This window comes from Echiichthys vipera (genome assembly GCF_963691815.1).
Source record: "Echiichthys vipera genome assembly, chromosome: 20".
Taxonomy (NCBI): Eukaryota; Metazoa; Chordata; class Actinopteri; order Perciformes; family Trachinidae; genus Echiichthys; species Echiichthys vipera.
Genome location: NC_139845.1, coordinates 5,568,847 through 5,640,935, shown reverse-complemented (window position 1 = coordinate 5,640,935; position 72,089 = coordinate 5,568,847).

The window sequence follows — 72,089 nt, the reverse complement described above, 5'->3', positions numbered from 1 at the left end:
CATTTCTTAAAACCTTGTTAATGAAGAGGCAGCCACTTACAAATGTGGATTATGCATGCATTGTGCATCGCAAAACAAACTCGGAAAGTCTGCCGCCGCCATCAACGACAAGTATCCCAATTAAAAGCGGTACCCGGGCTGAATATTTTCAACCTTAATGCTGCAGAATCACATGAACGGATGAGATGACCGTTCACATCAAGAGCAGCTGATTATCCCAGGGTAACTGGGACAATGTTCCCAGGAAGACATGTTTTTTCAAATCCGATTCACCTTCATTGTATGAGGTTAGAAAAAGACAAAGTGTAATAAATATGTAATGTATTTACTCATTTAGAACATTTTTTATCCAACACAAAATAAAACTCCTGCCTACCTCCCTCTCCCCTCCTTATCCCTTGATCAGTCTGTCATCAGGGCACACATACAATATTATATTGTATAAGCAGCGCGTATTGTCTGTGTGAAGTTTTGAAAAGTGAAACCACACATTCGGCTCGCCTTTGCCCTCACTGTGCCTTGAACAAGCTGCAGGGGCGATGTAGTCCATCTCTGTGTGCTGGAGCTGAGACCCACACTCTGTCAAACATTCAGAGGAGAAGACAGAGAAGCTTGCCCTTATGTGCTCTGAGGTACCGGAATTTGGCACCGACTGATTTAACGTGAGCTGTTCTTGGTTAGTACTGAGAAAATAGGATGAGCTGAATCTTTCTAGTGTTTGTTTTTTTTTCGTCTCCTCTGGCTGCTGCCATTCTGTGGCTCTGGATTATTTCAGGTTGGTGTCGTTTTTCTGGAGGTTAAAGAGTGACAGTGGAAATCTTTTGGTTATTTATACTCACTGCCAGTGGGGGTGTGTGGAGCTTTAAAGAACTATAACCCAGGAGAAGAAAAAATAAAGGGCACAACAACAACAACAACAACAACAGCGGTTTCAGGGGAGCAGCAACAAAGGAAGCTGACGGAAAATGAGGATTTAGACGGCCTGATATCAGGTGTGCTGCAGCGATCCACTAACAAGATCAGCAGTGCGACTTACTTTAAAAGAGCTGACAACACATTTGCACCGAGATGGCAACAAAGAGCCATGAACTAGAAAAGCAGATGCTTCGTAACCAAACATTTGATATTTCATTAATCACGAAATAGGACTATTCACACTGCAGTTAAAAATCAATGACGTGCATTGTTTGTTCCACATTTTTGTATTGTTGTTTAAAGAAATGTGGTGTGTCTGCATGTAATATCATTATTTACCGCGATCCTTTTTTAGGATAAATAAGAATTCAGAGGGTGCTGAACCTTTTCAGTGGCAGCAGACAGGGCTACTGCTATGTCATAGCGTCACAGAGGCACACACAAACATCCTCACGCTCAGCCCTGCAGCACCTCTGGACCTGCTCACGGATTATGAGAAGCTTCAATCAATAACTTCAGAGCCTGTCCTCCCTCTCTGGCTGGCCAACCTGCTAAGTGTCCCCACGGGGCCTGAGCACCAGACAATCCCAGCGCTGGACGTGAAGCTGTCGCTGATGTGTCGTTGTTTTAAATCAATGGAAAACTTCCGAAAACATAAACTCTCTCTCTCCTCGGCCGTGGTGAGCAGGCTGGTGCTCATTATGATCAACCAGGGGACTGTTTGCTATGCAGATCTGGGAGGAGCGAGTGCAATGAGGCATTACAACCACCAGATACTGCTGCAACATGAATCTGGCTGACCCTCTCGAAAATCAGAAATGTCATTTGGCAGCCACCGAGGGCCAAAGCACTGTTGCGTAACAGACTCTCGCAACATCACCTTCACCGGTTCATCTGTAAATACCCAACAATCAGACAAACGAGGAAAGCTCAGGGAGAGTCCACAGATGAAACACATCTTCATGAACTCTTCACAGCCCCAACTTGTCTCATCTCATCTCATCTTCATCCGCTTATCCGGGGTCGGGTCGCGGGGGCAGCAGCTTTAGCAGGGAACCCCAAACTTCCCTTTCCCGGGCCACATTAACCAGCTCTAACTGGGTGATCCCGAGGCGTTCCCATCTCTCCACCTAGTCCTGGGTCTTCCCCGAGGCCTCCTCCTGGCTGGACGTGCCTGGAACACCTCCCTAGGGAGGCACCCAGGATTCATCCTTACCAGATGACCCTGAACCACCTCAACTGGCTCCTTTCAACGCAAAGGAGCAGCGGCTCTACTCCGAGTTCCTCACGGATGGCTGAACTTCTCACCCTATCTCTAAGGGAGACTCCAGCCACCCACCTGAGAAAACCCATTTTGGCCGCTTGTACCCGCGACCTGGTTCTTTTGGTCCTGACCCAGCTTTCATGACCATAGGTGAGGGTAGGAACGAAGATTGACCGGTAGATCGAGAGCTTTGCCTTCCGGCTCAGCTCTCTTTATGTCACAACGGTGCGGTAGAGCGACTGCAACACCGCCCCCGCTGCTCTGATTCTCCGGCCAAACTCACGCTCCATCGTCCCCTCACTCGTGATCCTGAGGTACTTGAACTCCTTCACTTGGGGTAAGGACTCATTCCCAACTTGTTTATTTCTTATTTTGTCTTGGAGGAAGTTGAAGTGTAGATCATCAGCACTAATTAAACGTCTCACAATAGTCGTTAGTCGTTGAATAACTTGTGGACATCAGAGACTGCGTCACTGTTGGCACAGAGCAGCTGTTAACATCTCTTAATTGGCCTCAGTTCGACATCGGCACGCATGGATTTCAATTTTTTTGCGAACACAAGTTGTGTTATAATTTGAAAAGGCACAATCGAGATACTGTGCTTTGATCAGCAATTTACTCCCAACCAGTCAAGCAGTGAGAAAATGATTGGATATGTTGGGAATATTTTCTTGAAAAGCTTCAAAATCCCCTAAAATATGTCCAATCATGCTTTTAAGATACTGCTTGGTTTAACTTTCTGCACACTGTTCTGTCTCGTCTTTGCCGTTCATTTGTTTGTGAGAAGTTGTTTGCTCTGCTTCAAAGAAAGTATTTCCTGGAGAGAAAAGCCTCTGTTCTTGCATCCTTACTGCAGAGCACCAGTTCAGGGTTTTCCCTGCCATTATACAGCTTACAGCTTTGGAGTTTTTGCCTGTCACCTAGGTGCAAGAACGGAAAAGCAATGAGCGGCTGTAGCCCACATATGCAGCTTTGATAACGCCAGAGCCGAGTGGTTCAATTCATTACCTATGAGAACAGCAGTACGAGCGTCCACTGACATCAAGCAGTGTTTCAGTGCCACTTGTCATAAAAATTTCATTTTTCTGGGCTAAGAGGCGTATGTGCCACACCCAAGCCACATGTCTGTGTCTGTGTCATACTGTGTCTTGCTTGCTAATGTTTCCTGCTGAGGCGAGACACAACTTCATTCAGCAAAAGCGAAGGTGGACCAGTTATTGTCATTTTAGTGAGACGTTTTTCTTCCAGGTTTTGCTTAAGTACAGGGGATCTCTCCGTCTCTGCAACCGACAACCACTTACTATATGATAATTTCACAATGACCAAAATGCAAATTCGACTTTGATGTCATTTGTGTCTAAGCCCTCTAAAAACCCAGGGGAAACCTTGAAGTTGATGGCCCCTGTATCTCCGAGGTATTCCAGTAAATGATGTTGTCCGTCTGTGTTGTCTCACTGTCTCTCTCTCTGTGTACAGTAAACACAGTCAGTGACTCATGACTCCATCTCAAGCTATGGGGTCACTCCATACTAACTGGCTCTCTGTTTACCCTCAGTCTACTCCCTATCTCCTCCACTCCTCTTTGCTATCTCATCCCCTGTCTCACTCCGTCCAGCCAGTCTCTCTCTGGATATAATCCTTTCACTGGATGCATGCGTAAAGAGATTCGGCAGAAAACACACAGCCACGGGGCAGTGTCTGGTTCGTTGAATTGGCAGGATGAGCTCCAAATGAATATTTTTATATTCATCTTTCGGAGTGTAAAATCATATCATATTGTTTTCTGCACTGAGCCGCTCCACCGACCCTCCTTTGATGTTTATTTGACATTATGTGTGAGCCTGATGTCTTGCCCCAGAGGCGTCATCGCAGACTTCTTTGAATGAACACGGGCCAGATCTGTGTTAAAATAACAGACATAATATTCATTGAATGTGACCCAATTTCTTTTAACAGAATTTGGATCATCAGGGAGTCCACACAATGACTGTACTGAAGGAGCAGTGAATCATACTCTGTTTTCTTGTGTTTCAAATCCGTAACATAAACCAAATACTTAAGCCCTTGTAATCTTATTCATCTTATTGTTGTTCAAAGGCTGGCAGGGGCAGTGGCTCCCGTAATCTGATACAGCCAGTGAACTAGTCTTTTAAATGTTGAATCGATATGCAGCTAAATACGCCGGGTCTTGGCTCTTGGTGGTGTGCCAGCGTGTGGATCAAAATGACTCCTTGCCTGTTGATAAAAATAACTTGATGCTCAGTTGTGTCTGTGTATAGCTGGGTTTTGTGCTATTTCAGCCTTGTAGGAACTGCACTCCTTTCTCACTTCCTGTGAGGCCGACCCCCACAGGCCTGGAGACGCCGTCTGTCACGAAGAGGAAGTGTGTTAATGACATGGTGGGATGATGTTACCGGGGATAAATAGCCCTGCTTCACGATGCCCAAAACACCCCACCAAACACGCATTTATTATCCTTGACTGAGCAGGTGATGATATAACGCTTCCATATAATGTAATATATGCATACAGATGGGTCACAAATTAGGGAAAGAGCTCAATAAATGATCTGGGAAACATAATGAATGCAGATACAGCCGTACAGGGCACCAGGGGTCACGTAATGGCTTGATGAGTAGGAATATGATGTTATCCCAAGAAAGCTGAACACATATGGGAGATTTTGATCCGACGTGTTAGACAGTACTCTCCCCCCACCGTCACCAAAAGACCCAATGAGGAAATATCTTTTGGAAAAATGGCGTCCCTTCAGTAGAGCTCCAGAGACTCAGAGGATCCATGCCAAAACAGACAATGGGCCCTTTCACACCATGTACCTCATTCAGGCTTTTCATTTTGGTCTGAACTAAAATTACAGGTCTGAAAGTGAACCCCCTGCCCGGGGCCACGGTCTTGACCAAGTAGCTTGGTAGTACCTTGGTACGACGAAAGAAGTGGATCGAATTATACCAGAGCTTGGTTTGATTCTAGTGTGAAAGCATTTTATGGACGGTTCCGACCAGTTGCAGGACGTTCTGGTAGCCTGTCGCCATGTTATAAGTAGAGATGCCCCGATCCGATACCCGGATTAACTAATTAGCTGGATATTAACTAATTAGCTGGATCGGATATCGGATGAATGAGGATGAATGAGGCCGATCAAGCATTCTGATCCAGTTTTTTCTTTTTTCTTTATATCATACACAGCAAGTTAATTAAAGCCATTGTTTGTTGGGTTTTAGGCAGCTGCTATATTTTATATTTCAAATATATTTCTATTTGCTGCTAATGTACACTTTGTTATTTGTCAATTAATAATATTAAGTACATTTATATATATATATATATATATATATGTGTTTGTTTACCTTTTTTATACACGGCTAAATGTTTATGTCAAGCCTGATGCCTCCACTCACATGGCAAGGTATCGGTTCATTCATTCAACAGTAGTATTGGATCGGTATCGGGTACCAGCCAATACGCTCAGCAAAGGTATCGGTATAAGATTGGATCGGAAAAAAAACGGATCGGTGCATCTCTAGTTATAAGAGTAAGGGAGCGCCATTAAGGAATATCTCAGTATATGTAGCGAGTGCGTGGTCGAGCAAGAGTAATCTGTAAATCATGAGAACAGCGAATTTGCTGCCATTTCCTTATATAGTCTTGAATTGGTAAACCAGCCATTTGGAAGCGTTATACAGCTATGTTTGATGAATCACAACTTTGTTTTATACATGTTACTGATAACATTTTAATAATGTGACTTAGTAATGCAATTTAATTGTAATTTGAGTTAACAGGCTCTGTTTTTATTTCATCCTCCGATTTGAGAGTTGGAGGACTTCTAAATATCCTCACGAGCAAATTGACTGCAGTTTACTTCTGTTTTTCCTCGAACTGTAACATGTATTTGGCCAGAGCTCAAAGAGGGCGCATTTAAATCAAGTAGTCAAAGTGGACATCTGAAATAAAAGACTATTGTGGCATCAGCATCTTTTTGGATCTAGAAATACAACTTTTAGGTGCATAAATCTTTGCGGTTTAAACATAAAAAGTCCAAATATGGACACTTGTCCCTTTCAGCGAACAGCACACTTCCCTGCTCCACCCTGTGCAAGTCACTGTGTTGCAAATCAGAAGCTAAATGCTTGATTTACCACAGATTGAGTAGGAGCAGAGTCAGATTCAGTACCACAGCCTGCAGGACAGCTCCCTCCCTCATGTGCAGCAGCAGTCATGGCTCGGCCTCGTCTCAGCAGCCGACTTTACAGAAACTTTCTCGTTAACTTATGTAACGAGTTGAGTTTATGGATGCAGCGAGTCCCAGACCCCTCCGTCCCCGGGGTGCCTCCTTCTGTCCCACCATCAGTCAGGGAGTCATTGTGTCAGATGTTTTATTCAACACAGCTGCATGTATTTTAGGCACCTGGCTGCCTCATCAGAAAGGATGGACGAGCCTGTTTGTGGGTCTCCAGAATGGGGTCATGATTGCTTCATGTTTCCAAACCTGTTGGACCACCGCGGGCTAACATCAAACAACCACAACACCTGTTTCCAGACAGAGTTCCTCGTTCAGCTGCTGTTCAGATGAAAGGAGGAGAAAGTTTATTGACTGGGGGGGAAATTGCACCAAGATCAAAGCTGTGGCGTTGTTTAAATGGCCGAACAGAAGGGTTTTCAGTTGATGAAGGTTTCAGGGTCTGTGTGTTTGTTCCAGTTTATTCTAAAGTAAGACAGCTTGTTTGTGATGCTGGGGACATATGGGCCCTCATGAGACATCAAAACTGCATTTTGAGATGAGTTGTAACTGAAATAATGTCCGGATATATATAAAATAAAATAAATCTCAGCTTTCCAATGATCAGGGTTCTATCCGTGTTGGCATCAGCTGTCTTTTGTTGTTATATTAACACCTGTAGCACACACTGGACGGGCCACACAGTTATAGTCTCACAGAGCTGGGTCTGTCCGACGTTCCTGCCTGTTATAAGGAAGGTTTTCGTTGCCACGGTACTCTACGGGGGAATTGTTGGGTCTGTGTAAATCATAAATAAGTCATAGAGTGTGGTCTTTACCTAGTCTGTAAAGTGTCCTGAGACTTTTGTTCTGATTTGGCACTATAAATAAAATTGAATTGAATTGAATTGAATAGTCAAATAACTAGTCCTGGAGATACTGTGATAAAACTGCTGCTGTTCTGAGAGTTGACACACACATTAAAGCTCTATGGTCAAAATCTTTTCAAACCAATTTTCCAATACAGAGCCTTTCTTTTCCGTAGAGGACCAGCCCGATGCTGAATTCTAAAATGATAGAAATGTCAAAATTTCCATGTTGTCAAAGGGAGAGAGAGACAGAGGCAGACCTTGGCTGGGGCATTTGTTTGAAGAGTATCCCCCCAGAGAAAGATGGGCTGCACAACATATCCATTTCCCCTTTTTTTCACTTTGTGAAGATATCAGCAGAGTGAAGAGAGGCCAGTGAGCCCAAAATAATATACATACTAGATTACCACACCTCAGGGGGATGTCTCCGGCATGCATCCATGAACTAAAATGAAAGAGATGGCCACAATTTTCATTATCAAATATTTTGGGGTTTATTTTTTGCACTAGAGTTCCTAATAATATGAGAAAATACTCAGTGTTTTTCATTTGTTATGTATTAAATCCAAAGAAGTAAACAAAAATAGACTTTACCATGTGATTATTTCATATAGACCATTACCATTGAACATACTATATTGTGATATACAGTCGTTATCGAGATATGAAATGAGTTACAGTATAACAGGATAGAAGATTTTGGACGTATCATCCAACGCTGTCCTATCCTCCTACATGAAAAGTAAAAGTAAAAACGCAAATGATTAAGTGTATGTGCATAAAAATGTGCATACTTCCCGCATTACCAGCATACATGTGCCTTGTCATGCTAAGCCGTGGATAAATAGTCGCTAAGGGTGAACTCTCAGTGGGTATTTAGGAAACCAGGACATGTGGATTTATGCTCTAACCACATTGATGAATTACACCTTTTAAATAGAATGACACCCTACTGAATGAGAAACCAAAGAGAGAGCTGCTCAGTAAGAAAGCTCTTTGTTCCGTCGGATGAATTGTGGTCTACAGATGACGGTAACAATTACCAGTGGCTTATCCTGAAAAACAAAAGATCAACAGTTTTTGCTGCACCCACAATGAGTTCTTTTGAGGGCGTCGGAGGCTTTGAAAATTGAGCAAAGACAATATACCATGAAACGCCCTAGCGTCAGGCAAGAGCTCTACAGTGGCCAAAGCAAAAAATGTCCCCTCTTCATTTAATTCACCGTAAAATTATTTTACTCCGCCCGTTTACAGAGTCTCCACTGAGGTTAGCAGCCATGGTTCCGCAAATATTCATTAGGCGTAAACACAAAATCAGAGCGATTCACTGGCACCAGGCACCTTCTGCCCTATCAATTTGAATGCATGGCATATCTGTAATTCGTTCAGTTGCAGTAATGGGATTGCACCACTGTCGTAGTGGCAACCTTCAATAACTGCACCTCCCGTAATGGACTGGACCCCTTTCATCCTCAGCATGCCCTGTACCTACTTCAGTGGAAATGAGTTCTCCTTCCTCAAAGAGTGGAAATACTATATCCAGGCCGTGCAGTTTTCTCTCCACGTTCATTACGTCTGCCTTTAGCCAACTGCAGATCTTCTTTGTACTCTTGCCTCCCAATTTTCTGAATATTAGAAAGCATGTGCTGTTGGGAGATGCACCAAAATAGTGTTGGAGGACGATGCAAAGTTGTTTTTTAAATTGGGCTTCTGTTGCACAATTCAGTTAGTACATTAACAGAAAATTAAACATCCTCAGATAATGTTAAACTATCAAGTTTAAATAATCAGGGATTGTTTTATCATTGGCTGACTGATTTGAGCATTACCTGCATGAACCATATAGGAGAACTCAAATTTCCAAATCAGTTGGATCGGACAAATAATCATAACATATAGAAACTTCAGGTTTACAAACCCATTCCAAAGTGAAGTCATTGCAGGCACCAGTGCTTTTGTAATGTCCTAGCGGTTCTTCAGGAAAGGTGGTCAATACGTTCAAGACAAATTTGGAAAGTTGTCGACAGGCTCATTGAAGTGGGACAGCAGCTCATGAGGGAGTGGATGTTTCTTTTGCCTCCTCCTCACTGACTGGAGGTTTGTGAATTTGGGCCCAGAAATGGCACTCAGAACAAAATACTGACAACACAGGGACCCACACAGTACTCGGTTTAATTCATGTCACATAAAAGTCACCATGAGAGAGCAGCAATGACTTAAAAGTAATAAACCAAAAAAACACCTAAGGAGCTTCTGATCTTCATCAAAATACTCAATAAGTGTCTGATAATATGATCAAATATCAATATTTGAATGGGGCTGAGAAAGACTTTATAGAAATACATTTGATTTGTTAGCTTGTCAGCACCATTACGCCTCAGTTATCAGAGAAATGGAAGTGCTGCCAAAAGGGGCAAAGGGAAGATAGAGTGTCCATGAGCAGCCAGTGATGAATTACGTGGCGAAGGGTTTGATTAGCTTTTTATCTGCTCACAGGACTCTTGGGGATGAGCTGAGATTGATGGGCTGCATTGAGCTGACGTGGTGTTGTTTATTTGGACGGTGCATACTTGGCTGGAGAGCAGTTTGCCACAGGAAGATGAGCAACAAAGGCTACCCTTTTAGCATTTACTGTAGCCTTGTCCTCTATGGTAGACTCTCTTGTATCAGGTATTTCAGTGCTTTCGAGGAAGCTTAAGAACCGCATGATTTCAACATAGCCGTCACATTTTTTGATCTAAATCCCCTTTTCTATGGGAAAAATACAATGTTCCCTTAGCTAATTCCAGTGTCCTGACCTGCAGAGGCCACGGGAGTGTCTTAGGGATGTACATTTGCGATTTAATAATCTCGAAATCGATGCAGGAGAACGGTATTGATCTGCATTTAGTCCCACCATGTACAGCTGTTATCTTTGCTGCCATGAACGGAAGCACTCACACTTTGCCATTGATTTTCTTTAAGGTTCAAGGTCATCTTGAGGAATACTAGCTACATTAAAAAGTGTAGCTAATGTGTAATAAGGTGATGATTGAAAGGTTAGAGTATACATGTGTTACATACAGATATCTCTGTAGGGCAAATGAGCGTCCTGGAACACTTACTGTAAAGCTTATTTACAGTGTGCCAGAAATAACTCAAAGATAATCACATGTGAATAACAAGCTTAGGATGAGAATCTTGGCTAATAAATCCCTTTGGAATAGGAAACTCAGTGTAGAATAATAATGAATTGATAATGAATATTAATGAAGTCTTGTGAGTCTTGGTCTTATACACACAGTGATTGTTTAACAATAAACGCCCATCAAAATCAAAGTACATACTTAGAAACATACTTAATCATGTCATCAACATAAGTGACATACTTGACTCATACATTTAAATTAATTCACTTCCTGGTGAACAGTGGCTGCACAAATGTATGTAACTTATTGTAAAATATTCATACATTTGCATGTTTAATGATGTACAGTGCATATTTTACTTCACTGACCTTTGAATCGACCCAAGAGTCTCAGAAGCCCACTGGGTTTAAGCTAAAGGCTACATCCAACCTACTTTACTTTAGTTTTACAGTAAAGCACATATCTTTTGCTTTGTTTATGCCTGGTGTCCACACTACTCTGGCTCCTTCCCTTTGCCATGGCTTCATCTGGCGCTGGATAATGCTCCTGGTACGGCTCTACAATGTCTAACATATCCCTATATTTACTCTCCAATCTGGGGTTTCCACCGCCTTTACCCCCTTATAGTTCAAGATCTACGTTTCTTTCAAACAACAACATCTCTGATCTTACTTTTCACCAGAGTTCCTCCGTAGTATTTTATGTATAATTAATCCCAGAGTAACATTAGGCAATCAGCTTCCTGTTTACACCGGCACATGCACGACAAGTGTGACAATGGTCATGGTGACACATGTGTTTTCAGGCATCTTAATATGGAAGGAGATGAAACGTTGTCTTAGAATGAAAACGTAGTCGTCTTGATGTAGCCTAAGACAAAAATTCAGTGTTTCATCATCCTCTGAGTTCTTTAAAAACAAACCTTTTTTTTTACTTACTTGTGTTAAAGCTTCATTCAGGAACTCATCCCAAAAAACTCCTCCTTGTTGTGCAGTGGATAGTGATTATGTTCCTGTAGTGAAAGTCCTTAGCGATAACAACAGTTTTCAAAGATTTATCATGCACCTTGCACAACCTTAATCATTTTGAACAAATACATTTGTTCAGAGTAAGAATGAACCATTAAGTTTTTCCCTTTTTCCATTTGTCTTCGTGATGTGTTACGTGCGTAGGGATGGCCGATGTTTTCATGCTGTAGGTTCATTTGTTGCCCTGTTTGTGTAACTCTAAAGGGCTAAAATCACAAACGAGAACAAAACACTGTGGTTTCGAAAATTTACCAATATGGCAGCACCGCACTCCACCCTGTGCGTGTGCAGTCTGTCAACATCCATTTCCTTCACTTAGAGCTAATACCCTGTATTGAGCAACAAGCAGGCGTGCTCCAAACAGAAGCCAGGGCTAAATAACCATGCCTAATAAAGCCTAGTATTTCCAAAATGGGAATCAGTGCATCCAGAGTGTCTGAAACTGTTGGGCTAATCGTTCTTGATGTGCAGACTTCATCTCTCCTCATAGATTTATGGGATGGAAACCCAAAGTGCTCATGTGCTGGTAAAGCGGATATGGATTGATACTTTACAAAGCTTAGATTGCAGACACACGTAGGTAATATCAACCTCGGATCACTTTTACAATGAACAGACATTTTAAATCAAGTTTACTTTAGATTCGGATGCGTGATGGGGTCATGATAGTTCATATACATTGACCTGTTAATGTGCATCTATCGCCCCGTTTTAGGCTATATCTACTAAACTATTCTTCTCTGTTTAAAAATCAGTCATGATAAATAATCCTCCAGACTTTTGATGTGATGATCATCATTTCAAGTACATCTCCAATCACAAATGCAACGTTTTTGGACAGCGATGATTGCGGGGAGACATTTAAACTGTGCGAGTATTTACTACAGCTGAGTTGGCACCAGCACCACGATCTTCCCCCAGAGTCTGTGGCCTCTGGGTGTGATTAAGCAAAGCTCTACGCTGGCATTTATTGAAGCCATGAATTTGGACACCCTTGTTACTGTTGGTTTATGTTCAAATCTGTCATGTTTATCATTCCCTCATTGTGGTTTTCACTCATGCTGACAATGCCCGTAGCTTCGTCGTCACAGATGAGTTTCAGCCCTGTTGGAACGTGTGCCTGCCTGTCCGATAGATGGTCATGCCAATTGAAAAAATCTGCTTCTGAATTGGAAAAAAAGATTGGATTTCTGGGCCTATCTTACTCAAAAAACACCACAGAGCTCACTAGGCTCTACACCTGGAGCTTATATATTTAACAGGTATTGCTGGAAGTCAGTATTGGCCGGTACAGTTACTTGCTAAATCTCATTTGAATAGAGCGCTTCAGGGATGATGTGTTTTTGGAGGCTAACCCAGAAGTTAGCATCGCCCAGGTTCCCTAGACAAAAATGGGATTTTTCCATTGGATTGGATTGGATTGGATTGGATTATTGCTACAATAATTTTACCAAAAAATACTTTTTGGTAAAACTCCACAAAAGTCTGCTTGAAACTCTCTTTTATAACGTTTCCCATCACAGCCTTTTATTTAAATGCAAATTACATTTTGGTTAAGTGTCAGTCTTAAATTGGTTTTACATAATCTTGCAATTTTTTTTTTTTACCTCCCTTCATCTCATCTGTAACAGTGTGATATCAGGCATTGCTTTTTGGGTTCTGTCCTCACACGTAGATGCCATTCTTTATTAAGTGTGTAAAAAGGAGACCGCAGCTTTTTTACTTTTTACATCGTTTTCATCAAAGCTTCCAAGAAACGGCGCGCTGTAACATTTGCATCAGATTGCAATGATGTACCGAGTTGATTTGTCGAAATGTGTGCCCAAATCTTTAGAGGAAATCTTGACGAGAGAGTTATGCTGTCTCTTAACTGAACCTTTTCAGCAGAAAGATGAAAACACATTGCTAGTTTGCAAGTCTTTTTGATGAATAATCCACCAATCTTAACAAGCACCAAAGAGAACCGTGTTTCCCTCTGTGTAACCCACTTAAATTCAGATCATATGTAACGTTTTAGGTTGAAAAGAAGGTTATCGTGGAATATGAGCCCACCCTCAAAGTCCTAAGTGGTGGGATTTGATGTTGAGCACAACCCATTTTCATATCTAATCAGCAAAGACCGCTTTTATTGTTTGTTTGCTGTGGTATAACCGAACCCCTTGACACATTATATAATAACATAATATAATATTCATCAGACAGCATGCTGTTGACGAACTCTTGGATAACCACACTGTTAATAATTGAAAAGGGCAAACGCTTCAATGCAAACATAATGGCAGGGCTAGATGCATTGACGTGTGAGAATATGGGGCTTACACTGCCTGTAGAAAAAAAAAAAAAAATTTAAAGTGGTTTATATTGTTCATTTGATCATGTGTATTTAAAAAAGGGTCTACAATAGAAATCATTGTCTTTTTTGGCGGCTCTTCAAGAGGTTAGATGCTGCAAAAGTATCGATTATTTCAGGACTGGAGAGTATTTCTTCATTGAAAGAATAGTTTAATAAGCAGATGGTTCCGCCAGTTTTCTGCCAAGTATTTGTTTTAAAGTGCCTGCTCTTCTCCAAACTGTTTCCAATGAAATACACGACCATCTGACCCTTCAGTTTATCCCAGACCTGTCAGGATCTGAAATCCTTACAGTCCTCTGGGACGTCCATTGGACTCCTGGGGAAAGGAGGGTAGAGGTTTGGCAACGGTTTGGCAGAGATCTGACGCGTTTCCAGTTCACCCCAGGCAAGAGCTCCTCCACCCAGCCCCCTGCTCTTCTTTTGGCTCCAAAACCAGCAGTAAAAGGTCAGAGCATCCTCTGCCGCCTGTCGTTTTATTTGCCCTTCCTGCTCGCCAAGATCCCCCATTGACCCCCAGTCAGATTCCCTCCCTTTCGGCTGCACTCGGTGGCGGTCCTGCAAATGAGATATCGTATCCATGCGTTGTTCACTACCCTTTAAACAGCTATGGACACCCTTTGTTGATGATGAGGTTGATTTCCCCAATTTCAGCCATTAGTGCTCCTTCTGTTGAGATTATGGACTCTGTCGCTGGACCCCTGAAAAAAAGATGAATTACCTCAGACGTAGTGCTCTTATTGTATGCTGTTCTCATTAGCCATGTCACACTGCTCTCTTTATCCTCTAGCTCTACTCCGTTCTCTTGTGTACTGTATTTTTCCAGGCTACTATATTTATACAGGAACCTTAGCAATGAATGCGTGTCTGTCTCTGTCTGTGTCTCCAAAATGTCAGCTTTTCACAAGCTTAGAAAAAAAACATCCCCCTGTTTTGAGCATTGTGATAAGACATTGTGAAACCCAGTGGGAATGTTGTATTCATTTTTAGAAGGAGGAGAATCTTTTGGTAAAAAAAAAGATCCCTTTTATATTGCCCTTTACTGAACAGAAATAGAAGCAGGTGAGTTCAGAGAGCGTGCAACAATATGGCGTCTAAACAGTGTAACAGTGCCCTAAATTTGGTACAATCAGTGTATATACTGTGCTGGTATTCTTCATGTAACCAAACCTATATTAAAAGATGTGGGGTTACAGGCTCCTGAGGAAAAAACAGTGTTAGATAGCTGTGATTGATGATCTATTACATTTGAACATGGAACTGAATCCATTTGAATCCAAACCAGGATGTTATCTAGTACATTGGATACTCAATCTACCAGCATTCATAGCACAATATGTATTGACTGATGACCAAGATACTGTAGCCCCACCTGCTGTACAGGAGCATACAATGTCCAAGCCATGTTTCAGACACAAGGTGGGCAGAGAGAGGGGACACATACACGTACTCCATGACTTATTATTTTTAGGTTTCATGTCTCTGCTTCTCTGCTCTGTAATTATGCCTGCAACTGGAACCCTGCAAGTTATTTATACTGTGTGTGAGCGTGTGTCCAACTGCCACAAATCCTCTGATTGGTGCAACTGCTTTTCTAGGTCAGACAGTAGATCACAAACACAAAGACAAATATTTTCTTTCTCTCTCTCACACACTCAGCTAAATATTCTCCCAGCGAGGAAGGTGATGGGCATTATTCGACTGGTTGCTCCTCTTCCTTCCCAATCTAAATATAAACATGACTCACAGCAGGTGATGGCACTCGCACTCGCTCAAGATGGCGGCATACCTTGGTGGGTCTTTAAGTCTGACAGGTCCTCCTTCTCTCATCATCAGGATAGTTGTGTGTTTTCCATTTTTTCGTTTGTCATCGACTTCTCTATGCTACTGCTGAGAGCCACACCCTGGCTTTACAGTATGTACCTGCTTGTCAGTGGAAGACTGATACTTGCTGTTGCTTGGCAATAATCTATAGGTAATAAACGTGGCAATGCCAGCTGTTGTGTACTGCTCAGTGGCCCCCAGGGGTGGTGATCAGGTGGGTGCTCATCTGGCGGCTGCAGAGGCAGGATGAGACTTGGCTCTGCCTCATCGCCTCTCTCTCTCTCCCCCTCTCTTTCTCTCTGTCTCCTGGGCGTCTTGAACTTGGGGTGTCTGTGCCCTCGGATGGACAGTGGCTGGTGTGAAGGTAGTGGAGGAGAAATATATTAGTGTATCATTTTGTTCCTCAGCGTCATACGGCAAATTTGCTTTAACTGAGACTAAATATTATTTATTGGAGGCTTTTAGGATGCACCATGGGAAGTACAGTAGAGTAAGGATCATGGGATATGTTTTATTTTTTATTTTTTGCTGATATATTTTGCTGCAGTCGGCAGGTCTGGCAGATTGAGGTGACTCAAGTCACCGAAAAGTCAAATTTCGAATGTTCACAACTCTCACCACGCCCCTCTACCACTGTGCTGCTCTGCGCTCTCCAATCGAGTGCTCGTCAATGCGCATACACCAGATTCCTATGAACGCACCCGTGTCTTCTCTCATCGATAAACGGCATGGAGTACATGCTACAGGGAGGTAGCCTGGCTAACTTACTCATAGATAGCAACTGCTAACGTAATTTAGCGTATGCCTAGCTTTAGGCGTGTGCCTGTGATATTGTAACATGCGTGAGGGGGGAGAGGGGATCTGTGGCGTGTGCACGAACTGTGAACTGTACTGAGTGGACAGGATGACACGGGCGCTGTCGATTTTTGCAAAACAAACAACAGGCTCTACATGCAAGTGGAGGGGCATTTTTTTGTCTTAGACCGGATAATTTACGTTGTTCTATCGGACTAAGTGTCGGCTTCAGTGAATATGATCAGACAAATGTTGCAGACGGTGACTTTAATAGCTATCGCCCAAAAAATTGTCCCAAAAAACCAAAACCTTGAACCTTGTTAAAGCCAAAAGATTCATCCATTCGCAGCACTGAGCCATTTTTAGGATTTGAGGATGTATTTGCAATCCATCCCTTATATTTGCAAATATTTTGTCAACACCGTTTGACATTACACTACAAAAAACAATGCATTGCCCACACCTCTCCATCCTGGATCTCACCAGACCCCTAAGTTTGATTCCTTCTCTTTTGACCTTTTCAGCACAATTTGCATATCAACTGTACAAGCACCCGGCTGTCATCCATGTTTGTTGTGGTACACAAACACGTGTAGGTTACTGTTCTTGCTGGATTTGTAGGTTTGTCTACCACCAAAACTCAAGTTGACACTGATTTGTGTTGTCTAGAGTACTCAGTTGTAACGTTTATGCTCCTTCCTGACTGTCAAACACTTTTTAGAAAAATCATCATCTTCAGGTTTGTCTCAAGCTTTGTGATTATTTTGCGAAGTCTGCTACAAATCCTTGAGGTGAGCTTGAGTATCATGCTTGACAGCTGCCCAGCTAACTGTTAGTACCTACATGAAAATTAGGCTGGATCAGGTCCATATAGTTTGGTCAGTCAGTGGCATTTAAAAGGAATTAGCTACATTTGTCCTTGGCAAAGTTGATGGTCACTGACTAAACTTTCATTTAAAGTTTCTCCAGCTTGTTCAACATGGTTAATAATGTAAGATTTAATTAAAATTGCAGTTTGGAAATTGCCCTCTATAGCCTGTATTCTATCATGTGCATAGAGCTCCGTCCTAGTACGTACAATAATGTTTTTACCATCACAATGCTTTCCCACATTTGGAAATTATGTGAAATGACACAATGATTTGGTGTGACTATAGCACCCATAAAGGCCACCCAGTTTGAGCTCATTTCAGTCTCACCTGTTGGTCTGACCGCCAGCTTTGTCATCGCATCGATCATCAACTCCACCAACAATGCCTCACTGGTCATCGTTTCAACCTTGGACTCGTTTTTTTATTATTATTCTCAGCTCCTTTATCACCACCATCCATCATACTTCATTGCAACACCTCCCTTGTCTCTACCTTTAGAAAGAAGATAAAATGAGAAGTTTTTGATGAGTTTTATTTCATTTTGTCCATCTGTATTTCAAGGTTTCAGGATTGGCTCGAGTCAGATTATCACTGCTGATACCATTGTCAGAATTTCCCAGAAAACAAATGAAAAACAGAATTTTTTTTCTACCTGTGGAGAAGCTCATGGTCACATTGTGCCAGCCCGAGGCTGGCATCCACTCACTCAGTGGGTGAGGTCTGGTTGTTTCTAATCCGGGCAGGCTGGACACTGAAAGCCAGCTGCCTGAAGGAACAGAACCTTTTAAAGTGCTCTCTGTCACTTTACATTTCCAGTCTTACATTAACATTGCCGGCTGCAGAGCAAGGGGCTCTAGAGAACATTAGTTGTTTCTTAGAGCAGACAGCTTTCAGGCTACATTTGAGTTCAAATTGCTGACCACCAGCTTGACAACCTGGAAACCTTTTGTTCAAATCAAAAATCGTGCTGCATATTTTATCAGAACCTGATCGCCTCTTACTTCAGAATTGAATTGCTCATGTTTAGTTGCCTTTTCTTGGTCCTAAGTTGTATGCTGGTTCTGCTTTGTCTTGCCTTGCTGAAATAAAGGATATTACTGGACCTTTAAACCCCTCAATTATTATTATTTTAAGATATGGAAAGGACCATATGTCCTCTGGTCTTGGTCGTTTCATGGTAGATGAAGAAGGGACCTCTTTTCTAAGGCTCATTTTGTGCTCGGTCAGACTTGCCGTTTGATTTCTTTGCGACCAATCAATGAGTCCTGGGTCAAACTGTTGCTTGCACCGTGTCTCAATCCATTCAGTGAGCAGCCACCGTGAAGCAAAAAGTACATTTACAAGGCAGCGTCTGAAATGGAAATATACCAGTACAGTGTGTTCAAGAACTGGCATCAACGTCAGTCAGGCACATCTACGTCTACAGTGGCCGTGCGTGGTTCGAGAAATATACAAAATCACACATATTTCAGAGTGTTAATTAAAAAAAAGGTGTTGCTGTGTGTGAGTGCTCACACAGGCATTATTTAGGCAAGACTATGTTATATACACCATCAAGCTGACGTGCATGGCTCAATGATTTCGGCACACTGTAGTTTGTGGTGTCCCACAAGCTACATGCTTTCCAGAACTAACTGATGAATATGAATTTCTTTCGGGTACATACCGTTCCTTCACAGCCCCTCCTCACATCTCCTACCTCCCCCTTCTCACTGGTGTAGCAGTGCAATCTTCCCATGCAAATATCCTGGGAGGTGGGTGGGCAGTTGATGTGGCCAACTTCGGAACATAAATTACATTTGCATGTGATTTGAGGGCAACGGGGGGCTCTGCGGGAGCTGCTATGCAGGAATAACGAGCCAGAAGAGGTGCTTGATTGCACTCTCTTTACTCTTCAAAATACTTGTTTTTTCTCAGGTGGATAGTGCTTCGGAGTATGATGTGTCTACACTGGCTCATCGTTCTGGGATAGGGGGAAAAACACTTGTTCTTTAAACCAATGACACTTGTCTTGGGTGGAAGTAAGCCAATGGTGTTCTTGCAAAATAGATGTGGAGAAAGCATAAGGGGGCTAACATCTCGCGCGTGATAAGGTGCTTTATCCCAACAGCGTATATCTGGTTAGCCAGACCACAGGCAGACTGCCTTTTTTCTCACCGTTATTGTCTCATGGTTTGCACTTTAATCGTCATACATTTGCCTTATATACATGCAATTAATGGAGGGAGCTGCCAATGGCTCAGTGCCCCGAGCAGTTGGAGGTTCCGTACCTTGCTCAACAGCACCTCAGCAGTGCCCAGCAGATGAACTGGCACCTCTCCAGCCACCAATCCACACTCCATTCATGGTTCACACAGGAAACTTGCTCAACAGGATAATAATGTTCAAATTCTTTAAAAAAAATAAATAAATACTGTAACGGAGTTTGGTGGATGTTTTGCTGGCATTACGTTAGAAACGATATGGAAAAATTTATAGTAAGATAGACATTTTTATATTGTTTTGATGACATATAAGCATGTTTTCAATTTGAGAGGTGTTCCCTATATTTATTCTACCCTCACTGTTACATTTAACATTATAATCTTCCAGATGGAGGCATTTATTACAGATTTGTTATGTTAGAATTCATTTTAGCTCTGACCAGTGTACCTAGCAAAATGGCAACAACTGAGTGTATGTTCTCTAATCAAATTTGAAATTAGATTAATGGCCAAATGAAAAGCCTCAAACACATTAAGATAACCTTTTTTGGCCTTGATTTCTTTTATTCAATCTATGTCAATCACAAAATAGGAGATGTAGATAAAAGCTGTTGGCGAATACTACCATATACCCAAGGAGACTCTGTTTGAGAAGAATGTGTATCATTTGAGACAGTTGACGTGGATTGTGCATGTCAACATTAGGAAGATCCACCAAAAATCTTTCACAACCATTGTAACTGCTACCCCACTTAGCTCCGAATTATTCATTCATGCCATTTCTGTCACATACATGCACACACATGCCACAGCGGCAGTTCTGTCCGGCACAGACTAGTTCATGTGACGCAACAGGCCACCTTATGTAACACACATCTCTGCTGGAACTGGAGCAGAAAACCACAAAAGCCAGTCACAGGACTTCCTCCGCCCACCGACAGCTCATCACCTCTTTAAAAAACATCGTCCATATGCATGTGCAGAAAGCATAATCAGAAGAGAGTCATTTGACTTCCCAAGCAATGGCTGGTTACATTTTCATTAGGCACTAATTAGCAATCAATATATGATTTTCCTAGAGAGGGGTTTGTCATAGCACTGGTAATTGCTTCTTATAATATGCTGAAATGCAAACGAAATAGGATGAGTACCTAACTTGTGGGCTGAGACGGAGCTTGGGAATAATGGAAGTCTTTGTTTACCTAGCATTGATAATGAATGTGGCGCTGAGAAATTACAGTCTTCATTTTTACATTTCCTATGGACATTAAGGTCCAATTAAAAGGGGAAATGGAGCATCCTGAAATGAAGGGATTGACTGACATTGATTACATGCACGATATATAATGCCAAAGCTGAAACAACTCAACAGCCCCCTTCTAAATTAGCATCCAAATATACGAGCCATCATAATCAAAACACTTGCATACTAATCCAATAAGAGGGTCTGTTAATGTTTATGCATACATATATATATATTTATATATGTTCATTTTGGCTTAATCCACAGCAGGCTGTTGATTGCTGTAAATAAATCCTTAATTCACAGAGTAAGATTTGAAAAAATATTATATTATAAAAGTGTATACTGAGCCGTTGCCGATAGCCGATATGTTCATCCAATCTCAAAACCTATAAGGAATCAACAAAGAATACTTCTTTCACAGAAAACGAGCCAATAGCGATGTGCTTTCCTACACAATGTCGTCGGCGTGGTTGAAGTACAAGTTGTTAAACTTGACCAATTAAGCGGCTGACTCTCTGCTACATTGTTTTGAATGGGAATATCCTTTCTATCCAGTTGAATTCAAGGTTGACTGATGTAAGTTTAAAGAGGGAATGATTTAACTTCATCTCCAGACCTCTCTATCTAGGGGGTTAGGGAGTCTAGACAGCGCGTGCTCCTTAAAGCTACATTTTTAAACCTTTGAATAGGTAGCTGACTTCAACATCGACCAAGGCTGCACTTAACTACCCTGGGTACTAATTTCCTCATTTTACCAGGTCTGATTAGCTCTGTAGTGTCATTGTTTTGAAATCACTTGTATTCAATTAGGCACTTTGATATGATGAGAAATTACCGGGGAAAAAAGTCAATAGGTCAAATTAGCATGTCGTTTCCACCACGAGCAGCAGGACGCTCATTATTCAGAAACTTTCTTGTAAATGTTTCCGGTTAAAGAAGCTGAAAGCTCAAATCATGACAGAGGAGCTCCTCTAATACAACCCACACTTTCTGCCTCCATACTGAGTCACATCTGCAGCCCTCTGCTCTGTTAATTAAGGGTAATGGACGTGAGCTGGGGAGGTAGTGTCCCTTCTGCCAGAACAAAAACAACTGATTAAGCGGAGCGAGCTGCGTCACAAAGAGAGACGATGTTTTTCTAGTCAGCCTGAACCCTAAGCTATCCTGAATCACCGCGAGTGACCGGTGGCGTGCAGGCTCACAGACTTTGGCCTCCTCATACATCAAAACACATTCATGGAGACTATTCTGACTTTGATTGCATCCCATTAACCTATAACTGTGGCTACCCCCTGCTTCATTATTTCAAAGCTCTATTCTTTTTCAAAAGAAGTAGATGTTTGACAAATCACGGTCGAAGCTTTCAGGGACCTTGGCCATTTTTGTTCAGTTCTGACATGCTGGGCGCTGTGCTCTGACTGCTTAATGAAACACAAAAGGTCATAAAAGGTTCAAATAGTGTGACTCATACTGAAAAATGGTGAATATGCCATTGTGACGGGCCACTGCAAGGTCCTGTGTGCACCCTGCTGGCTTCGGCGCTTTGGTAGAACAGTGGGAATGGGCTGGTCACTTGCAACCGCTGCTGGACTCGTGTACTGTAAAGACTTGAGAATATAATTGCATCAAGGTGAGCGATTGCCGTTTTTACAGTTTCAATGTCCGTGCTGGGAAAACACCTCTCGTACTGTATTTCTAATGGTTCCCGTCAATCATCCTTTCAGTTTCATAAACCTTTTCCACCAAAATTAGGGTGTTTATGCAGGTTTTATTTTTCTTGAGGGCCAGTTTTACAAATTTGTTTTAGACACGTCTTTAGTGTTAGGTCAGTAATTTTGTCACTAGATTAGTCTTGGCATTTAACACCAGTTAGCCTCCCTCCCCCCAGGCTAACTGGACTAAGAATCATGGTATTTGAATAGAATTTGTGGCTGAAAAGACAACAGGTTGAAAAGGTTACTGACAAGTAAAATGCGTCACAGCATCCACCCTGGTGTCATGTTTCCATAATTTACTGATCTTAGCTGGAGCCATTAAAAACTGGTGAGTACTGCAGAGTAATTTGTCCCGGGAATGAATGCTGATTGTAAACTTTGCAACCAAAGATTAAAGCAAGATGTTAGTGGGTTTTAGTGGAGGTTTTTGGGCTTTACACAAGCCTGTTTGTGAAATTTTCCGTAAATGATTTAATGGAGCCTTTAGGACATGACAAAACTTAGGGTATATGGTTTTGAGGTTTTTAAATTCTCAAAATATAAAAGAATCCTTGGATGAATTATTTTCTCTTGGAAATAAGAAAATCAGTAAAATGGTTGCCAAAGCTCCCCTCTTTAAATATTCAGTATTTTTTTGTTTGCTGTGAAAATCATTCAAAACCAATAACCATTAATCTTAGCAATAAGCTGTCTCATGACAATATTTATTCTCTTCTGCAATTATGGATATTGGATATATTTTTTATTACTATGGAAAATAATCACTCTTTAGTCCTAGGAGCAAATCTCCACAGAGGTTTACTGTATTGTCTACAGCGACACTAATTCAATTCTTCCGTCGTTTGCTGCCAGCTGCATGTCCGAGTCAAACCATGCTCTCATCAAACAAACTTGATTAAAACCGTCTAATCTATGCGGCTGCTAGATGATGCAGTTTGTGTGTATGTGTGTCCTGATGTCCCGACGTGCAAGAGGACCCTCGTTTTATCATCTAAATACTGACAGCAGGCCAAAAATAAGCATGTAGGGGCCGCAGACATCCACCCCAATGACAATACCCTTGTAGTTGTTGTTATTGTAGTTCAGTATGAAAGACCGAAAAAAGTCTGTTGCCTCATGCACTATGTCCCAAACTTGTCAGCTGACGTACTTTTGTAAGGAAAGAGTTCAGGGCTCTGGGAGATGATAAGAATAATAGTATCTATTGATGACACAGTATAACATTATTAGAAAAAAAACCTATGACCTTAACAGCCTGGTAGCCGTAGTAAATACATCCATATTGGACGATTCTGCACCCCACGATTTATGCCAAACAGTGTTTTCTTTATGTAAAGATAAGGTTTGCCAAAGCCCTGATCCTTCATCATACCCCAGTTGCCATTCACAGATATTGTGGAAAGCGAGAATTTCTGTACATAAAAAATGTACTTGAACATACGGTACATCCAGGTCAAAAGCTCAATATCGAAGTTCTTCTCTGGTGTTGGGATCGTACCCTTAATATGATCACATCTCAAATTTCATTACAGTAGTTTTTCATTACAGTAGTAAAGATTTATATACTGTAGTGTCTAATATGCTGTTTATTTGTGCACTTACGTCGTTGTACTTTAGGGTAAGAAAATATTTAGAAGTTTAAACAAAAATGACACCAAAATATCCAGAGTACGGGGTTGTAATTTTGGAGCAAGAGTCTGTGCAATAAGGATCAGTCATCGAAGTCCTGTCCGTACTTCTGCCTGACCTATGGATCACAACTGTCAAACATGACGTTAAATCAAACTCATCAGAAAAATTAACACATGAACAACCATCTTTACCTATGACCTATACTGGAGCCAGCCACCAGGGGTAGATCGGGCGATACACGGCCCTTGGTGTGTGCTGTAATCAGAATTGAATCCAAAGCTAACCTGAAGCTTTATCGTTCTCAGTTAGCTAAAGTGAATTGATTTTTAAAAAAGTAAAGCATAAAAATCACCAGACTATTACCAACAAAGAGAACATTCTGCACCCAACACAAAAACAAAGTTATTTTGGATGATGACCAGGACTTTATTGTACCCAATTTGCAATAAAGTTTCATGGACAAAATCAAAGATCAATGTTTACAGTGACCAATGAATCCTTAAACTTAAATACAGCGAGATCAGAGCCTGTTCTTTAATCCCTTCTGTTTGACTGACACTCATAGCGTATAGCACTTAAGTTGTTGATAAATTGTCACCTAAAAGTCCATTCTGCTCTGAATAATGCTCATATCAATTGGCTGTGGGGTAATGAAAACTTTCACTTGGCAGCCTCCTCAAATTCAAATTGCCTCATTTGTTCAGTGTGTGTGCGCAAGCAAGTGCATGCACTAAGGGTGAAGGGGAGAGGAAGAAATAAATGTTGGCCCGGACACAATGAGGTATATTGTCTGGTGTGAAAACCAAATTTCATGGGAGCTCATTAGACGGGCCATCTCAAAGATTCCCAAAGAAAGAATTGGCGAGTAGGATGAGCGCAAAATTGGATTTTCTCTACTCTCTTAACTGCAAAAATACCCAGCACTCGCTGAAGCTAATGAACTGGATGTGGATGTGATCTGTGGGGTAGAGGTCAGGTATTTGCATTCACAGTAATAAGGGCAAGCATACCTTTTTAAAGATTATATTTTCTCCCGTCCAGCCTTGAAATGAAAAGAATAACTAAGCATGATCAGGGAGTATATTCAAATAAGGTCTAGTGTGTGTGTGTGTGTGTGTGTGTGTTTATATTTCAGGTGATGGTGGGTGATTTGTGCTTATCATAAGGTCACAGTTGCTCATTTCAAACACTTAAATCAGTTTTTTTTTCTACAATAACACTTTAGTTGTCCAGTTGCTTCCACATCTGAGGCAATAAAATGGCAAATAGGCATTTCTGTCAGTAATGAAATGGTTGTGATGGAGTGAAACACTCACAGACGTTATCTAAATGCAAAAACACAAGTTTATTGAACAGTAAAGCAATATGTGAGCAACCTAATCCCATGGTTCTTAGAAAATTCTCACTTTAGATCTTTCTTATTCACCCTGCCCCTCGTCCGTTTCGTTGAATATTGTGGTATACTGTGTACTGTTGCATTATATCAAGACATTTTTAAAACTCCAGGGTTTGGTGACAAGTTAGTGACGGTTTCCTTCTTAATCCTGGTATTTCCATTGATAATCAGCAATATATAATGGGAGAAATTCATCAAAAGCACAGACAGACATCCCATTTCCTCCACCAACTAACAATACGTAGACCAGAATACAATAATGCAAAAAGACATGGTGAGGTTTAAGATTGAGGTATGGCTTTTGCTGTTACTGGAAAACAGCCAAACAGCTCTCCAAAGTTAAAGAGCCGCATTAGAAAAGCTTTGTGGGAATGGCAAAATGCGATAAAACGTCCTCAAATGCACACACACAAAAGCTTTAACGCTCGCTTGAGCTGATTTAATTTTTTGGTTAGCCACCTTGACTTCTTCTGCTCTGTTCACTGGAGTATTACAACCTATAGCGTCAACTTCTAACTGAAGTAAGTTTATTCGCTCCAAGCCATTTCAAGGAAACGCACCAAATTTTTTGTAACATTTTTAACGTTCGCTTAAATTGGCTTGACAGTAGAATGGAAACACAGCTAGAGAAATCCTTATATGAAATGTATGAAACGTATGTTGGAGTAACTTCAAATAAGGTTAAATGCATCAAAAATTAACTATAACCATACGGTGGCTATTGTGCATATTGTTAATTTTTTTCTCAACTTGATTAAACATTTTCTCCAATATAAATTTGAATATAACGTCTAAAATCCCATAGCATGTATGACCAACCACTCAGAGCAGGAGTATTGCTAGGAGGAGTGCTGTCGACCTCCACTGTGACCGATTGGACTGAAGCACGTCATAGCCTTGTTTAACCCATGAAGGTGTGTTTGTTAAACTGTCAGTGATTCAATATTGGACCCTTTTTTTAATTCAACCTTTGAGAAGAGCCATTTTTATATTGGTAAAGTTTGTATTCCACTTGAAATACTTGGAAAAAGGACGCTTGTTAGCCTAGGTTGCTAACGTTAGCACAGATGATGGTATATCATCACCTTCTGAGACAAATTACAATCAAATACAATTAAAATATGTGAATTTTTAAACACCAATGTATTTGAATGTTTATTTCACTTACATTTTAGGTACTACTAAGACTTGCAAACAGGTGATTTAACATTTGTCTCTATTGTGCATCTTCTGGTTCAGCAGAACAGTATGTCCGGTTTTGGTGTGTTTTTTTTACCCAAACTGTCCCTAAAGAGATCCAATTGCTAACGTAGCAGAGCTCTAACTTTGGGTTCCTACATCTCATTTTTCTGACTGAGTGGAGCACACTAATGAGTGTTGCCTAGCAACCGTTAAAACAGGGCTGGTAAAGTCAGCGCTGGCAAAAAAAAGACTCCTGCTTAGCCAGATCTTTTTCTTTTCTTCTCAACTTGCTATTCATGTGCCATCTGCATGCCGTAACAATGCCCGTTTTCTCACTGACATCAAAGAGGTTGCCTTGTTCTGCCAGGACATGATTACGTTGCATTCCTAATTAGCTACCATGTTGAAGCCCTAATGCCATGCCCTTTAATGCAGTCACATGGATGATTTGTAGAAATCACACCGGGTGTGAAGCTGCTAATTTATGTATAATGGCTAAGTGGATGAATGATGTCTGAAAAACAGGCAAAAGTAATGACAATGACAATTTCGTTTTCAATCTTGCATTCGGAGGTGGTTGTGTCACCATCCGACGTTCCAGCGTTATCTTTGCTTATTGTTTGTGCCATGTTGGTTGTGGAAAATCCGAACTACTGAAGTTCCATATTACCAATGTTGAATTTTTCTTAGGGACAGTATATTAAAAATGAAGTCCTTTGCATAGCTCTTATCACTGTTATTGTAGTCACCCGATTACCAGACATTCAAATATAAAGAACGGCCTCTCATCATGGTAATATGACTTCTGCAGAGATCTATCGAGGCAAATGAGCCAACTACAACTACAATTGTAGAATGCCCCACATTCACTTTGCACATGTGGAAGCCAAATAATGCAGTGAGAGTGCAGACTCTTGAGTGCTGTCATTCAGTTTGATTATATTACATGGGAAGATAGAGTGTTCATCAAACCTAAGCAGAGAGTAGGGGGAGAGATCAAAGAGTACTTCATCCACTTTCTAGATTGGCTCATTTTCCTTGAATCTATAAAATATCTTACCAGCAACCAGGTTTCTCTCACCATCTGGCAGTCCAGAACGTACAGCACTACATCACCTAAACAAAGAAAGATCGTCTTTCGTGGAATTACGTTATGGGTTAAACCCTAAGAGCATTACCTCAAACAGCTTAACCAGACTGGCTTAGATTTAAGGTGATTTCAAATTAAACAGTGTTTGATCGATTTTTGGCTCTAAGTGGGTCATCCTATCCAGCGGGATGACCAGTGGGTCTGACAGTACGCCGCACACAGTCATGGTTGTCTCTTCCAATAAACCATGTGAGGCTTCAAGTTATGCAAAGTCTGCTTGCCTTTTCAGCCCCTGCGTTAAGAGGGAGTTGTGTGTCTCAGGTGCAACACTGGATTCAAGGACGATACTCGTGACTTTTCTTTTACTTTCCTGCAGATACCGAGCGGTAAAGCCTGCGTAAATGCAAAGGGTAAAGGCTCTATCGTTCAAGGACAAATCACGGGAGAGGCAGGGTTTGCCAATGCTGTGTCATCATCATGCAGGGAGACCATCTGAATGTTATTATGCTGTCTGATTTGAGTGCCAGCTTCAAGGGCATTCTACTCTAACCAGACGGTTATTGAAATTCTTTGTAGCCCTCAACCAGACCCAACCAGTATTTCATTCATACAAGAAAAACATTTCACTTTATTTACTCAATCCTTAATATCTTTACTTCATTTACTTAATGCTGAGTGCTCATATTTGCTCCACTTCAGTCCGGCTGTAGCAATTTTTATGAAGAGGATGCCCGTGGCTCCAAGGTAATCGCTATTTTCTGGCTCCATCAGAGGAAAACATCTAAAGAAAAAATAAAAAGAGTCTATCTTAGTGCTGCTAATTAAATCTGGTCCCGTGTGACCAATCAAAGAGCCTCTGCAAGAAAACACACGCTGCAGATTAGGATAAAATGTTTTCGGAGGGTCAGATTCGATTGAGGTTGCCTACCTGCAGCTTTAGATTTATAGATAGACCGACTGTGTTCCACCTACACCCAGTGCAGTGCGCTGACAAAGCCATTTAGAGTTTGAGGAGTAAAAACGTTTGTCAAAGAAACGTATCGCCATAATCAAAGTGACAAGTCTGTTTCATCAGTTTATAATCTCCTAAGCAATCGAACCAAAGCCATGGATGCGCCCAGTGGATACGCCTGCTTCTTATATTCTTGTCACATATTCGTTTTTATTTGCATGTATTCCCTTTTGATTGATACTCTTGTACATTCAGCAAAGTAAATGAGCAAAAATGCCATTTATTGTTAAATGTCATGCAGTCATCCCAGGCAGTATAATTAGTAGGCACAGCGTTTCTCTTTTTTCCCTCTGTTCAGCATCTGTAGAGGCGTGATTATCAAGTGTTTTGATGTCAAGAGAGAGAAATGTTGACTGACAGGCCGGGCCAGACTGGAGCAACAGATCATACAGTAACTGACAGCAGAGACCCATCCCTTCTCCTTTGCACAAAAAAACAAAGGAAACAAAACATTTAATTATTCTTCCATCCTCAACGGACAGAGGCAGAGCAGAATTGATGTGCAGAAATGAGTTTGGCTGGGCCATTCTTGCGTGGTTTCATTGTTGATACTTCAGAGATGGAGTTTGAACACTAATACCTACAGAGAGACGGTCACAGGAATGCCCAAGCATCAGCAAACCAAATTAATGATATGGTTCTATGACAAAGGGTTATTTATCATGAAAATCCATAACAAGGACATATTCACATCATCAGCATCAACAGCAGCAACGTTAGGCCTGTGCTGATTGGCAATCGGATCGGAAACCAACGACTGAAGGAATGACAGATGATTATTTTTTCCTATGTCGAAATTAAGGCAATTTTAATTGATTCCTTATCACCCCACATCATTTTTTCCGGCGGATGATCGGGGAGCTCCAGGCACTGACAAGGTGGAGTATGCCATTCATCTGAAGAAGAAGAATTACTTTATTTATCCCGCAACGGGGGAAATTGAATCGCATTATTGATCATGTTACACACACAGAATTAAGGAGAGATTTTAGAGCGAGAGGGATGCCAGTGACCAGCGCCCCGAGCAGTTGGGGGTTCAGTGCCTTGCTCAACAGATGAGCTGGCACCTCTCCCACCAGTCCACACTCCACATATGGTCCAGCGACCCTAAGGCTCAGGTCACCTATGGACTGAGCTACTGCCGCCCCCAAAGAGAGCGTTCCCATACCGGGAGTTGAACCCGGGCCGCCTGGGTCAAATCTGCATGTTCTGATCGTGATGCAGCGACATAGAGCTGGTTGAAAATCAGCAAAAATCAGGAAGAGCTTCTCTTTTCTATCAGGACAAAAATGTTCTAAAAAATAGTATATATAGTATATAATAGTATATATTTTATGAATTTTTATTGTTTGATTGTTTCAAAACCTCCATCAGACATTTAACCAAGCCGCCTCCCAGTGGTGACAGGATGGATAATATCAAGTAAGCATGATTCGACGATACAAGAAAAGAAAGGAACACTCAAGAACAGTTTTTTGAGAAGCAGAAAACAAAGATAAAGTACAAGTTTTACGGTTAAATCTACAAATGCTCCATGAGGAATCTCATTAGTCGTTACTCAGGGACCCTCTAGGTCTGCTGGCTACCAGCCGTGACTTCAACGCTGGTATTATGGCAATATGTTGTCCTGGAGACACCTACTGTAGCAGTTTTGTGTTTGTTTTGCTGGAGGTTATATATCCGTCTGTCTGCTGCCAGATTTTGTCCCTATTATCACGTTGCAACAACTTTATATTTACAAGGGAGCCAGATTTAGGGTGGAAGAAAGTTGGGTAGTGGCCTTGACTAGTACTGATTGAGTCTCTCTCTGCTAAAGTTGATTTAAAATATTGGTTTTAGTTAGATGCCAGATCTGAGGTTCTGGCCTGGACGTGTGAATCCAAGCATCAAACCCTACCTGACTGCTTTGTCCAGATGGCGTACTGAAAAGCAAAAAAACATGCCTGACCTTCATTGACCGCAGCTTGTTTACAACTCTGAAGTTTTAGACTGTCCTTCTGTTGTTTCTCAAGGCTAGAGTACATGCATCTTGGAGAGATGTCTGTGACAGTATCTTCCCTTCCGATTGTCATTGTAATTATAACTTATAACTAGAAACCTAATGTAACCAATAACATATTTTATGTTTAGTAAATTGAACAAAATGTAGCAGAATCACCCCTCGTCTACTACTTAAGATTGTACACAGTTTGTTGCAAAACATAATATCATTTCAAAAAGCTAAGTCTAAAAGTTCTCCTTGAATATCATTATTATACTGAGTAATAAACATGTACTGTAACTCTCCAATTAGTCAAGACAGCATAATATTGTAGCAGTAAAGTGAGACCAGAACATGACAACAGAACCTTTAAGCGCTTATGACATTAAACACAAAGTAGGATGTCGCATGAAATTAAATATGAAATATGCAGGACTTTACACACACACACACACAAACACACACACACACACACACACACACACACACACACACACACACACACACACACATTGTAAAGGCCTTTTACCGTTACATATGGCCTGAAGTGCAAGAGTAGCTTTCAGGTAACTCTATTTAAAAACAACAGAGTCTCATACGGCAGTCTCATTCCATCCCACAAGAAATACCTTGTGCAAAAAAAAAAGTGCTCTTGTGCAAAGGTTTGGCAGAAGAAAGGTGTATTTATCTTTTGGCTCTTTGCTAACAGCCTGGTTGGCTTCCTTCTGCCAAATTCTTTTAGCCAAATTCAAGTGGGCCTTAGTCCACAATCTGCCTGTCTGCAACCAGCGTCAAGAAAACAATGGAGGTGGCTCCATCTAGTCTTCAAACTCTAAGGAGAGGATGACGTGAGATTAGAATGATGAAGGCTCTTCCTTCCCAGGGCAATATCTCTATACCGGATATTGGCTTTGTGTCCCTGTCGTTAAACAGAGGGGCCGCCATTGTTTCTTAAACATTGGTCTCCTCAGCTTCTTATTAAATAGATGTTGAGATCTAAACCAATATGAGGCCGAGCTTAATATTGTGTGTTTGTGTTTTTCATGAGACTGTTCTCCCTATTCCATATTAGCTTTGCAGTGTTGTGTACACTGGAGAATATTTGATGTGTTGTCTGGAGGAGCGAAATAAATGGACAGTGGGATGGACAGTTGTTTATCTCAGTTACAGATATTTGAATCTAAGAAGTATGCAACATAGTCAGACCATTGGTTGTGGTTACTAAATGAAAAACATGTACGGGTACCATTCAGGCTGGTAAACTAAATGCTTGTAAAATAGATAAAATTACAAGATATGTTAATTTGATTAATTCATTTTCTATGATCCTCATTTTTTTGTTGAAGTGGGTAACTTGTAATACTAAATTTAACTTTAAACCACATACAATACATTTACTCTTGACTGAAAGCCAAGTACCAAGTTTAATTGGCATTTGTTTAAATGTACCCAATGAGACAGCCTTAAAAATGAGAACATGCCAATGGTTGAGTCTACGGATGGGCAAGGCCAACCATCCAACCCGAGCATACAAAGATAAATGATGAGTAAGGGCTTTGAGATTTGTGATAAATCGTATATAAAGATGGACGATGCTGCTGCACTTCCCCGCAGGTCCACACACCAGCCCCACCCCGAGTCAATCACAGCTGTCAATCATGGCGTTCCCCCCTGTTTTTATAGCATCAAAATTATCATTTAAACCAAGCTTGCAAGAAACACAAACACTTGAACAAACATCGGTGTGATAAATACTACCTACATTGATAGAAACCCTCTTTAGGAAAAAATTTGAGTGTACTTTAGTTTGGATCATGTCCCAGATGCTAACATGGAGTCTATGGTAGCACATAACAAGAGACTGGTCAAGCGCGATCTCACTTACTGGAAATACTCTGTTTGGTAGAAGCGATGGGTGGCGCCTGGGTAGAGTTTGCAGGAGGCAGGACAGGATGTAGACGGTTTGGATTTTGGTCATGAACCGTTCCTTGAATTGGTCTAACGATTTTGGCGTTGGTCCTTACCGACAGAATTTTACGAATCTCATCATCTCTCCAGTTGGACGTTTTTGTTGACTTATCTGTGTAAAGATATCTGTAACTCAACCACGCACTCGCTTTAAATCCTCAAACACAGGCTCAATCAGACATTGCACAGACTTCGGCTGCCAGGGTAAAGTCCGTTTAATGTCCTGTCCAACTGATTTCTGTTCTCAAATCCAGCTCCTCTGGGTAATGTCGAGATCATTTCAGGTTTGCAGTACAAGTGTGAAAGGGCCTTATCTCTTTGCTGGGCATGAAATGTATGAATGGCAACAATAAAATAAAGTAGAACTAAGTATAGTGATGGACTGTGCTGTGATAGATTTGAGGCCATTTCCTGTGCAATATTTCCTTTTCAGGCCTCCTACGGTGAAGTTTAGCTGTGGGGCCCTCAGTCCCCATCACTCGCTCCACTGTAAAAATAGACAAATCTTTAGGCCCTCTTCACCGTTCTTATTGGATGTCAATGAATGCCACTTAGGCTGACCTGTATTCCCGGCCATTTGAAGCCTATTTTTGGTTCATATATCCCAATGGGCAGGCGTAGACGTGTTTGTTTTTCAAGCCCACATGATTGCTGCGCATTCATGAAACACCTTTTCAGTCAAAGCGCAGATTTGGCTTTCAGAGCCCCCCTGCTGCCTACTGGTAAATATCAGCCTCTAATTAGTGGCTGTTTATATCTTTCACAGCATCATCTTTTTGGAAGGCGGCAGAAAATCTGTACCAGAGCTGGCCTGCTATTAGCAATCAATGGACAAAACTTCCTCTGTCCTCCCTCCCTCTCTCTCTCTCTCCATCTGTATATTTCTATCCAGAGAACGAGTGATCCGTAAATATTGGTCGCTTTCATCCACATGTTGGCAAGAAAATGGTTTGTGTTTTTATTTGTGACATCATCATCGATCCATGTGCATTTTACACCCCCCCGACATGGTATGATATCGGTCGCCCCACTTATATCTAATTGAGGGGGGTAACACCTCATCTCTCTGAGGAGTCTTGGCTTCCTTGCTTCCAGTAATAATCCCAGATGTCTCTTTAACAGCCGTACACCAAGTAGGCCAATTAAGAAACGCTATGAAGCCAGTATACAGTGCCGCTTTGGCCATGTTGGAGTTGGACGTGTGAGATTGAATTCAATTTCCTGGGTTACAAATAAAGGCAGCTGTTGTCATAACCACATGGTTGAAATGTCAAAGTATAAAATGTTGCCATGACTTTCATCTGTCCTTTAAACCCATTAAAGTGGCCCAACATGCTATACTACATGTTGTTTATGTTATACTCTTTCGTGGTGTGCCATCTGCTGCCTGGAAATGAGACCATTAATGTCTGTCACCAGTTATCCTAAGACTTATTAACACTTTTAAATAGAAGATTGAAGTTTGGTCTAAGCTAAGTTTTCATAATAGAAACCTTGAGTGGTTGAAAGTCAAACGAAATGATCGTAAGCTTAATTATGTCTGCCCGATTTCACACCAACTGTGCTCTTTAGGTAATATAGGCTGAAAGGAGTAGGCATTTGTGTGGTAGAATTGATTTTAGAAAGTGTGCATGTTGAAAGAAGACACAAGGTAATAGTCATTTACAATGTGTCCCATCTGTCTATTATGAATGGGATTATGCTCGTTTTTCTTGATTGATGAAAATGATAATTTTTCTCTCTTACTTCTTTGTAGAAAAGAATGATTTAGATAAAAGTGAACAGACTTTGGTCACAAGCCTTTTCCAAGCTAAACTTTGTTTGAGTCCTCTCAATAATATAAAAGAGATTTCCATTGAGGGTGTGAGAGTCGCTTCGGGTGATTTGCTTTATTATTAATACAGACACGATTTAAAGAGAGAAAAGGATTTCTCAATCCAGCAAAAGGGATGGATTTCATAGTGAATAGTTTAATTACACTTAATGGTTATCGGCTATCATGCCACCTCTCTGGAGTATCAGTTTATTTCTTTTCGCTTAATATTGGACATTGGGAAATTGAAGTGCTACTGAAGTGCCTTAATTGATAGCTACTGGTTAACCACTGTAAAAGTCCCGCCTTCGGGCACAAAAAGTTGTTAATTAAAACTTACACTAATAATTTGAGGCTAACATCTTTGTTAAAAACACATTGACCCACTTCCTCATATGACCCATTTCAGTACATTGTACCAAGCACTGGGACTGGTTGAATCGCGTGTATGTTGTATTTATTCACTGGCTTATTTCCTTGTGCATTCATGCGTTCAAAGCAGACTTCTTTTTTTTTATACGTATGGACACTGACACCGTGATGTTTATTTTTCAGTGAACTGCCATTTGGAAAGGAAGAGAAGAAGGGAAGACACCCCTCCAACTGAAGCTATTGTAAGTGGCCTCTCCATTGGATGTATGTTATAAGCTGTGTATGTGATGGACAGTATAATGTAGGCCATCCCAATTTACCCCCAATTGCGTAATTTGCAAAGTCAGCCTAATAATGTTTACTGAAAAGGACATCTTAACCTCCTGTTACACCCTTACACACACACACACACACACACACACACACACACACACACACACACACCACACACACACACAATATCAATCAAATGAGTAAATCCAACAGGGAGTCAGGATGCCTGATGGCCTCTGGTATCATTTGAGATGCAGGCATTGTCCTGTTGTTTCCTTTAATGAGATCTGGAGGCGTGCAATCTAATATTCACCACTGAGGCTCCAACATGGCCCCTGAGCCCGTAGCCCAGAAGGCTGTGTGCTAATTCAATGGAGTGGAGTCAGCTGTGATCAGAGGGACTGGAGTGGCCGTTCAGTCCAGAGGAGGAGATACATTAGCCTTTTCTACACATGATGTACTTAAAGGCCAAATTTGTGTCCATTCTTTATTTAGTAGACTGGACTGGACTTTAACCTGTTAGCAGTCACCCCCTAACAGGGTGAGGGTGGAGGTCAGGGGATGATCAGGGGGAGATAGCAGACATTAATCGTAAATTAGAAAACTTGTGAAAGGTGTATAAGGGCTTTGAACATTGTACCGTGAGTTTATGATTCCTATTTCTATGCTCTTTTACGTCTCATAAGTTTTTGCAGCAATTTTTGGGTTGATGCTATTTGTTATCCAGATTTGGTGCTACATTTAATTTTTTTTTTTTTTTTTACAACTCAAGAATTGATAAAAGAGGACAAAAATCCATCCAAAAGTCCATATTTAGAAACCCAGACCTTGAGGAACACCATATAAAAAATCCATGCTGCCATTTGATATGAAAAACATTTGACATTTAGAGATTTCTGCAAGAATTGCATTTTTCGGCAGCCAGCACTTGTGTTGTTATCTTATTCTTATCAATACATGTAGGAAAGCCATCCATCCTCTGAAGGCCCTCGGCCTCTTGTTTGTGCTTTAGAGTATCCTAGAGGTCGCAACAGCTCATTTTAGACACTGACATGAACTTTAAACTCACTACAATGAAAGGGCTACTATGGGGACTAACATCATCACACATCAGTGCAACTGGACTCATTAAATGCCTGGCCTGCTGCCGTGGTCCTGCATGACGCTTCCTGCTGCTGTTATAATCTATCACCTTAGCTGTGCTTGTTTCTACTATTCTGCTGTATTAAACGCCATAACATATAAGTCAAATTCACATTACGATAGATATTATTATAGTTACTGGAAATGTGTCTGTCTCTGTCTTTGTGTCTGTCTTTGTCTCTCTCTGTCCATCTGTCCGTCTTTTCTCTCTTCCTCTCTCCTTTTCTTCCTCCCCAACCGGTGCAGACAGATGTCCGTCCTCCACAGAGCTGGGTCTGTCTGTCGTTCCTGTCTGTTATAGGGAAGGTTTTCGTTGCCACCGTACTCTACGGGGAATTGTTGGGTCTATGTAAATCATAAATAAGTCATAGAGTGTAGTCTTTACCTACTCTGTAAAGTGTCCTGAGATAACTTTTGTTATGATTTGGCACTATAAATAAAATAAAATTGAATTGAATTAAATCCCACAGACCCAATTTATGCAATTAAAGTTACTGTTTATGGACCCCAGTATGTAGAAGTGTTCAAATACACAATTTTAGAATAGGACAAAATAACCCATTTGGACTGCATGAAATAAGACTGCATGGTTTTATCCCAAACTGTCTGGGATTATCAAAAACGGACATGTCTATCAATGGGAAACTCTTGGGTACCCATAGAACCCATTTTAATTCAGATACATTAAAGCAATTGTTACCTTTCTGACATGTCGCACAGCACTTAGTAAAACTTCAAACATGAACAACTCCCTCCCTCCAAAGTCTCCCAAAGAAAACGATTGGTCAGACTTTTATCAGAAATATAGGAGAATTGAATATTGATGAGTTTCAGCACCTGGTGGATTTCTTTTACATTTGAGTGTGCCATACGCTTATTAGGAGCATTTTAAAATTTACAAAAGAAAAATGTTAAAATGCTAGAAGGGTAAGAATTGCTTTTAGGTCAAAGGTCAAGGGACCCTTTTGAAAATGGACATGCCGGTTTTTCGCTCGCCAACTTAGTCGGCTTGTCACAGCCTCTGAAAAAAAAACCCGTCCGACCGTTAAGAAGTTAAAAGGAGAACTTCTGTGGGGCTGAAATATTCTTCAAAACCAAAACAGGTTTGGCAACAAAGGAACATGAAGCATATTAATAGCAAATACAAATGTTGCAGAGGGAACATTTTCACACAGGCGTTCGTTCTCCGAGAACACTCTTGAGTGTCCGTGTGCTGACTTTCTTTAGGCTGCGTTGAACACTGTGAGACAGAGAAGCTTGACATTATACTCACTACTTCATCGGGGACGAGGAAAAAGCACCTCATATTCATGTATTTTCAGATTCTAGTTAGTTTTCTTTGGTTTTATCGCCTATTGTGACCTGTTGCCACAGAGTGTTGTGCAGTGTTCCTGTGGTGTACTTCAGAGGTGTTTAAAATATTCCCTGTTTTTATAATGAATTGTTTAAAGTTGCCGGCGGGCAAAAATCTACCTGGGTCCCAAGCAAGAGGATTGGGTCTGCCTTTGACACTTGCATTACTGTCTGTTCAAAATACATAAAAAAGAAATGTATCCTGATGCATTTGGGTTTGTTTTTTTCCCCAAAAAACTGTGGGATTACCGCGGCGTCTGTGTACCGTTACAACCCCTATTTTTTCCCTTGGTTCCAGGTTAGAGGCATAGATTTGCAGAAATTACTAATTAGCACTGTGTGATTTGACGTAGTGAAGCACCCACTCCTCTCTCGGTGATGAAGCTTCCTGCGTCTGTCCCGACTGTCACCAGTGATTGATTCACTGTGCACTTCCCACCTTCACTTGCCAGCGCTCGCTGCTGTTTACGCCTCATACCTGATCTCGCATCTAGAGATGTCTCAGCCTGCTCCCATTAGCAGGCATATTAATCACCCTTCATGCCGTATGATTGGGTTGAAATCCCAGTGTACTCTGGTACCACATTTTTGAGTGAAGTCATTGCCTGCAAAGCTTTTGTACCACCTTTGTGTTCAGCAACCACGATAATCCCCAGAAAGAATGGTCTCCTACTGTACCATTAATCCTCTGGGTTCCCTGTGGGCCACAATAAAAACTCAACTAAAAAGACAGAAATGCTTTGACCAAATTAAACATGTGGATAAAAGAAAAGTCGTAAGTGCTTTCAGCGTGACAGCATTTTGCCGTTTTGCAAAACTGATTTATTTTTTCCTCATTTCTAATCATAATTAAGGGGACATTTAAAAGAAAAGACAACTTCTGTTCCATTTAGTAATTTGTTTGTGTTTTGGCAGCAGTTTTGGTTAGTGCCTGCTAATTTGTGAGTGTTTTTTTACCGAGACAGCTGTGGAGCCTCATGACATTTTCAGTGTGCAGGAAACAGAAAAGTTTAAGCGTTGAATCACTTTGAAATTCACCCAAAATGACTGATAAGTGGCTGCTAAGTAAAAATTAATGCCAAACTGGCGGAGGTGACCGCTGTGCATTGGACGCTTCCGCCCTCCTGATGTAGGACAACTCAAAGGGCATTAACTCCCTAAATACCATAGTTGATTGACAAATAACATTTTTTAAAGACTATTCATTTATATTTTTATGCGTTTTGCAATCAAAATCTAAAGTTTGAATGAACATGTATGAACCGCTTCTGGGTTAGTTCCTGCCACATTGGGTGAAAACACCCAAGGTAACGACTTCTCACAATTACTAGCTTCATAGGTACAATAACATTCCCCATGGCGGACTGGACCTCTATCAGTCACACTGAAATGAAATCCTTCTCCTCCACTGTCAAGGTCAGTATTCAGCCATGTTTCCTTTTCAGAGAGGACAGACAGCTCTCCCTGTTCCTCCTTTTAATCTAGCTGTGCTGTTTTTTCATTTCCGGCCCTCGCTCATTGGATCAATGTGATCCTGCTATTCGATAATAGTGGGGTGACACGAGGCAGACGCAATTTCATGTCACTTGAAGACTTAAGAATTTGCGACAGAAAATAAAACTGTAGTCATTGACTTGTGTTGATCCACATTACAGAAGCTAAATCAATACCTAATACCTTTTTGTTGGAGAAATGACGCCCACAATACTTTTTTTTTTGCAAAATTGCAAAACATCCAGAGAGATATATACAAACACTCTACAGAATCACTTTAACTTGTGATATAAGAACAACAGTTGGATAATCTTTTAAATCAAATGTTTACAATCACTACAGAATATCCTGCATGATCATAGTTGTAGTGAAGTGTGTGCTCTTTTATCGAAAATAAAATAGCCAGGTCATGAAATTAGCCCAATTTAGCACCAAGATGCTTGTAAAATATGCAAGTAGCCAGTAGATTTGCTCCACTCACCAGCCCCAAAAACCTCAACTATTGTTGTGGCTGGTAAAACATTCACTAGCCATTTGGCCTGTCCGCTTGGTACTGTATGTTCCTCAGTGACTCTGGCGTGTACTGAGGCTCCCGCGCAGTGTTTAGTAACCATCAGATGGGGTGGCTTGGCTCTGTCAGTGCAGCTCTATGATCCCTATATGGTGACAGAAAGAAACAGTCCCCTCTAGATAAGCTTAAGAGAAAACAACACATGGATGAAGACGGCCTGGCGTGTTCAAAATGGCCACAGGGAAGCCGTTTCCCACAATGCTCCAATTCCCCTTTCTCTGTGGTGTCGATCTGTCCTTTGTGAGCCAAAGTGTCTGAGACACATTGCGGTCACCATGGGCTGGAGGAGATATGACAAATACAAAAGACAGACCTTGTTTGCTTCTCTCCCTTGAGACAAGAACGTGTGGCTCATTGATATTGTATGAGCTTAGCTGTTGAAGACGCTTTGGGTTTCTTGGGAGGGCTGTCAAATTCATTAGTGAAGTTAAAAATTAGCATACAGAGAGCTATAATAAGACTGTATGGATTGCAAAGAGTTAAAGTCTTGCTCCGATAATGAGGAACAGTAAAACAATGAATGGGATAACCAATTTATTAGCTGCTGCGCTGAACAGCAAGCTAAATTAATTTAAAAACAATTTAGATACCAGCTTCTTTAGATTAAAAATGTCAAATTTGAATTCAATTAGTCAACTGCAAACCTTTAAAACAAGACTTTAACACCTGCATAGTGGTCAGAAAACTTGAGAACAACATGTATATTTTAAGGCTTAAAAAGAGGGTTGATTAATGAGAGATATCTCAGCCTATTACACATCCAGGCTCCAATCTCTCTATAGCAATCATACTTTTTTCTTTTTCTGTTCGAATTCAATTCAAATATCTGTATCAATCCCATGAGGGGGCAATTAGCTAGAAGCAGCTTGTAGGCATGTCATCATTAGGGTTGTCCCAAATGCCATTTTTGAGCTTTGGAGCTTCGGTACCAATCAACAGCGAATATTCGGATATTCATCGTCGGTGGCGGCTGCAGGGGCGGTTGGTGTCGATGAGCAGCGTGAATCTAGATGGAGCCAGCCAGCTCTGCGCCAAAGCACATTATGCACCAATGTCACTGTGTTGATGTTCTCTAAATTGCCTAAAGAATGACACAAGGCTGCTACAGTATAACCATATGGACCTCTACGTACATCAGACTGCTCGGTTATAATGTGATTCAGCTAGATATCTCTCCATTCCTGAATGAGATAGGGTACAGCGCTGCAGTGTTTCACTGTTTACACTGTATAAATTAGATTATTGGCTAGTGGACTTCCTATGCTCAGAACACTGTGGCGAATTTTGGCCTGCATGCTGTTTTTTAAGCCTCACAGTGTTGAAACAGAGCTAATATTGGTAGGGAGAGCAACAAGTTAGCAAAATGCTACAGCTCGCTCCTTTGAACCCAGCCCCAGAGAGAAGAGAGGAGAGAAAGGTAAATGTGTAAGTGGCAACAAAAAGCAGTAAAGACTCTCACACTGAGCTGGAATGCAAACACTATGCTGTAACACGTCTTTCGGTTTATTTAAATACATTTTTTAAGAATTCTGTTATTCTACTGATTTGAAAAGATAAGAACATCTGAATCCCCAAATTAAAAACTGAATAACTATCCAAAGAACGGATATCCGAATAGTACAATATCCAGGTCATCATACAGTACCAATGTAGACAAGTAGTCAAAAAGCCTTATTTCTCCCTCACATAATCTTTCTTTTGAGATGATCCATTGTTAAGCTTAAGATAGTTCAGCAGGCAGCAAGTCTCACAAGAGTTTTTGCCAGTTTCCTCAAATCTATGGACACGACACCTGACATGCAGAGACTAGTTCTTCAGTTTCTTTGGGAGACAGCCTGACACCAGTGAAGAAGTTTCTTCCAAACTCCTGGTGCGTGTTAAATGGAAAACATGTTTTCTTGTGCCTTGTGTTTGTGTCCTTAAAGATGACTTGCTGCTAGATAAGAGATGTCTAAGACAGCTCACTAACTCACAGTTTTACATTAGGCGTGGTTCTCGCCGTGATACCATTACAGAAAAAGGCTTAAGAGGGATTTACGAGGCTCCGGAGGTGACGCATCATGCTGAATGGGTTTTGATTGTCGGTGATCATCTGATCAGTGATACAGCGCCACACCGCTTTAAAGTGAGAAATACGGAATAGTTGTAGTTTGATTTAAGGTGGCTCGTATGATTCACAACATCAACTTATGTATAAGTAACATGACAGAAAACACTCCACCTTAATCATTCTAAGTGCTGTACAAGCGTTTGTTGACGGACAGGCTGTCGCCCCCGCTGCAGTACGAGAGGCAGCATGCAGCAAAGGACCACAGGTCGGAAATTCAATCCAGAATCCGCGCACTGATGATTTTCCGCGCTGTGTTCCACTTCACCACTGGATAAAAGTGTCCACTTCGCTGTGTGTTTGCGGCGTCTGTACCACCACATGTCACATCCTGCTGAGAGCTTCATCCAATCAGCATCCAGGCTTCTCTCAGGGTTTGAGCGGCCGTTTGACCAGCCTCCTGAGCGACTCACATGCAAAATTAAAGGCGTTTTTGACGAGATAGACCCGCCTACCATAGTGGTAACACACCTGTTATTATTATTGTCATCATATTTGGTCCTGACTGTTAAAACAGAGACTTCCTCTAAGGTCTTTTTGCTTTGTATCACAAAAACTTGTGGACGGATTTTGAATAAAAAGTATTGAAAAGTCAGATGATGAGCAGAGGAACAAGTGATTTATTGTTTGAGTGGGATTTTTCATAAATGGTTTTCAACATTTTGAGATAAGGTACCTGGAAATGTTTGTTTTTTTTCATTTTTCTGATAAACCACTGCAATTATTCAAAGGGAGGAACCTGGTACATGCAGCCGTGATTGTCACTGTGTGGGCTTTGATTCGTATCTGGATGCTGATGAAAATGACTCATTCAATTTTAGACATTTTCTAACCTTAAACTAGCAGTCAGCATTGTGGAAGTATGCACTTTTTGTGGGCTTCTGCTTATTGTTTCATTTTCATTGTCAGGTTACAGTTATAGGAAGCAGCAGCTGAAGCTGTGAAAGCTATGAAAGATTACCTCTGATGATGTTTTCAAAAATATATGTCTAGGCGTAAATCTCAGGTACTTTGTAAAGCATTTGAAATGAAAACATCCAATAATTATCAATAATCACCATAGTGTGGTTTGGCATTTCTGTTGGAAGTTGGCAGTGATGTCCGGAGAGTGCTGAAGCAAAAATATCAAGAGCTTGCTTGGGGAAAGTCGCTGGTTGGCCATGCTCCTATGAATAATAACACTCCATGGAGGGTCTTAGCCTCAGTCGCACCAATATAATCCAAACCAATGGCTATGGCTTGATAAATATTCAAAGACAAGAAGAAGACTCTTACTGCCTGAAGAACAAACAGACTTTGCGTATATAGAGCAGAATGCTCTAAATGCTATATGGTCTCCACATTCTTCTTTTCATTCTCCTTTGTGGGACAGTCTGTGTTTAAATAGGATATTTCCCATTTTCTCCATCAACAAATTAAATAAAAGTATAAGCTAGACATCCCAGATTATAAACATGCAGGTGGCATGTAGGTTTTTTTTGATGGATACTGATTTCAGAGGGGAAAAGTTCACAAATTACCGACATGGCGGCTGATATCATAAAACCTTTGAGCTAGAATGAAAATAGACCTTTACAGTGTGGTTTTTCACCAATGTAACTCTGAAAAGGTACCACGAAGGCTGCTTCCCTAAACAAATAACTAACTACCTAACTTACTAACTTATTATACATTATACATACAATGTATTACATTGTCAACCAATTCTAAATGAACATAAAGAATACATTAAAATAGAATACATTGCTAAATAAACATGTTTATCATCAGTCAATTGCTGAACATTTAAATAAAGAAAAATATACATTGCTTAATTGTACTGTATGTATCAGTCATTGCTGTCTATTTAGATGAATAGAAATAAAATAAATAGCTATATGACACCATTTATAAATCACCCCGAGCGCTGTTTTCTGCATTATGAGCTCTGTAAAAAAGGTTTTCATACTTGCACATATATACAACGATACCAATAGGTACAGATATGTCAAGGCCAATATTGTCAATATATTGGTCTGGCTCTAGTTTCTGTATTTATCCTGCAGACCGCTTTGAGTTGTACTCCTTATGGATTGGTAGGCTGACTCTGGAGCAATTTAGCTGCCTTTCATCATCACTGCTGTCCATACCCATCTCTCCTTCTCAGAGATATAACGACAGACGCCAAGGCTAACGTAATTGCGCTGAATTGTGTGTTTAGCAAACTTAATCTGGCAGGGAAATATTTGAACAGACCACAGGGGTGAACTCAATCACGCTGATGATGCCTGTTCGGCTCGTGACTTTGCATATGAGAGCTCGTGGCCAAGAACTCTCACATGGATTAATAACACTGGGGACAATCGTTATCGGTCTTGGAAATGGATTTTGTGACTCGGCTGTTTTCTCCGTCTTCGTGTACTTCATAATTAGCTCCCTTCAGGTGTTTTGCATCCTATTAAGGCCGCTCTGTTTCTTTTCTTGCAGATACTTTGATATTTTGCCAAACGGTTTTATTCATTATTCTGGTTACTGGTTGTTGTTGTTATCGTTGTTGTTGTTGCTGCAGCATCTAATTATAGTTCACTTTAAACAAAGATATACAAAGATATAGTCTATTTTTCCTTCTTATTTGAAAGCTTTTTTAATCCTGGAAATTTAAAATGATCAATAACACTTTATTTTAAGGGTCTGTAAATTCTTAAGAATATTCTTGGACGTTTTCTAGGAAGAACTGTGTTTATTTAATTGCAGTTAATTGCAACACTCAACAACCTTGAGTCTTTTAGTTACTAAAGGTCAGCTGAACATGCAAAATATCTACAGGCATAAAATTCAACATATGTTGAGCACAACTTCATAGACACGTAACACAACTAGCTAAAATAACTGCCTCATGACTTTATCGGTTCCCTTTGTGAGGTCATTCGCACACATGCTCATAAATACATTCAAAAGTTTACACACATCTATTGTTGCTCTCAAATGACAGTGAAACGGGATCACTGTCAAGCCCTGTTGAAGTGTTTTTGATCTTAATGATATTAAGATGAAATAAGTTTTGTATTCTTCTATACTCTTTTACACCAGGATATGAATCTAAACGCAAAAAAGGAACAAAGAAATATCAGCTCTAGAACAATGTTTTACCGAACTTGCCGTTCAGGACCTTACCATGGGTTGCAAAATAAATCTAGGAGGTCACATGATAATTAGAAGAAACATGTTTCTTTGTTTCTACAACCTGTTCTAGTCTTTGCTTTATGCTCATTCATTCCTAATATCGTACAGTTCTTTCCTGGTACCTATTCTGGGGATATGGCTACGTGGTATGGTAACCTAAACGTAAAAGGAAGAAGCAAGCTGCAGAGAATAATAAACCTTGCCTCAAAAATCATAGGGACAAAACAGAAACAATTAAGTTGTATGTACGAGGAAGTGCTAAGGAAAAAAGCTGTCAAAATAGCAAACGATCCGTCCCATCCACTGCATAGGGAGTTTGAACTTCTTCCCTCGGGTAGACGTTACAAAGTGCCAAGGGCAAATCGTAACATTTCTTAAAATTCCTTCATTCCGAAAGCGATAGGGGTACTGAACACCATATCCCGCTGATGTGTATACTGTCACTGCTGCCCTGCTTCTTGCCCTGAAGATGTCTGTGTGTAAATGTTGTTGTTGTTGTTGTTGTTGTTGTTGTTGTCCTGCTTGTTGAGACCAAAGACGAATCTCCACACCGTGGACAATAAAGAATTAACTAACTAACTAACTAACATAGGGTGTGTGTTCACACAGTAGCTCCCATGAATTCACTACATCTGAGTTATCCTTTCTTTGTATTTGGGCCTTTAGTAGTTCAGTTTAAAACAGAGATACAAAAGCCCCTTTGCCGGATGACCGGTGCGAATGTCGGGAGAGTGCGCGAACGAGCACATTGCCAGTGACAGCTTCAGAGCGGTGACGGACAGTTCAGTTAACCCCCTTTCACTTCTTCATGCTCACCTGCTTACGCCTCTTCAACTATACAGCAAGGTTTTTTTGGCACTTTTATTAGATAGGACAGACAGGAAATGGGCTGCAGGTCAGAGTCAAACCCCTGCGTCAAGGACCTTCAGCCTCTTTACATGGGGCGACTGCTCTAACCACTCAGTCACTGCCCCCCCCACCCCCGTACAGCAAGTGTATCTCCTGTTAACATGCATACCTTCGCGTATTTTCAGTTTGTGTTGGATTGTGTTCGTAAAATACTGCCGCATCACAAGATACGCTATAGCTTTCATAGCGAATCAAAGGCAGTTTAAGTTACAATAAGGGATTCGAACCAAGAACCCTTTGCTGTGAGGCGACAGTGCTAACCACCACACCACCGTGGTGTAACAACATATTTGATTCATTTTCATTTGCTCCTTGGTAAAAAACAATGTGTGTCCAACCCTGTTTAATGATTGGAAAATGTTGCAGCGCCGTTAAGCAAAATTAATTCAGCTTCTGAAGTTGTAACCAACAAAGGCATAAGGAAGTTTATGTTTTCCATCTCACATTCGATGAGGTGGCCTCAGATGTCTCTGCGCTGAGCCTCAGAAAGGGGAAATGATCTCTCTGCCGACTCAGCTGACGGCAACCTGAGCCAAAACACCCAGATGCTTGTTTAATGCTGCGCTGGCGCACGCTCGGCTGTAAATTGAACATGGAAGTATAATTCTAGGTGTCTGTTTGTCGTGTTCAAACACCGGCGAGCCTTCTGCTTGTGTGGCTTCATCAGTATTCCCCCACTTCAGAGAGGACTTTGAATGCCTCCCTCCTGTGCTCGACGCAATGGTTCCCGTAAAGGATGAGGCAGATTAAGTTGTTTTATGTTGGGTTGCTCTATCCCCTGTGCAGTGTCACTTGGCACTATGCTACAAACTCTATTCAGTTAATGGGTAACTTCACCATTAGCGCTGTGACAGAGTAGGTTTGCAGTCGAGTTGCTAGGTAACGAAACACCTCCTAAGAGTGTGCTGTTATTTCTGAAAATGACGTCAGGTTTTTCACTCCTCCAAAAATAAATAGTTCTCACAAGCTGCTTTGTTAGACAGATAAGCAGCCAAAGTAAAGCTAAAATATGATCATATCAAATTTATTAGGCAAAGCAGAAGAACCTTTATGAAATCCAGATGAAACCAGGGACACATATCACTCTCTTCAGCAGCCCTGACAACATCATAAAAGCCTGCAACATGCCTGTTCTTGGGGAAAATACTTAAGGGCACAATGACACATGCCCCATACATGTACAGACAGGTTTAAAGTGATGTAAGTGACGCATGTGATGCGAGCATCTTAGGGAAGAGTCTGAACAAATCCCTGAGTGCTTTTACTTCCAGGGCCCGAAAGCACAAAAGCCTACACTGTGTCCCACTGGAGGAATTGTCACAGTGGTTGTCAACTTGACACCACAGTCTTTTCCATTCAGCCTGGCCCTTTGTGCGGATCTCAAAATTACTTTTACCTTTAACGAGTCATCTTCAGAAAATGGCAGTATTTACAGATTTCTTATTGTGTACAATTTCCAAGCACACCATGTCCCCTTGCACTTAAAGACCAAAAAGCAGCAGGCGTCTTTTACGGCATCTACTTTTGGTAATGGCAGCAAGGCAGCAGGAGCAAATGAAAGCCCAGTCGGGTCCTGAAAGGCATGGGGAGAGGAGCTGTAGTCAATGGACCCCCTTTGCCCCTGGAGTCAAACTTTTTCATCTTCTGGTAAGCCCAAGCTGAAGAGGTGCATTAAAGGCACTGGGGTGACGATCTTCTTATGATGTTGTTATGCGTTGGGCTTTCTTTTGTGGCCTTGTGCATTAAAGAAAGATGAAAACACTAATGAAGTCCAAAGGCATCATTCTAAGATTAGGAGAATACACCTTCTATTCCATGCCCTGTATGAAATGTGTGCTCGTGATATTCAAGAGATGAAACACTTAGAGTGACCTTTAGTTCCACAACTGAAGTCTTATTGCTGAGATCTTTCTCTGGGATGATTTAAGGTTATTGCGATGCCGATACCAGTATTGGTGGCATTTCTGCTACTGGAAAATACTAGATCTGGTATCAGCACAAGTACACAAGTCTGTGCACCAATCTGATGCCATTTAACATCAACTTTAAAGTAGTCTAACCCGGGCTCGCGTTCTGCCTCCTGGAAAATGCCGTATTCTGTATTTGTTCATGTTTTACAAAGCTGAGCAAGGCCATACAACAATGTACTTCCATACATGGTTAGCAGTATACAGCTGATATAAAATAATATACTGTATATTTTAACACACTAGCATCGGATCCGTTCTCAGTATGGGCCGATACACAAGCTCAAGGAAGGAACATTTATATTTACAGAAGCCATTCTCATTTACACGGTAATGGGTGTCATTCAGTTCTCCTGTGCATTATGTAATAGGCTATGATAATGCATAGGTTTAATTATCAGTGCAGCAAACACACAGTATGTGCGTGACAACAACAATGTGTCGAAAGCCGTCAGAAAAGGAAGCAGAAAGTACAGGAGTTTGGACCATTCAGCAAATGGAAAAAGCCGATGGCATTACAAAGGTGCATCTGGCTCTTTTGCTGCTGTCACCATGGGGACGACCCCCCTCTGGCCTAGTTTATTTAGTCTGCCCTTCCAAGCACATAAACATGAATGCAGTTCATACAGCGAGAGCAGACACACCTGCTCACACATGATGATTTGTATTCTGCTGAGATAAACCAGAGGAGGGTAGAATACATGATCTCTCCAGACAGTCATAATGACCTCTACTGTATTATCGCCTAGTGGGCAAAAGGACTCACACAAGGTTGTTCAGACATGAGGTACAGTGCGCATGAAGGTCAGTGAGCTTGATCTATGAAGCACATTTCATGCAGTTACAATGTAGAGGGCTTAACAGTAAGAAATCTAAATCTAATTCAAATTAGAAATGAAGACATTTTAAGAAGAATTATATATAGTATATAAAAAATGCAAGTTTTCATGTCTTATAAGTGCATCATTAACACAATTGGAAGATCAACCATTGGATGAATCGCTATTTTGTATTTTAATATTCGATTTGAGTCAAAGTAAAAATCAAGTCCAAATACTTTGAGTTTACAAATGTTGGTATTTTCTGGTTCCTTTCCTCCTCTGTGACAGTTAACTGAATATACTTTGGGTTGTGGACCAAACCAGACATTTGAGGACTTCATCTTTGGCTTCGGGAAACACTGATCCCCATTTTTCACCATTTTATAAACCAAACAACTAAGCGAGAAAATAGATTAATCAACGAAAAAATTGTCCCTTAGTTGCAGCCCTAGCCCATTGTTTCGCTTGTGTAACAGTGTAACTTTGTTTTTATGTTTTTTACAAATAGTTATATAGTATTATAGGGTATAATGTAAGTCTGTCACATTACTGTAAGGACAGTAGTGCAGGAGTTCTAACAGGCTTTTGAGTGATTTCCGGAGACTTAGCTGTAATTGGTACAAAAGAAAAGAAGACCAGTGTTAAATGGTAAAGAACCAAACTGATTTGTATTGCCTGCATTGACAGGCTTTCACCTCCGGGTTGTGAAGTGTCGCTCACACAAAACTACAACATTCCTGAGGCACTAAATGGCTTTAAATGAGTCACCTTCTTTTAATTTTATAAATGCATGCCATTCATCTATGGACGTTTCATGTGGACATCGTCTGTGTTCTCGTAAAGTCGCTGAATTGAGACTCAACAAACTGATCAGAAAGGCTGGCTCTGTGATTGGCTGCAAACAGGACACTCTGGAGGCTGTGGTGGAGAGGAGGACACTGAAAAAACTGTTCTCCATCATGGATAAGCCTCTCCACCCTCTCCAACTCACACTGGTTGGACAGCTGAGCACCTTCTCCAGAAGGCTGCTTCAGCTTCGCTGTCGTAGCAACGGATTCAGGAAATCTTTGCTGCCACAATCCATCACATTTTATAACTCTCTCACCTCTGCCTGACAGAGAACAGAGTTTTTTTTGTATATATTATTATTGTTATAGTATATTTTGCATATTTTGTTGTATATATTATTATTGTTTATTGTTTATAGCACACTGTGCACTGTATATATACAATATGTATATATTTGATTCTATTTATGACCCACTACTGCTGTTACAAAATAATTTCCCAGTCTGGGATCATTAAAGTAATTTTATTTTATTCTATTTGAATATCTTGAGTGAAATCATAGAACTCTCATTTCTCCTTCATCTTATCCTAAAACTTTTTTTTTTATTCAATGATAAATCCGCCCTGGGTCCTTGGGTGCTGCGTGTCAGGCATGTGCATGAATAACAATCATCTTACTTCAGGTAGCTATAAAAGTATTGCCTCCAGTGGATGGATTAACCATTGTGGGAAATGACAGAGAATGAGATAGGAATCAGCCATCCTTAGTCAAGATGGAGCCCACTCGCATAATGGCGCTCTGCAAACCAAGCGCGCAGCTATCTTTCACTTGCACGCCAGAGCAGACACATGTCGACATCCATCATGCTCATATGTGACCTAAACTGGTCTAGTCCATGAACAATGTTTATATATAGTGAGTCGTACAGACGTAATGACACTATAAACATTGCTTGAGCAAGCACTGGCCTGTAGAGCCAGCATGTACGGACCACATGGGAATATTCACTGGCTTGGGAAACAACATTCATGTAATGTATTGCTGTTTGGAATAAATGTTGCATAACAACACTCAAGCCTTTTACATGATAGATAGTATATATTTTATTCCAGAATGTAAACTAGCTGCAAAAGTGACACCGTTAGGCCTTTATTGCAATGGTATCTAGAATTACAATCTCAAGATATGGATGTATGTAACATTGTGATGTGTATAATATGGTGAAGCTTGGCATGTATATAGTTCATTTGGAGTCAATCCAACATACTGAACACCTTTGTGCTGCTGTAAATACTCACTAGAGCACCAAATATGTATTCATACATGACTGAACATTTCCCAACAAATCTCTTCCTGTTTGAGTAAAATTTAAAGTTTCAGGAAATAATTGAACCTTTTAGAAAAGAACGATACTGTACATTTGTGACCTGTTTTTTTTTTATTGTGGGCCAAAGGTGCCACACATTGACTAAAGGAGTATTGAGAAATGGACCAATGCATTGTTGGTTTTTATTTACACTGGATTTGTTGACAATAAGAAAGAAATACTGAATAACTCCAACATTACACAGGGTTTTCATTTGAAGCTTTTTCCAACTGTTGCTCTGCTCTTTATCGGTGACGTGCAGCGGATTCCATGGAATTGTGTCACCGCAACACGGTGCCAACAGCGAACACTTTTTGACAACAATTTTGGAAGTTTCTACCAGTTTCTATGTGGCCCGTAACTCCAATCACACATTTTGCCACTTAATAGTTGTGTCTTGTCTCTTGCATAGAGTGTTTTCTTTTATATCTATGTTCATCATGGCTCATAGAAGGATATGTATTGCTAGCAACTAGCTGTTTTTCTTTCTACTGTGCTACTACTTAATGAAATATTTAAAAAAACTCACTAGGAACACCAACTGCCTCTCCAAAAGGTGAATCGGAGATAGAGCAGTGGACATCTGGGCACTGACTTAGTAACTTGGCTCATTGTGGCAGGTCATTTTAGGAATGATTCATAAATACCATAATGAATATGATTAATATACCCAATTAGACAAAAGAAAACAGTCAGTTCATAAAAACCTAGAATTGTTCTCTGTCCTACAGAGACCTGAAAAGCTGCATTTGAGAACTGGGTTTACAGAAACTTCCCTTCTGATCGCCGCAGATACCTGAAAGCTGCATCTCATAAAGTTTCTCCTCCTCACCGACAGTGAGTCACCCTCAAAGTACCTTGACATAAGAAGTAAACAAGCCTGCCTCTGTTCATCACGGTAATCTTGTTTGCTCAGAGGGCAGTGTCCGTGCAGGACAGCGCACTGCCACAGGAATAAAGCCCCACGTTGGAGATATTGTGATCTCTGTTTTCATGTCTTTAGCTAAATGAGACGTGACAGAGTGGCCTTGCAGCTGGGCATGTGTGCACACAAATCTGTGTGACGTCACTGGAAATGAAGGGTGAAACAGGTGAAACTGTAAAGACAATAAACACAAATATCTTTGAATCTGCCTTTTAAAGAGGACTTCAACTATACCTAAGAAAGATATTGATCGCTTGAGTATTGCTATGTTATTTTATTGAAATGACTGTGTTTAAGATGCTGTTTTAAGCTGAATATATTAGCATCAGATAGAGCTAGATAACCTAAGGCACCCATTGGTACCTTCGTCTTTTGCATGCAGCATAAATGTGTTGTTTTAAAACTCTGTATTTGAACATTTCTAGTCTTGAATTGCATAAATTGGATCCGACTGAAAAGCTGAGGCTCTTGTGGATTCAATGAGCCTTATGTTGGTCCCCACAGTAGCCATTTTTGAACCTAACTATATACTTTGACTATGCACAGCCCTAGCACTCAGGCTCTGGCCGTTTTTAAACTGGCCTTCAGAAAGAAAGTTTTTGTCTTCAATTACTTACCTTTTTGTTAAAACTAACCCCTGACTGCTATAATTTGAAACGACTGCCTCCTCGTGTGGGGAACCTACCATTCAAAGTGATCTCTGGGGTTCATAATTACTCTCCCAGTGAGCAGCCATCAAAAACAGAAGGGGAGGATTGCAGTTGTGTCACGACAGAATAACTCACCCACCAATGCCGCAGCTGCCACACTCTGTATTTTTTACCCAGGTGCGGAATTTCTCCACCCAAGACCTGATTCAAAGTCTCTGTTGCGAGGTGTTGTGACGATGGTTAGGGCAGTGAGAGTCACATGGGAATGATGGGTTTTTCCTGTAAAAATGATAAAACACGAGTCTCAGTCTCAAGTTACAGCTTTACTGGGTGTCATGTTTTGTTTCACTTCTCATTCGTTCCACAGTTGGGTGTCGATCTCTTCACCTTGTAACATTTATAGTTCACTGTCATTCAATATTTTCAGCAAACAGAACAACGCTTCTGGCTGACAGCAAAGGGTGAAAGAGCGCGTACGGCAACTAGACAACAGGGAGATCTCAAGGAGTAGAAAGGGAACAACAACAGCATAAACATTTTATTTCACAACTTTATATTCCTCACCAGCTGCTACCTTCAGTGTTTGACTGGGGTTTTGTTACAATTTCAAGCTAAGGGAGTAGGAGAATGCAGCAAAAAAGGATGTACATGAGGCAGCTATGATACCTAGTGACATACTGTGCACCAGCAGCGTAGATTAAGCTTTAAATATCTTCACTGTTTGACCAGTGGAAGTGTCTTCCTCAGAGCAGATGGTAAGACTGGTGGAGACCTAAGCACATAGAGATTTCCCTTATGGACATGTGCTGCACAGTGGAGCACGTGTGTTGTGAGGCCTACTGGGGAAACAGTTGCTAGGCATTTTGGTTGCATTCATTTTGTAGAAGGAAACGTAGACAAACGTAGATGGAATGTAAAAACCCAGATGATCCAGCATTTCCCTCCTCATTCATTCACAAACAGGCTTTCTACTATTAAAGATGCTTACTGGGACTAAATGATTTTCAGGTTTCAAGGTTTTCCTGTGTCACAAAAATGCTTTTTCAACAATACCGTACATTAATTATGTTGGGATTTTAAAGAGAGAAGACTAACTCTTATACGGTATGAAACATTTATTCATAGAAGTAGACTTTTATGGTCCTTTTCACACATGCACCGCAAACCTGAAATCAATTAGACATTACCGGGAGGGGCTGTACGTGATAACCCAAATGTCTGAATCAGTTAGCCTGCGAATGTTCTCATTTGTCCAGGTCATCGTTATCCCCAAAGCAATTTCCTAGACAAATAACCAAGTCCAGTTGCTTTTGACTGAAATTGCTTTTGGGAGTCCGGATCAGTTGGATCGGACATTAAGCAGACTTTACCCTGCCAGTGCCTTGTACAAAATGTGTGTAATGTCTGACTGAGCCCAGGGGCGACAATTCACAATAAACGAGTGGGCGAGTTGGTAAAGTTTCTACCATGCGACTTGCACAAAACGGGATTAAAAACAGTCGTCAAAGGGTGAAAAAGAAGGTTGATTTACACGAAAGACAGCAATAGAAAGTATCTAACTGTAGAGACGAAGAGATTCAGGAAAACCTGTAGCTGTAGCTAAATATGTGCTGCTCACATAGGAACTCTTGTGCAGTTGTTCAGAGAGTCAAGTCGAGTTAAAAAGACACACAAAGACACAAATCTATAAAAACATATACTTCTATAGAGATAAAAAGAAAGTTCCTAAGAAAGTGAGAGCATTGTAAATTACACAGGTCCGATCGTTGGACAGATTTAAGGAACGGCAAGAGACTCAGTTGTTCGTGACCAAATTAGGAACCAGCTACGTGACTGTGGTACAATCGGTGTGATGTCCTGCCTCCTGCATGCTCTACAGCAGGCACCACCCTTGCTAAACCAAAAGTAGTCAGTCAGTATTTGCAGTAAGTGAGAACGCCTCTGACCTGGAAAATCTTCTGGGGGATATCTGGACCTGATTTGACAGACATTTTCCGTAGTTTGTATCAGAAAACGGCTTTTAGACTACAGGTTAATGAGGCTGTAGGTTTCTAATCATGAGCACATTTTTAGGTCTTCTACATTATAGACTGCATCCTCTGCTTCTAAATATAATGCATTATTAAGCATTACGTGCTTTAATTGGGTTCCTTTTGGGCTGGAGGAAATGGATTACTGTAAATAAAAGTTACTTTAGACAAAAAATATTCAAACTACACCAAATAGAAGGAAGAAGGAGACATATGTCTTAGCTTTTTGTGATTATTAGGATTATGATGTCAGTTTCTTATATGGCTGGTCCATGTGCAACCCAAGCAGCTCCACCTTTCGAGCCCGTTCCTGCTAGTTTTAGTCACTCTGGCTGCATTGGTTGGGGTATGTTGCTTAAGGCACCAGTGAGACATGAAATATGATCCGAGAACTGAACTTTATGTAACAGATTCATGAATTCAAAAGGTTATCAGATGCTACAACACGGCAGGACACTTTTTAATACTCACAGGCCAGATTTTGCAACTCCTGAAATTTATCACAGTGGCAACTCTTTTATCTGCTCATGAGGTTTACTATCACAGCCGCTACCATCAAACCACAGGCTGGTGCATGTCTGGGGTAAAATGTGCATAACACGAACCAGCACATTCTGGTGTTTGAAAACACACCAATTCCAGGGTGGAAAGTAGTGCATATATTATCTTTGTGTCTCCACATCGTTTATACATCTGAACCCGGCTGACATATCTGGGTCTTTGCTTTCCGCCTTGCTGCCTGTCAGAGAGGAGAAACACATTTTTGATTGACAGGTTAAACTCTTCAAGGTCAGCTTGCTCTACAGCTCTACCTCTCAGTGTAGATTACTGTGGTAATATCTCTTCTGTCGAGTGTCCCAACCCCCCACCCCCCACCCCATCCCCATCCTTGACTGCTCACTCAGATCTAAAGATTCTGTCCTTGCCATCATTACGTAAGCTACTGCACAGGTTGTTGAGCATGGAGATTGTGCTGCATGTTACATTTTCCATATCCGAAATGCTGTGAGATAAATGAATTCCATTTCTGCTTTGGTGATATCAGTAGGTTGGGTTGGGGGGAAGGGGAATGGGATGTTGTTGCCTGATTGCAGCCGTAGGAATTGGACAACATCTGACAGGGTCCATATTCCTCGCGGGGATTGCATCATCTAAAGGTGCCATATTATAAAATATTTCTTTATCATAAAACCGGTCGAGGTGCTATATAAATGCTGTGAAAGTGTCAAAAGGCTCAATCCACAGAGAATTGCAGAGGACTTCTGTACAGTTGGGATGTCACAACTAGCGCAGCTACAGTAACGTTACAGTCATTGTACAGATACAGGACCTGGGAACACTGACCAATCAGAGCAAACTTGGCTTTTACAGGAGGAAGGGACAGGTGTAAAACAAAGCGTTTCAGACAGAAGGTGAATACAGGTATATTCAGACATACAGTATGAGAAAAAGTACCGTATTTTCCGCACTATAAGGCGCACCTAAAAACCTTAAAATTTCTCAAAAGCCGACAGTGCTCCTTATATATGGACCAAGATTGAGCCACAACAGGTCTCGCAACTACGGTGAGCAGCCGCCGGCTCAATTTCTCCCCGTAGAAGAAGTAACGCGCGGTGCATGTTGAGATATACGACTGTGCGAAGCGTGCCGTTTCATTTCCATGTGTGTGTTTGTGTAAAGGGCCCAAAATGGCTCCTATTCAGAGACACGCTTACGACGCAGAGTTTCAACTCAAGGCCATTAGTCACGCAGTAGAACACGGGAATAGAGCAGCAGCCAGAGAGTTTAACATGAACCAATCAATGGTGCGGAAGTGGAGGAAGCAACAAGACGACCTCCCCTGACTGTTTTGTTGACATTCTCTTTAGCGCAGCTCCGTCTAATGGATGCAGAACGTAACCCCAGCCGCGACTGTAGCGTCTATTCTATGCGCCTTATAATGCGGTGCGCCTTATATATGAAAAAAGTTTCAAAATAAGACATTCATTGAAGGTGCGCCTTATAATGTGGCGCGCCTTATAGTGCGGAAAATACGGTATGTGTTTTTTGAACATTTAAGCATCTAAACCATAACTTTTGGCACTGTAAATAAAATTGAATTTAATTGAAAACCCAATTCAAACATAAACCTGGAATTGAGCCTCATGTGCCCTCTTTAAGTTGGTCTTAGCCCGAGATACAGTTCTATTCAAATAATCCGTGCTTAGAGTCAGTAAATGATAGAAACTACCTGCCTAAGTCTTTTGCATCCAGAGGCATGTAACAGAGCAACCGCGTTATTGATTAAAACCTCCAAACAGAGAGATATTTAGAAGAAGAGTCGTTATTGTATCCCAGTATTTTGTGGTAATAAGTGATGAGCAGAAGGACTGGAAGAGAAAATGCGAAAACAGCAGGAAACAGGAACCGTGTTCTATGAAGCTTCACAAAAAGGACTTGTGCAGATGGCTGCTGAAAGCCACAAAGGCAAATACTGAGTCTCTAGCAACTAATACCACGATGACATCTTCATTGTGTTCCGATCATGCTATTTGTTATGCGTGCATATTTAACAGCTCGTTTCAAACGATGACGCATCGTTGATTTGTGTACTAAGATTGTAAATGGGACTTGCTATCAGGACAGCCTGCACTCTCTGCATGTGATTTGCATGTGAGAACAGCTGGAGACTCTGCATGCTCAATAGGAGACAATATACAACTAATATGTGACTAATATAAGGAAAAATGAGAGAGGCTGATACATGTAAACGAGCACGAGATGTTCCTGTGGTTTGTAACTATAACTCAAGGTCACATTAGAAATTATTTTCATATTAAATACTGATTAAATCCTACTGAATGCAGCTTGAATACAACTGTGTGGCATTGACGTAGAGGCTCATCTATTATGAACAACTGTGTAAAAGTGGGTATAATTGAAACTTATATTCATATGTGACCGTCTATGGGCAGAATAGGAAACAAATCACACACTGCCACAATACATTTGAATATGTTTGAATGTGTCTACGACTATGTAAAATGGAATTTATTTATCCTTTTCACTTTCCAGCGGAATATTTCTATTCTGATAAGCAATGACAGGTGCATTGAAATATAAAAGAATGTGTCGTCTGTGAATACTTTACCTTTATACTCCTGCCAAGTAGAGGTAATGGCTTTTAATCCGTGCATCAGTTGGCTGGTAAATACACTTTGCACAGTAGGGGGAGAGTGAATGGCAATCATCAGTAGTCGTGCCGCAGTCACACGTCTTCAGTCGTGATGGTGGTCTCTCTCCTCCTGTGCTGGCAGAATATGTTTCATTACTGATGGGTTCAACACAGACTTTTAAAAGTTGATGCCAGGCTGGCGACCAGGCATCAACTTTCGGTTGCCAAAACTGAAAATACGGTTGCAAGTTTAATTCAATTCAATTAAATTTCATTTATAGTGCCAAATCATAACAAAAGTTATCTCAGGACACTTTACAAACTAGGTAAAGACCACACTCTATGATAAACAGACCCAACAATTCCCCTGTAGAGTACGGTGGCAACGAAAACCTTCCCTTTAACAGACAGGAAGGTCAGACAGACCCACTTCTGTGGAGGACGTACATCTGTCTGCACCGGTTTGGGAGGAAGAAAAGGAGAGAGGAAGAGAGAAAAGACGGACAGATGGACAGAGAGACAAAGACAGAGACAGACACACTTGCAATAACTATAATAATATCTATAGTAATGTGAATATGACGTATATGTTATGGCAGTTAATACAGCAGAATAGTAGAAACAAGCACAGCTAAGGTGAAAGATTATAATAGCAGCAGGAAGCCTCATGTAGGACCACGGCAGCAGGCACCACCACGATCAGCAGAGACCTGCAAGACGACAAAGCACAAACAACTCCGGGGAAGAAGTTGAAATAGTAACATGCGTTGATGAGACATGAAAGATACAGACAGAGAGGAGAGAAGCTCAGAGGATCAGGAAAAGTATTATCCCCCGGCAGACTAGGCCTATAGCAGCATCATTAAGCAGAACAAAATCAGCTTAAAAATAACAACATTGCTAAGGGCTCGTAAGTCAACTTATCAAAATATTAAGCTATGAATGAGATTTTCTATCTACTAAATAGGCAAACAGCCCACACATGTAAGAATGCAGACTCCTAATAAGATCGTATATAAAGAAAAACTGAAACTGAAAAGCATGTTAGAAGTTGCTTTAGTTATGCATATTGTTCTTCTTTAGTGGTGAGTAATTGAAAAAGTTTTACATCCATTATTGTCACCTACCCATGGATGTATTCTCTTGTACCAAATGCATAACTGCAGTGCACTGTGGGTGATATCCATCTCCTGAGTGACTATCGTTGTTCACTCGATCACTGAGCCCTCTGAGGGTCCATCTCACACAGTTCACTTTGGTTTTTCAGACATTTGGAAGGACATTTATGATGGCAGAGGGGATTCCCCCAAGGGCAAGTACTGAGGCGAAGTGAACGAGGGCATGTTGAGCCACTACTGAAAGCCAGCCCTGTATCTTGAAAACCAATGACTGCGTTTCTAATAGATGTGCTGCGGTTATTCATAGCCCACAGAGGATGATTCCCAATGACTTTCGTGATCTATACTGACCTTTGTTACACTACTACACTACTGTTACTATCAGGGCCAATTTTCTACCTATACACAATACATCAAATGGACAGATTCCTATGAAATGTACTGAATACTTTGGCGCTTTTCTTTTATCTCCTCGGGTCAAACCATCACCTTTGTAAACACACTCATGACTACGTTATGGCTATAAGCGCTAAACTTTCAGAAAATGCTGTACCAAATAGTTAGTTGTGTTTCCAGACATAATTTATGATGTGCTGTTTTTATTGCCTGGGGATAGGAAGTAATTGTCCCTGATTATATTAATTTTTAAATGCACCTAATTGTGTCTGTCCAACAGGTACAAACCCCAAAGATATTTGTTTTTTAATGCCACGAAGCAGAAAAGTAGCAATTTCGCATTCACATTTCACATTTGAGAAGCTAAAACTCATCTAATCAATTAATTGGCTGTCGAAAGACTTGACTTAGCATTATCAGCCTTGTGAAAGTAATGTTCAGCAGAGGTAGTGAGCGCAGACAGCACCCAGACCCCCACAGTCCCCACCGGGGCTGTACTGGAAAATCTTCCCACACCTCCACAGCAGGCGGCATCTGTCGGGAGGAGATCCCCAGCTGCTCCCTGTGCTTTTTTTTTTCTAACACCTGGCTGGTCTCCACCGGCAGCTCCCTGAATATGGCCAGTTGTCTGTGAAAACAGTCCATCGATAATGGATATCTGCCACCGCACCACTGACACGCATAGATTACTGAGCTGACGGTGCAATCAACAGGGGCGAAGCGCTGCAGGCTTATTTATCTTTCTCTGGATACAGTTGTTTGAGCCCATTGTGCACTCTGATTATTCACAGATTTCAAATGCAAACCTGCACTCCATTCCTGTCAGCGTGGTTTAGCACAGACACGGGCCCTCCCGAAGAGAGAGAGAGAGTACATTTGACCAACAACACCTTTTGTCGCAAGATATTTTTTTCTAAAGAACCTCTTAAAATATCTCAGGGACATCTGGAGCTAGCATCTGAAATATGACAGATTTTCATTCATTTGTACTTCACGGCCTTTCTTTTCATTTCCATCTCCTGTAGATCTGAGTGGCTGCCGGCGAGTGGAGGATACATACGTTTAAAGAGACACTACAGCGGGCAGCGTTGAGTTTAAGGTTAGTCTCTGTTCCTTCTTACCAGTCTAAACACAAAGCATCTACTTTTATTGAAATGCCCTTTATCTACAGTAGGATTGCAAGGTTTCTTTCTTATTTGTTTGTTCTGTACTTCGCTCGTACAGTAACTTTGATTTTCCACATCTCCGTGCTTCAATCCCTTCCTTTTTCAGTATTAAAAGTACGGCTGTAGGATTCCATTATGCTATATGCTATAACACTTACACATGTTTCCCTATACCGTACTTTTCGGTTTATAAGTCACAGTTTTTTTCATAGTTTAGCCGGGGGTGTGACTTATACTCTGGAACGACTTACGTGTGAAATTATTAACACATTACCGTAAAATATCAAATAATAGCCCGGGCTATTATTTATCTCAGTCACGTAAGAGACTAGGCGTATACCAGCAATCGTCACACACACACACGTCAACCAATCAAAATTCGGCGGGGGCGGGTCATGGCAGAAGTGCGTTGTGAAAAAAAAGATGCTAGCTGCTACTTCCGTACCGTTGAGTTGGCGGAGTTGTTCAGAAGTGACACAGAGGAAGAAGAGTTCAGTGGATTCAGTGATTAGCAGTGACAGAGTTTTTGGTAAACGTAGAGCGTGTTCTATATGTTATAGTTCTGTGTGATTAGCAGTGACAGAGTGTTTGGTAAACGTAGAGCATGTTCTATATGTTATAGTTCTGTGTGATTAGCAGTGACAGAGTGTTTGGTAAACGTAGAGCAGGTTCTATATGTTATAGTTCTGTGTGATTAGCAGTGACAGAGTGTTTGGTAAACGTAGAGCATGTTCTATATGTTATAGTTCTGTGTGATTAGTGACAGAGTGTTTGGTAAACGTAGAGCATGTTCTATATGTTATAGTTCTGTGCGATTAGTGACAGTGTTTGGTAAACGTAGAACATGTTCTATATGTTATAGTTCTGTGTGATTAGTGACAGAGTGTTTGGTAAACGTAGAACATGTTCTATATGTTATAGTTCTGTGTGATCAGTGACAGAGTGTTTGGTAAACGTAGAGCATGTTCTATATGTTATAGTTCTGTGTGATTAGTGACAGAGTGTTTGGTAAACGTAGAGCATGTTCTATATGTTATAGTTCTGTGAATGACTCTTACCGTAACATGTTACATTAACACACCAGGCACGTTCTCAGCTCGTTGTTGATGCGCCATATAACGTACACTTATTCAGCCTGTTGTTCTCTCTTCTATCTTTATTTTAAATTGCCTTTCAAGATGAAATGTCGTTTCTTGGTGTTGGATTTTATCAAATAAAATTCCCAAAAAATGCGACTTCTACTCGAGTGCGACATGTATATGTTTTGTTACCTTCTTTATTTTGCATTTTCGGCCGGTGAGACTTTTACTCAGGAGCGACTTTTAACCAGAAAAATACGGTAATTTCTTGTCTACATTTTCTTGTTTCCCCATGGAGATCCTTTCCGATTCATTTTAAAGTTATTATATTGCTTTGATATTGCACTGGAATGGTGGATATCACGTAGTTTATGTTTTATATTTCACTTAGAATTTTAACGGAGCATAAAATGTATTATCCCCTGCAGATTCTCGTTCTTTTCCTGAGAGCCTACAACACTTTATAAACACCCCAGGATCTCGTTGAGTAAACTTCTAAACTAAAATGACAGTTTTGAGGTAGAATTAGAATATTATATATCATAGGGATATATTGTTCAGATGGTAGACATGAGTATGGTAGAGATGATGTGTCATTACCTTTTCTACATAATCAACATGGATTAAAAAACATGTTATTTACCGAAGCTGCTTAGTTACACACAGTATTTTGCGGGCTTGATTAAAGCCTATTTAATGGAACATCCTCAGTCCAAACCCAAAGTGCACTGTGAACTCCCAAAGAGGCTGAAGCTGTGAATATATTACTAGAAAACGAGTGAGTCTGCTGCGACCCTTGATGACAACACTGCTGCTGCTCGGTGGACAAATTTATGGATGTGTCCACTCTTAGGAAACCAGCAGGCTGTCAATTATGCAGATGGCTCTCTGACCAGCCACCTCATGACTCTAATACATAAGGGTTGAATAATGTCTTATTGATTTTTTTTTTTACCTTATCTCATAAGGGATTAGAATCGCAGGCTGACTCTACACTATATCCACCTGTCATCGTACAAGCCGTGTTATCTGGAGAAAAAGAAAAACAAGATGAATCATTTGTCGTCTGGGAATGTGACAGCAACTGTTTCTCATGCTGAATACAAAGTACGGACGAAGACTCTGGGCTTTGTTGTTTCATATCAGCACATGCCCTCATTAATATTGATATGGAAATGTGTTGGAGTCACATCGGAACCAGTGGTCCTCTTCCTGCCCTGTGTTAACGGCCATTTGGTTTTGTCCCTTTGTTTATGAATTTTTCATCAGTTTGCACCCTTTCCCAAAGTCATAAAGTATACTTTCATTCATTTCATCTTCAGCCGCTTGTCCCTGTCGGGGTTGCGGGGGGGCTAAAGCCGATCCCAGCTTACATCGGGCGTGAGGCGGGGTCCACCCTGGACAGGACGCCAGTCTATCGCAGGGCACATAGAGACGAACAGAGACAGACAACCATTCACACCTACGGGTGATTTAGAGTCATCAATGAACCGAACACCTGCACGTCTTTGGACTGTGGGAGGAAACCGTAGAAAACCCACACAGACACGGGGAGAACATGCAAACTCCACACAGAAGGGCCCCAGCCGGGATTCAAACCAGTAACCAACTCGCTGTGAGGCGACAGTGCTACCCACCACACTACAGTGTCGGTCATAAAGTATAGCATGTTTTAAATGCCCTATCTCAGGCAATAGCTTCAGACACGCCCATACACCCGCCCGACCAATCACGAGTCGATCACAGCTGTCAAACATGACATTTCACCTTATTTTTTGTGTCAAATAACTAATCACCACCAAATGTATCACACTTGAGCAAACACCGGCGATAATAACTACCTAAAATGACATAAATCATCTTTGAAAGTTCCTTGTCCCATCTGCTAACGTGGAAGGGGCGGGGCTTATGACCTATACTGCAGGCAGCCACCAGGAGGCGATTGTGATGCTTTAGCTTCACTTTTGGGGAGACGTTAAACAGCACATCTTTATATACAGTCCATGTCACAAACACATAATAACACCACTATGTAGAAGAAGAGATTTGGAATTTGTTTGTGGGAAAAACCTTTGGTTGTAGACATCCTAGCTGTCCTAAATGACTTTAATGACATCTCTTACGCATATGTTATCACAATAAATGATCCAAAATAGAAATGAAACAATAAGTGAATTAATTGAGTATTCGATTGGAAGAATAATTTATTTGAAACTGTCATCACAGCAAGAGGGTTCCTGGTTCGAATCCCAGCTGGGTTCCTTCTGTGTGGAGTTTGCATGTTCTCCTCGTGTCTGCGTGGGTTTTCTCCGGGTTCTCCGGTTTCCTCCCACAGTCCAAAGACGTGCAGGTGTTAAGTTAATTGATGCCCTTAGGTGTGAATGGTTGTCTGTCTCTGTTCGTCTCTATGTGCCCTGCAATAGACTGGCGTCCTGTCCAGGGTGTACCCCGCCTCACGCCCGACGTCAGCTGGGATCGGCTCCAGCCGCCCCGCGAACCGGGACAGGGACAAGCAGTTGAAGATGAATGAATGAATGTCATCGTTTTGAAATAACCCCCCCTCCCCTGAAAAAACTGTGGCTTTTCAAATGTTAATCTTTGGGTTTGGGACTGTGCATCAGACAAAAGAAGGCATTTGAATGTGACAAACAGTCAACAATAATCATCAGATGACAATAATCCTTACAAATTCAACAGCCCAAAAATACAAGGGCTGTGTGAAATAGCTGAAATAAAATGGATTATTAAAAAAGTTACTATCGTTCAGATGCATTGCGTCTTAAAATACTCGTCACATGTGTAAAACTGTAACTCATTTTGCTAAATGTTGATTACAGTTTATTTGGAGTTGATAATTAAAACAAGTTCCTTAATGATTACATTAGGTTGATGTCACTTTATTGAGCATAAAGGCTCGTACACTGGATATAAATTTAGTCTAAACTAAAGAATTTACAGAGTGCACACATGGTTTATCATCTAAAAGGGTCTCATTTCAAATGCAGGAATGCAAAAAACTCAAGTGGTACATCATTTTCTTGTGCGGCAAAGCGGAGACTGTATCCATGCTGACTTTGGCATATCGATTTTGATATCACCTTGATGTTTTATTTGTATTTCATTTAGGATTCAAAGCCGTACCGCCCTCCCTGCCCTGTCAACCTCCATCCTCTCACTCCACACGTCTACGTTAAAGTCTGTATTCAACCGCAGATGCTGGTTCAGGCAGGGTTCAGTGGCTATTTACCGAGGCATTGTGAGTGATTCTGGCCTTGTTAAATCCCATTTTGTTTCGTGAGCGTGGAGCTCAGCGTCCTCCGGGCCTGTGAAGGTGGAGGACGAAGCCGGCACGCTGACTGGGGGACCCGAAGAGCAGTTCAATTTTTCATCTTTATTGCCTCTGACATATCCAAAGTGGCACAGTGGCGTCCACGGAGAGACAGAGGAGCTGGTAGAGAGGGAGGAAAATGTGAGAAGCTCAGATGGACCTCCTTCTGCAGTCCTGAGCAGGGGCCCCGGTTTTTTCTTTGCTTAAACAATTCACCAGTGTTCACCGGGGAGGACGAGGTTAAACTAAGAGTCCCAGGGTCCCTGCCTCTCTATACTCTTCCTTCAGGCTTGTTAGTTTAGCCAGAGAATAAATTGCCGGTTTGAAGCTTACAAACAGAGAATAGAGAGTGTGTTAGAGCCTGACTCACTCCATGACACTGACTAAATGAAGATGTTACACCCATCTTTCATCACCATAGCTCTCTACAGGCTTGGGCTTCCATTGCACAAGGCTGATTTGTCCAGTGACTTCTCATTTTAAGCGCATTTGAATCATTTGTTTGTACAGTCTAGAGCCCAACAGATTTGGGATTTTTGGGACTGATACCAGTTTTAGAGGGGGAAATTCATAGATGACTGATTTTTGTTTAATTCATTTTTTGAGCTGGAGTAAAAATGGACATTTTCTGTGAGGACTGTGCAGCGTTATGACTGAAAGAGGTTTCTTTCTTAAACTAATACACTTATTAAAGAATATTTAAGGTCCCCCTCCACTCAAAAATGGGTTTTTCTTATGTTCATGTCCTCTAAAATGTAATTGACTGTACTCGGCTGTACTATACTCAGATTCACATCCTGCGTTAACATGAACTGGAGAAATCATAATTTATACACGGGCCCCTTTATAATTCTTGTCCGCAAAATGTTTTTTCCCGTCATTATGGTTGGAATCAAGTGTTTAGTCAAGAGTATTTTCTCACAGTGATTCTGAATGTGAGTAAACAAGACTGTGAGGTGTGTTCTGTCACACGCAGGCAGTGCAGTGATGGAGGGTGTGAAGGGCACCGTCAAGGTGACTTCTGGAGGGTGGGATCCTTTGTAGGGGGTTTGACTTCAGAGAGCCTACGTGACTGGGACATTTTCACGAGAGAGATCCCCCCCCCTCTCTCTTTTGCTTTCATTCTCACAGTTGAGATTAAGATCTCTTGTTGTAATTATTGCTCCGTGAGGCGGCCTAATTCTGCCAAGTCGATAGCATCCCACCCGTCAGGTGCCACGGAGGATATCTGGCAGTAGCTTTGTCCTTTTGCATGTTCCAGCGGGCTGCAGTGGAAGAAAACGGCCACGTTTTGTGATACGTGACTGTTGATTGACTGACTGGAGAGGCGCCATCAGCCTCTTACCTTTGCTTCCCCTCCAGTAATCAAAGGAAGTAGATAAGATGTTGAGAGACAAAAAATAAATGAATAAACATACAACACATGATATACAATAAGGGCATCATTCATCCTCCGTGGTTCCGAGAAACATATGGCTGACCACGTTTCCCTCCCAAACACAGGGGCTTGACAGACAGTCAACTCCGCCTAATGAGCAGTCGTGCTGCCATGTACTGTACTATCTGTAGAGCACAGATCTAACCAGACTGCTTTCATCAGCGCACAGACAGAGCTCCCAGATAACTTTTGGCAGAATTCATTTCTCAAAAGAAAAAAGAGAAAAGTGCAAAAAGACAGTTTTCCTGGGCAGGTCTTGCACTAGAATATTGTGAGAAGGAGATTATATCAAAAATATTTTTCAAATGTGAGAATTTGCTGCATTTCTTTGCCTTATATAACAGTAAGTCAACACAACATTTATAAAAAGTTTATACACATTTAATAATCGGTTTATAACAAGCAATGACACAGCAGAGATAAGTGTTTATGTATGTGTTTTTGGAATAATATAACATATGTAGCATAACTGTTTACAAGAACTGCAGATTAATAAACACTTAAAATGTCTGTATAGTCGTGTACACCTACATTATTGCATCTTTATAACATCATTGTGGAAATAAAGGCTTTACACGACAGGAGTGTGACAAATTAACGACACAAGACATGAAAACAATATCAAATCAGATCTATTTCTACTGGAAGCAAAGCAAAAGGACCAACTACCTGAACCCTACTGACCCAGAGCAGCTTCTGGATGTCCATCTGAGGTAAGGTGTTGTAAAGCCCAAGCTACTGTAAGCTATTTTATTGAGTTTCCTTTCTGCAAAATGCTCTGTGTTGAATTTGAGTTCCCTCTGGTAAACAGTAGTACGTATATACTGTATGTTTAGGGCTTTTATTGTGAAAAGAGAAAACAGAAAGAAGTAATAAAGTTGGCTGACTTGGTTTGGACTACAGAGCCTCTGTGCTGTTTTATAATTCTCTTAAATATAGACGCAACGTGATCGGTTGATGCCTCTATACGCAGTAAGAAAGCTCAGGAAAGGAAATGATGTTGCTTTTTCGCCACGTAATAATCACGTTCTGTGTGAAAGTACTCATGACAAAAATGTGCTCGTGTGAATTCTGGACGCAGTCGTCAACGTTTGTTTGATCACATTCACTGACACTGACACTAGGCTCAAATAGAACAACATTAATCATGCGGGACCTCCGCGTGCACCTAGAGCTTGTTGTTTGTTTTGCAAAAATCCACCACGCCCGTGTCATCCTGCCCTCTCAGCGCAGTTCACAGTTCATGCACAGATCCCACCTCCTCCTTTGCACACGTTACAATATCACAGGCACACGCCTCAAGCTAGGCATACGCTAAATGACGTTAGCAGTTGCTATCTATGAATAAGTTAGCCATCCTGACTCCATGTAGCGTCAACCCCATGCTGTTTATCGATGAGAGAAGATGGGGGCACGTTCGCAGGAAGCTGGTGCACGCGCACTGACGAGCACTCGATTGGCGGGAACGGATAAGCTCGGTGGTAGTGGGGGAGTGTTGTAAGAGTTGTAAACATTGTAAATTTGACTGAGTCGGCTCGATCTGCCAGACTTGCCGACTGCAGCTTTAATCACAAGGAAGAAACCACCCCTGGTGTGTAAAGGCTTTAATGAATATTACACTGATGACTTTGCAGACCTTCTCTTGTTAATGATATTTAAATGAGTTAATAATGTTGTTGCATTAGCAACAGAACAGTTCTAACAAGGTAATCAAAAATAGCTTTTATACTTATATAACCTTATGTAACCTAATCATAACCCTGTATGTAGACATGAGTCCAATCAGTGCTTAGTTAAAGGCTTTAGATGCCAGAGAATAAACCAGCACGTAGACATTAGTCATAGCAAACCATTTATTTCACAGTAGAAACTACCAGAAGGTTTAGCCTGAGTAACTGAATCACTCCAGACACTATGATCTGTTGCCTTCACTTGTCAGTGGAGGAGGATCATTAGTTTGGTCGAGTGCCGTGAGGTTCACCAACACAACTGTGAGTGTTGCAGAAAAGGGAGACGTTGCCTTCAGCTTATTCAGCTCGAATGATTGAAATGAAAAAAACGAGCCCCCTTTAATTGTTGTGAAAAGTCAAGAAAATGAATCACATTTGTAGTGAATAATGTCTTTCAGTGAGGTGTGTTTCGAGCATAATGCGGTTTGGTTGAGTGTGTGTAGGTGAGTCCACATTCACGTGTCAGTGTGCATTTGTGTTTGCACGGATGCTTGTGCAGGATGTAGGTAGGGGTTTTGGATGTAATCTCCCCGCCGCAGCTCATGGATCTATTGACTGCCACACTGCACAAGCTGAGAAATGAGTTTATTTAAAGCTTTCGTGGCATCAGGATGCATTTATGGGTATAACTTTATGGGTATTTTGTATTTAAATATGCAGGATATTGCTTTTTCTTCATATCACAGTTCAGACCTAACATGTTTGAGTGAATGTGAGATTGCGTTTCTGCGTGTGAGTTGCTGATAGCGTGTCTATATGTCAGTTTGAATGGAAGAACGAGCGCTGATCAATGGTGGATCGTGACTTTGCTTCCTGTGTGGGAGCTGCTGCTGCTACTCCCACGCGTACTGTATCTCCCCCTCCCTCTCTCGGTCTGTCTCTTAGTCCTCTTTTTAAATCCACTGGTCTTTAACCTCAGCTCATTTCCCTCTACTGAGTCACGACTTCCACGCGTAAATACAAGAAATTGCAATTCAGGCGTGTGATTGATCTCTGTCGGAAGTTCCACGTCAGGAAAGCTCATTGCTCCGTATCGCACCTCTTGAAAACTGTGGGAGTGAACTTGGTTCAGACTATGCTGTGATGGGGTTAATCTCTATTCATGCTAAAAACATACTGCAATTGTGAGCACACAGGCATGCCATGTGACACACGTGTGATTATAATCACTCAAAGTAAAAAAAAAAGGTTTTGTGATCCTGCTGTGTGATTTCAATCATACAGAACTAGAATTACCACCTCGCAATTTAATGCCCCTGCCAACCATTAACGTTGCAGTTTGCATCAATGTCTGTCCAGACTCATATTTAGCCTAGTGTAGTGAAGATTTTTGAAAGAATTTAACAAAAGCTATCACGGTAAGTGTATTTTTTGGCGAAACGTTGACGCTTCACACACATCTTCAACCTGGCAGCACAGAAGATCTATTCAGTCAGCGCAGTTTCAAGATTAGTGTCACCAATTCAGTATCCGACCAAATGTCTTCCCTTCTGTTCCTGAGTTATGGCATTGAACAACGGACAGAAACATTATGACGTCACAGTGAAGTTGACCTTTGACCTTTTGGGTATTAAATACCATCTTTTCATCATTTAACCTCTTAAACTTTTGTGGGATATTATTTGTCAGAATTAGCGTAGGTACAAGCTGCCGAAATGGGTTTTCTCAGGAGGGGGGCTGGAGTCTCCCTTAGAGAGAGGGGGAGAAGTTCAGCCATCCTTGAGGAACTCGGAGTAGAGCCGCTGCTCCTTTGTGTTGAAAGGAGCCAGTTGAGGTGGTTCAGGATCATCTGGTAAGGATGAACCCTGGGCGCCTCCCTAGGGAGGTGTTCCAGGCACGTCCAGCTGGGAGGAGGCCTCGGGGAAGACCCAGGACCAGGTGGAGAGATTATATCTCCACACTGGCCTGGGAACGCCTCAGGATCCCCCAGTTAGAGCTGGTTAATGTGTCCCGGGAAAGGGAAGTTTGGGGTCCCCTGCTAAAACTGCTGCCCCCGCGACCCGACCCCGGATAAGCGGATGAAGATGAGATGAGAATTAGCGTAGGAAGTTTTTGAGTTATTGCCAGAAGTGTGTTATTTGAGGTCACCTTGACATTCAAATGATGGATGCTAGAATGAATGGTCCAGAGGGACAGGCAAAGGTATAGCCTGTCTCTGATTGGTTGGTAAGTTTAGACATGAGGAGTGACATTGGTTAGTCTTAGGGTGTAGGGCTGGACATAGCCGAAATCTTATGTCCTGATTTAGATCATTTCATATCCCGATAACAATATTTATACAGTATATCACGATGTATAGCATGTTCTCTGTTTATTCAATAAATACATACAATAGTCTGTATGAAAGTAGATGGTAAAGCCTATTTTTGTGAATTTAAAAGTAGAAAAATGTGTCATTTCATTAAGAACTTTAATGTAACATATAAACTTTGAGTTAGAATGTGCTAGTTATTATCAATTTAGATGTCGTAACTGTGTATCACGATATCTCAGTATATTATTTCATCACGATAAGATTCTACTGAAAGACGATAAACGATCATATCGAGTTATAACCCAGCCCTAGTAGGGCGGGTCATGCACTCGCCTCTCCGGGCCATCGAATCCAGCATCGACTTCATTCTCATCCTTCACTCAAAGTGGATGTTTGTGCCAAATCTGGAGAAATTCCCTGAAGGTGTTCCTGAGATATCCTGTTCAAGAGAATGGGACGAACGTACGAACTACCTGAAAACATAAAGCCTAAGGTTGTAGCTGTTGACAACATAGACGCATAAAAATCAACATATTTACATTGAACACGATGCATAATGCCAGTGTTACCCTCTCAGGTTTCCAATTTCTATTCTAAAAAGGCATCTTTGTGATAAGTAGACCACACAAAAGTCGCTGCTTTCCCAAAACAAATTGTGCATATTCTGAAATTTCACTCTGGCTGACCTTGGAGGCTCTGTGTGGCAGGGCAGTACTGGGGTTGCTAAGGTAATTCAATTACCAGACCCTCCACAGGCAAGGGTAATTACTGCTCTCCAAATCCCCACTAATCCCCCTTCTGAGTCCCCTACACAGACTCGGCCCGGGGCGCTGACTTCTTGATCCCGTCCCAGACACAGGCCCTCAAAAAACCCCACACTGTTCCTTCCAGAGCAAAGATGCTCCTTGGTGGCTTTGTTCATGTAAGATATGTACTCATACGCGTACTGTACTGTGTGTGTCTCAGTGTCTCTTTAAAGTGCAAAGGGTGCCAGTCATCAGTCCCAATGAATTCCTCTCACGTTGCTCTCCCCTTTATGTGTGTGAGTCAAGGGGACTCTCGGGTCAAAAAGGCCACTCATCTCTCCGTAACAATGTCGTAATTATGACTGCAGGGATGAATAAGATGTGACCTCTGTGAGCAGCAGCGCCTGCTGGCTAGAGTTAGAAGAGAGGCACAGGAGATAGAGGCTGATGAACAGGCTGACAGGACTTTCCCCTGAAAACAGCTGGAGTGGTGCTTGCTAGTGTGTCCCAGACAGTAAATTGCTTGTATTTTACATATCTTTTGACCGTTCTTATTAGATAAATTTTTCACCTTCCAGTATTCCTTTCTTGCCTGTAAGAAACATATTTCAACTAGTTACACTCCATTTCCAGGTACAGTCTGACATTTCCTGCATTGTTGACGATTTTTCCAAGGCAAACTTCAGGTGCAGCCCTACTCTGACTTGAATGGGGATAATAAAGGGCTGTTCTGCGGCTGTTCTACTTTCCGAATGTTTTTCGGACCCAATCGATCGAGATCTAAGACACTAAAAAACAATGTATCCACTATACAGCTGTAAAAGTAGCAACTGTTGTGGGAATTTTGGATATTTGTAATTCATAATCATAGTTTTGTCAGGTCAGACACAGTTCACTGTTTCCTCTGTCTCACCTTCTTAATGGATAACGCAATTAACTAACTCATGATGCTATAATGACATATGTGTGCATCTGTACCCTGTGTTAGAGACCTTGTGATGAGAAAAGTTCAGAATGTTCAGAATTGTAAAATCTGAGGCATGTTTTGTTTGGTCTAAAGACGTGACCCAACCAAGGCTTAGCGCGTCCTGTCCCAACTTAGATCTGTGTCATTCCTGCTAGACTCTAACTTTGTGAGGAAGAAGGGGTGAACGTATTTTTGTCTGCAGAGGAAAATGCTTTGGCAAAATAAACCACGGAGAAAAAGCTGATCCTGTTTGTTGA